This window comes from Lynx canadensis, chromosome C1 (genome assembly GCF_007474595.2).
Source record: "Lynx canadensis isolate LIC74 chromosome C1, mLynCan4.pri.v2, whole genome shotgun sequence".
In the NCBI taxonomy this organism is placed as follows: domain Eukaryota; kingdom Metazoa; phylum Chordata; class Mammalia; order Carnivora; family Felidae; genus Lynx; species Lynx canadensis.
In genome coordinates, this window is record NC_044310.1 from 94,802,994 (window position 1) to 94,871,775 (window position 68,782).

The 68,782-nt window shown below is 43.7% G+C and overlaps 2 long non-coding RNA genes and 1 other non-coding gene across 7 annotated transcripts; all 3 read left to right on the plus strand.

The window, feature by feature from the left end:
• Positions 1-282: 282 nt before the first annotated feature.
• LOC116738267 lies at positions 283-17,039 on the plus strand. 5 transcript variants are annotated; one of them, XR_004343994.1, is made up of 5 exons: positions 286-850; positions 1,384-1,462; positions 1,622-1,706; positions 1,790-1,972; positions 5,623-6,002. It is a non-coding gene; the product is annotated as an uncharacterized LOC116738267 (long non-coding RNA). The 5 variants fall into 5 exon arrangements; XR_004343992.1 differs by lacking the exon at positions 5,623-6,002 and adding an exon at positions 17,008-17,039 and having other exon boundaries at positions 283-850; positions 1,384-1,706; XR_004343993.1 differs by having other exon boundaries at positions 283-578; positions 1,384-1,706.
• Positions 12,334-12,406, plus strand: TRNAE-CUC. Its single transcript has one exon. It is a non-coding gene; the product is annotated as a tRNA-Glu (tRNA).
• Positions 17,040-17,099: 60 nt separating the features above from the next.
• LOC115521204 lies at positions 17,100-41,532 on the plus strand. The gene is made up of 4 exons (XR_003970989.1): positions 17,100-17,140; positions 35,005-35,137; positions 40,542-40,753; positions 41,381-41,532. It is a non-coding gene; the product is annotated as an uncharacterized LOC115521204 (long non-coding RNA).
• Positions 41,533-68,782: the final 27,250 nt, after the last annotated feature.

A 68,782-nucleotide genomic window follows, 5' to 3' on the forward strand; every position in this document is an offset into this window, starting at 1 on the left:
TCCCTTCACTCTGAGCAACAGGAAATCCTGCTCAACAAAGGGAAACTCCTTGGGGGTGCACGCCCCACCCTCCAGACACTCCACCGCACCTCGTGTGTCAGGAGGCCTCCAGGCCCTAATGGAGAGTCCAGGGAAGGGTTCAGCTAACCCTAAACTTGTTCCAGGTTCTAGGCACTCAGAAAGCAAGGAGATGCTCATACTACAAGAGTCTTAGCGAGGGCAGAGGCTTCCCCGCACCAGCTTCAAGTGTCCACAAGGCTTATTCCCGAGCGTCGGCAGGGGCTCTGTGCTCAGCAGTGACCACCAGGTGGCAGCACGTTCCCACTGCCTCCCAGACCGCAGGCTGAGCGAGAAACCGAGAAGCTGGGAGGAGTTGGTGGCACCCCCTTTCAGTGCTGCTTAGAGCGACCTCAGATGGTGCGGAACACGAAGGAATCGAGAATGAAGGGCAAAGGAGACAGGGATAGATTGCCAACTGCCTAAGTTCAACCTGATCCCATGGAATATTTCTGGGCCGCACTAAATTCAATGCTCTTGACTCAAGAAGGTTGAGAAGCTGCTTCTACTTATTCAAGCTTGTGAGTATTCCAAGAAAAACAGTATCTGTGTTTTTCTGTAGAGTGCACGACGCCGCTCACACACTCCGCTTCACTCAGTTAGCAAAACCACCACCCGAGAGGCCCGTCTTACTCATCTCTGCCCGCAGCAGAAGAAACTGAGGCCCGGAGGCTGGAGGGGTCTGCTCAGGACTGTCCCTGTACCAACATCAGAGGGGACTCGGGGACAGGAGCCTCTCACCGGCCTCCTCACCTCAGGAGAGGACAGTGAAGACGGGGAGAGGGCTTGTCAGGTGAGGTCCCGCTGGGATGTTTTGCTCCCCGCCATACCTATATCACCGGTCCCTTCCTTGGCACCTGCCAGGCTCTGACCAGTCGTCTCCCTTCTGTGGGCAGTTTTGCTGGCCTTTGCTGGTGAGCCTCCTGTCCCGTGATTTCTCAAAACATTCTGGGTGTCTTCGCAACTCAGCCCCCGGCTTCTTCTAATCACCCACGCGGGGTGTCACCCCCAAGTCCCAAAGCGGGCAGGACTCAGAAGCCAACTGTACATCCTGGTGTCAACCCCTAAGCCCTTTATCTACACACCAGAACGTGCAGGAACGAACTCTGATCCTAAATGTTTACAGCGGGGCCGTATCCTGCCCCCCACCCCTCTTTTTTTTTTTTTTTTTTTTTTCCCTTCCACCGAACAAATGTGGCGCCACTCCTTAACGAATCGGGTGCAAACCCTCCTGCCATGGCAGGAGATGAGCAACCTCCCTCTCCTGCTGACGTGTGTCTTCCCCCTCCTACTCCACAAGGCCTTTCGTATTTATTCTCATGACAGCTGCCATGGAGACAACGCCAACCACCATGGGCTGGGCACTTTGCCAGGTGTCGCTGACGATTCTATAGCCGTCCTGGAGGTAAGTACTGTTGGATCCATTGCACAGAGGAGGAAACTAAGGCGCGGTGACACCTGAGTGACTTGGCCAGTGAGCCACCTGAGCAACAAAGCCAGTGAATGACAGGGCCGTGGCCCGGACCCAAGTCTGTCTTGGCGTCAAAGCCTTGGCTCTTCCCAGTGAACCCCACGAGAAGAATACCATATCAGTTATGCCAAAACCCAGTTTGTCATCTGAGGCAGAAATTCTTCAGTGTCCCAATGGGGTAAGTCTCATGTCCTAGGTCAGGCCAGCTATCAGGGGCAGTGTGTTATCACACCAACTGTCTGGCTCCCACCCCCCCCCCAGCTCCGCTTAGAAGACGGTGGTTCGGGACCGCTGTGGGCAGCCGACCTCTGTTCCTCTGCGTTCTCCGTGTGCCTCTCTTGCACCCAGCCCGTGATCAGACAGCAGCGTCGTGAAACCATATTACGTTCGTTCCTTGCTAAACGCCTTCCCAGATAACCTGATTCTCTCCGCTGCTTATTAAAGGTAAATATAGAAAGCTGTCATAAGAAGTATGTCTCAGCATTTCATCATGACCGAGGGGGATGGTCTGCTGCCCTGTTCCTTGTAGAAAGTTTCTTAGGGTAAATTTCACTGAAGAGTTGAGTGCTAGCCAAGAGGGGGCTTTTCTTAATAAACTAGCTTGCTTTGTGTAACTGCCTACTGGGGGAGCTTTGTGTAACTCAGGTGTGCAGGGGCAGCGAAGAGGCTGGAGCCAGTATTGTCTCCGTGACCATGCTTGGCTGTGGTTTCCCGGGGCACCTTGAGGTCCCACGTCATCCCTGGGCTTCCCGTGTGGGAGTGATTCTGTCACACCCTGTTCGTTTACTGGGAGCGACCTCCCATCCTGTTTGGAAGTAGGCTAAGTATTAATAATAAACACGTAGAACATTAGAAAGAGCACTGGCGTTCATTTCGGAGGCAGGTCTGCAGGGTGATCATTCCAGGCTGTTGTACAAAGATGCTCGCCAGTCCCTCCATGACTTTGGAGTGAGGTTCTTTTCCTCAACAGGTGGTCCACAATCCTATTTTATTTTCATTTACTTTTTAAATGTCTATTTATTTTTTGTGTGTGTGGGAGAGAGAGAGAAGGATGGATGGATGGACAGAGAGAGAGGGAGACAGAGGATCCGAAACAGGCTCCACGCTCTGAGCTGTCAGCACAGAGCCCGACGCGGGGGTCGAACTCGTGAACCACGAGATCATGACCTGAGCAGAAGTCGGACACTTAACTGACTGAGCCACCCAGGCGCCCCCGCAATTATTTTAGATGATCAGTTTGGACAAAAGGGAAAAAAAAATGATGGGGCTGATCATGATGCTCCCTGGGGTTAGTTGAGCTCTTGGAGAAAAGCTTTCAGTACAACTCTTGAAGCATCGCTCTCCAGCAAATGCTATCTAGTAAACACTCCCTTAGGAATGGTGCTGTACAGGGTCTAATATTATGATTCTCCCAGGTAGACTTTTTTTTTTATTCATGTACACCCCACCCACTTCCACAAAGGATTGAAGTCACTACCAGACTGAGTTAATAGCTTCCTCCTCTGTACGCTCAAGCCAGCTGACACGTTTCTCTATTCGAGCCTGTATTAGACCATTTGTAGTTATTTCATTTACATGACTGCTTCTCCCACTAGCTAGTAAACTCCTTAAGCAAACTCTGTAAGAAATGATGCCTTCCTCATCTTTAGATCTCCTTCCCACTCCCCTTCTCCCCAAAGTACCAAGAGCCTAAAATAGAACCTGGCCCAAATGAGACCTGGGATAAATCCTCGCGGCACATAGAACGTGTTAGTCTCAAGCCTGTCTTCTCCTCACCCCGCAAGAGTGCTGACCGCACCTCTCAACGTCCAGTGAGGAATCAGGAGGCACACAGAGAGCCCTCCTCCTCAGCAGAAATAGTTTTCTTGGCATCTAACTTCAGTCTCAAACCAGTACAGATAGAAAATAGAGTGTGACCAGTTAGCTCTAGTGAAAGGGACCTTCGGAGAGAATGTCTGATATTTGCATTGCGTTTTGTGGTTTCTGCATTTGTATGTGCAACGGCCTGTGTCATTCTCTCATCTCTGTGGTAGATCTAAGGTGTGTCCTCTCACACACACACACACACGTACACACAAGCTCACACACATGTTTTTCATTGTCTCACTCTGCTCATTTCCCCTTCACATCAGAACTAGTTCATCCCCTCCTTACTCGTCACTGCTCTGTCTGCAGGACCCAGAGCCCCCTCTGGCCCTGGCTGGCCACTTCATTCTGACACATGATGTAACAGGACTCAGGAAGTCGAGGGACTGGCCCCGGATCGCTGTGCTCAGTGTAGGGGTCCCAGGACACGGGGATTTGGGGAGGGATGGAGCACTGTGGGAAACTGATGCCCGGAGTGGCTAGTTCAAGGTCAGACCTGGAGAAGCAGCCAGGAAATGGTTAGGGACCTTTACGGTTGGGAATCCATAAAAATGCCCTCCCCAGTTCCTGTGATTCTTCAGGGCTGATTCTCTCAGTGACTTGTTGGAGGGGCTGTATGCCTGTTCCGTTTTGCTGGCTCTTCGGTCATCCTGGTCCACAACTCTCTGAATCCCCAGCCACACAGCCTGGGAGCCTCCAACCAAGCCCACGGGTGGGTTGGTCTTTCACCGTGCTTGACTCCTGACGGTCTTCCTGTCAGTCCTCGCTAACAGGGGAATAGTGGGTGCTGCAAGTTACATTGTCCCACACCGACAGTGCCTTTCCACACCAGAGCACCCCAGATGCGCCCAATGGGTGTTCAGCCACAGCCAGACGCCTCTTCACACAGGGGCAGGCCCTTTCCGCTGTGCTCCTGCCTACATGCTATCAGTGCCAGCCATGTGCTTCAAACTACACCCGTCTTTCTTGTTGTCAGTTCTGTTTCTACATGGATGATGTTGCACAAATTGTTTATTCTCTGTGTCTCCAATTGCCCCTTTGATAGGTAACAAAGACACTTGAGTGAAGACCAAGTGAAGTGACATAGGCACAGCAGGTGTCACAGAAACTGGTCCATGGTGCTGGCTCTCCACTCTCTGCCCAGTGTGCGTGAGGGCTCCGGGACGTGGGGTGGGGGGAGCTGTTTTACTGTCAGGGCCTCTCCAGCACCCAGACGGGAGCTCCACTTAGGAGGTACCTGGTAAACACTGAATTAGAACATTCCATACCTACTGGGGTGCCTGGGTGGCTCAGTCAGTTAAGCATCTGACTTTGGCTCAGGTCATGATCTCACAGTTCATGGGTTCGAGCCCTATGTCGGGCTCTGTGCTGACGGCTCAGAGCCTGGATCCTGCTTCGGATTCTGTGTCTCCCTCTTTCTCTGCCCTCCCCCAGCTCGTGCTCTGTCTCTCTGTCTCTCTCTCAAAAAAAAAAAAAAACACATTAAAAAAACCCCACATTCCATACCTACCACCCTGCCACAAACTGTGAGATACAGGGTTATTGGGAATCCATTAAGGATGTGCCCCGTGGATCCTGTGTTTCTCCAGTGCGGATGCTCAGTATCTCACTGAAGGGGCTCTTCTCCGTTCCAATTCCGCCTGATGTGTCCCAGGCTTCAGAAATGAGAAGTGTGCAAAGGAGATTTCCAGAGGCTACAATACCTCTCTCTCCCTTCTTCACACTTGCCGGGAAGTCCCTTGCTTATGCCATTCTGAGTGGTTTGTCTACACTGGAGGTGGCACCTGCTTACCCAGGAAAGCATCAGCAGGCCTTCCCGGTGGGTTCACCAGCAGTCCCACCCATGACTCCTCTGGGCCTGGGGAAAGGCAGCCTGCCAGCTCACTACCCCCTGAAAGCCGCTTGGGCTCCCAATTTGCTGCAAGCGAAACTCTTCCAGCCTGGGTCTGGAGAGCCAGATGACGCTGAGCAATAATCATAGTGCCCATTTCTCGTATGCCATTCATTCTGGCACTACTTGCTGCTATGAAGGGGCCCCCGCCTGAGCAGGGTGTGAGGGTTGCTGAACACACAGCCGGCTCCGGCCAGAATAGCTGCATGGCAAACATCCGGGGCCCGTGAGGCCCACAATTTAGTTTGCATTACATTTATTTGTGTTTGCTCTCGACCTTCAACACCAAACATCATCTAATCTTTCATTACCCCTGCAATCTTTCCTGATTTCGCAGGAACAAAGAAATAGAATTTGTTCTTGGTCGAGGTTCAGCCTCAGGGCCGGGCTGCGGAGCCGAGCCCTGATTGCTCCCAGCATCCAAGATAGCATCTCGCTCTGTCCTTGTCCCTCCACGATGAGTCAACGGGCCGCTCGGGCCATTCCCGGAGGGGAGCCGGACCTTGCTTCAGTGACCGCGACAACAGAGCTCCAGGTCACGGCGAGACAATCCAGCTTGCGCTCCTTCCCTCCCCCCACCCCCAGCGCGCCCAGTGCCCATGACTAGGGCGTTTTGTGTCATCCTGCAGTTTGGCACGACCTCTGCATTTCCTGCCAATAATGCTGGCTGTTGTTTCTGAGCAAATGGTACAAATGACCAACGTGCCCTCCATGCAATCTGTAAACTGGAAACATCTGCAGGGAGGCCAGGGCAGCTGCTGGCTGGGGTGGGGGTGTGGGGACACGGGAGGAGAGGCCGTGGGAGGCAGATGCACGGACTTGAGGGCACGCGCATCAGAGAAGGGCAAACAGGCCACCAGGCCGTGGTGGAAGGAAGGCCCCGACTCTGCTGGGTGGTAGCTGAATGAAGAGACCATATGCCCACCCTTTGGTGGATCCACCCTTTCGTCGATGGATCTTGGAAACCAATGGGTCCAACTCCCTGTTCCACAGGTGACACCAAGGGCCCACAGAGGCAGCAGGTGTGATAAGTGACGAGCACCCGGCACCGGCCCCATACACCGCGAGTGTATGTGCAGTGTGGGTGGGCACGCGCGTGCACACACACACACACACACACACACTTTTCCATGTCACCTCCCCTCAGGTCAGGTTGAGGAGGAAGAAAGGAAGGGAAAACAGTAACAAGTATCCATCGCGGACCGTGTGCCAGGAACCATGCTGGGGGCTTTCCTGTGCAGCGGTACAACAGCCCTCCCGTGGGCTTCTTTGGGCATGACGCCTAGTGCCCTACCTCGCTTGACCCTTGCCATGGCCGTATCATAGCGCCTATCATTTTCATCACATCTGTTGTTCGCAGGGTGGGGAAGTTGATATTTAGGAAGGTGAAGCATCTTTCCCAGGATGGCCCTGTTTGTGAACGCGGAGCCAGCGTCCCCCTCGGCGGTCACTGGCCCAGCCACCATGCTGCCCGGCCCGCCTCAGCCCCGGGGGCTGGGTTTTGCCAGTCTCCACAGATGAGTGACAGAGGTTGAGCGTCTAGAATTCTGAATTCCACAGACAGATGCCCCCGGGGGCCTCTCTTCCCCGAAAGAGGGAATCTCCAGAGTCAAGGCCTAGTTCTTGACCCAGACTCTAACCCAGAGTGAAGGCCTAGTTCTCGACCCAGACTCTCACCTGGAAAGGCCTTTCTGAGCATCACATGGATGCTGGCCCATGGGACACAGCGTGGCTCTTCCCGCCTGGTTTCACAAGGGGCTGCAGAACCAGGAGTCCCCTCGAGGAAGGACTGAGCCTCGGCTCCCCTGTGTCTTGGAGAGGAACCATCAGTTTCCCAAACTGTTACATGCCTGTCCTCAGCCCTGCTTCTTGGATGAAGGAGTCACCAGCTGAGAGGTGTTTTCAGGTCCTGGCTGTGGGGCCAGGCCAAGAAGTGGGGAGAGGGCAGGTGCTGTGGGTTTCCTGGTGGCAGCTGAAAGTGCTGTCAGTCTCCTCCCAGCAGCCATGAGGAAGGAGCCCCCTGGGAGGAACTGTGGCTTGGGCCAGAGGCAACAGGCCCACTGTGGGGCAGCTGCTGGGCTCCGTAGCTGTACCTGGGCTGCCTGGCTGTGGGTGTGGGAGCTAGAGGGAGCCAGGGGCAGCAGCCACAGAGCCCCAGGGCCTCTGTGCAGGGATGTGGTTCCCAGGCAGCCCCCAGAGGTCCCCATGCTAGCAGCAAAGCTCCCCTCCTTTTCCACGGGGGGTGCTGGGGTGGGGCTGTCACTATGACTCAGCCACGACACAATTTGAGGATGCTGGTGGTACAGCTGGCCAGACGTGCTCTGCCAGAACTCTGCGAGCCAAGGGCCGCTGGAGGGGCATTCCCTGCAGACTGCAGGGGTGCGCTGGCCTGGTCAGCCCAGCCCAGCCCAGCCCAGGAAGGGTTAGTCCCCTGGTGGGATCAGCGGGGTGATGCCCTGGCTCAGGGCATTGGTACCCTTCTACGTGGCCCTGGAGAGTCCAGGAACTGTGGGTTCCACATGACCCCTGCTGGGTGTATCCTGTACCCCCAGTATTCCCGCCTGCCCTGGCACCCCCCTGGGCTGGGTCCCTGCCCTGCACAGCCAGCCCTTGCCTCCCAGGACCCTGCACACATCCCCATCACTGGAGTTCTAGTTGGCTTGGCCAGGAAGCTGCTCTTAGGGCCTCGGAGAGAGGAGAGCAAGGAGGAAGGCCAAGAGGAAGTCACAAAGACCAGTTTAAAAATAACCCTCCTCTCCATGTCAGCCATGAGGAGGAGCTTGGAGAGGAGCCATGTTCTGATGGTGGTGGCTCAGGGCAGCCTCAGAAAGACCCAAAAGCGAATTGGCAGAGGCCCATCTGGGAGCACACCCCGTGTCCTTATCGGCTCTAGCAAGCCACCGCCAAAACCCCGTCTTCAAGAGACTTCCGCCCAGCCAGCATCTGTTTCCTCTCCTATATTTAAACAACCAGGTTAGTGAACTTGGGAGAGCATTTCTGCCCAGGGGAAGAACACAGCCCTCCACAGAACACACAGGGCACAGGATGATATGAGGCCCTGTGGCCTGTGCTTTGCTCCTCCTCAGCTTCTGCTGGGTGAACGGGGCCCAGAGTTTGGCGAGCGGCTGGGGAGGTCTGCCCAGATGGCTCTCTGGACGCGAACGGGTGCGATGCCTTCCAGCACCAGACAGAGTGAAGGGGACCCTCAGGAAAAGCAGAGATCCACAAAACAGTACCTACTTCACAGCCTCGGTCCTGAGCGTCAGTGTGTGAGACCCCTTAGTACTGCCAGTCTTGGGATATACTCAGGCCTCTTGGCTATTTTTAGGCACTATTTCCGTCTTTCTCCAAACACAGCTGTTTGATTAGAGGAAGGGCCACAGCTTCTACCAGGAACCTTTTCCTCGTTCTGCTGGCTCCTCAGTCCCAGGCTATCCTGTCATCCCACTACACACACATAAAACGCACATGTGGGGGCGCCTGGGTGGCGCAGTCGGCTGAGCGTCCGACTTCAGCCAGGTCACGATCTCGCAGTCTGTGAGTTCGAGCCCCGCGTCGGGCTCTGGGCTGATGGCTCAGAGCCTGGAGCCTGTTTCCGATTCTGTGTCTCCCTCTCTCTCTGCCCCTCCCCCGTTCGTGCTCTGTCTCTCTCTGTCCCAAAAATAAATAAACGTTGAAAAAAAATTAAAAAAAAAAAACCGCACATGTGCACTCATGCACACACACACACACAGCACTAGCCTCATGAAACATTTAGTGAGGGGAGGAGCATCTCAGGAATCCTCTAGAAAATATCTCCTCGTGGCAGAAAGCACCAATGCTGAGTAACCCAACCTGCCAGACCTAAGCCGTTACCAGGAAATGTTCCCAGAAGCGGCTTCAGGCTGCAGTGGTGATGCAAGGTGGCTCTCTGGATGTAGCAGTTATCCCTGGAGAAAAGCAAGGACTGCACCTGTCACTGGTGTCCTGCTCCTCTTTCCTCGTCCCTCCATGCCCTGGGCCATCAGTCCCAGCCAGTACTAGAGATAGATGCCTGGCTTTACATTTTGCTTCCTTTCCTATATACAGAGAATCCCAGCTGGTTGAATGTTGTACATCCTGGAATTGCCCCGAGTTAAGCGTTTGTGAATTTTGGCTCACCAAAACACAGGCTGGAGTCATCCCTAGATTCCAAACCCCAGCTCTACCCCTATGGCTGGGAGAGTTTGGGCAAAGTATTTTAATTGCTTAGAGCCTATTTCCATGTCGGTAAAAAAAGATCAAAATAGGTTAATAGAAGCCGTTTCAAAGAGCTGTCGAGGGGATTCAGTGAGATGATATTTATAAACATCTGGCACCTTGCCCAGCCGCTCATAGTGGGTCCTTAGTGGGTTGATGAACTTTCTATTGCTGTGTCAATTACCCATTTTATGTTTCGTTTATGTTCCTCTCCATACTTCCTATCAAAAAATTCAGAGTTTCTTATTAAAACCAGGGCTCCTCTGGGCACTGGCTCTGTATTTATTCCCCTTGTAACAAGAGAAAATATTAGGTGAGCAGGTTGCTATCTATGCAGACCCATCCTTTGTGAGGCAGGTATATCGTTATTATCCCCGGTTAAGTGGGGATAAGACTGTGGTTAAGTGACTTGCCCAAGGTTATACGTGCAGTGCATGGCAGAGGCAGAGTTTGGACGCGGGCAGACTGGTTCCAGAGCCACCACCTTGAACCTGTTTGCCACAACGGCCGTAACTGGTTCAGTGGGCCTCTGGTACCACCACTGGGGACTTTTCCTGAACCTCAGATAGACTTGCATGATCCTTGCTTCCCTACAATTTGGTTTTCAATTAGCCACACTGAATGCATGATTTGGTAATGCCTGAGGCAGCGCCTACCTGTTTTATGCCAGACATTTTGCATATGTTATCTCTAAACTAAGATTTTCTCAACCTCAGCTCTATGGACATTTGGGGCCAGATAGTTCTTTGGTGTGGGGGTGCTATCTGTGCATTGTAGGATGTTGAACAGTATCCTCCGCCGTTCCCACTAAGCACTTCTCACCCCTTGTCCTAAATGTCACCAAATGTTCCCGGGGTGGGGGTGGGGGCAAAATCCCTCCTAGTGGAGAACTACTGCTCTAAACGAGAAATCTGAAGTTCAGAGAGGTTAAATGATTTTCCCAAGGTCACAAGGCTGGCAGGCAGCAGAGACATGATCTGAACCAAGGTTTGCCTGATACCACGACCACGTATTTGTCACTGTATCGTGCTCTCTCCGGGTTCTAAATAAGGAAGGTGTGAACCTGATACCGAAATCTATTTGCCCAGAAGCAATAGCGTCAATATACTCTGACTCCCCGCCCCCAAGACTGTTCAAATTCTGAACTTACAGCCTCTGGCTGCTACTTATCTGAACGGAATCTAGATCTTAGATTTTTGGAGCTATATCAACTGAGACCTAGGCCACTCTGCTGAGCCTAGGAATTGAAGCTCTCCTTTACAGTCCTGTGTCCCTTGAGTATGCCACGCAGCTTGGTTTGGGCGTATGCCACGCTGGTTCTTCTGGAGCCTTGGGAAGGCTGAGGTCTTGGGAAATAAGGGCGGCTCTCTGTTACTTGTCTCTGGCTACTGTCTAGAAAAATGCTGGGGACAGAATCACAACTCACAACTTCTGCCTGAGTTTCATCTCCTCCTGGTTCCGAATTCATTTATTAAAATCTTTATGGACATAAAAGGAACTGAATTTGCAAATGACACCACTTCCTGTGGCACAGAAAGATGTGTCATTGAAGACAGACTGACATATACATCAATACAAAGTCGCATACAGGAGCACTAATTCATAGCAGAACTGAAACCACCCCAAGCCTATGTTTCTTCCATCATTTTTATTCTCTAGCCTTTTCCTCTTCTCTGCTGGACCCTGCTGGGCACAGACATAGGTACTTACCACTGTTAACGCACTGTGTGTTAGGAAAGAGGAACCACTTTCCATATGGCCCTCTTTGTGCATAGACAAAACAACAACTAAAAGTAAATTCTTCAAGGAAGCTAAATAAGTCATCACAAAGAGCAGGTTCAGTGTCAGAGCCACCTTGCTTTCCTTTATGAGGGAAATGATAGCTAACAGTAGCTGTTACTTATGTTAGTGATGTCCAGAAGCCTTGGCAACCAGAGTAACCCTGTGGCCAGTCGCTGCCATCTCGCTGTCCCCCAAAAGGCCCCCATAGTGTTCCTAGAGTCATCACAGAAGAATCTTCATTATGAGATCACAAAATTAACAATCTCCAAACAAGTCAGTGGGGAGATGGTAGCAAAGGGTAAGGGTCGATCTCAGGCGCCAGTGCAAGAGTTTGAAAGATAAGGTCTTTTACTTTAAGGCTCTAAATTTTGTCACCACATTAACAGAAGGGGAGATGACCATTGGTGATAAAGACATAGAAACTAACACGAGGGGGAGGGGGCTTGTCAATGTAACTGAGGGACTGTTTTGGACTCAAGCCATGCAATGTTTTTCAAACTACAGGCATTAACCTATTAGTGAATTATGAAATCAGCTTAGTAGATCACGATCAGAGTGTATTTTCAATGGAGTGGAATGAAATGGAATGGGTGTATCAGATGACAGTGCACATTAGCAAGACTAATTCTTTTTCATCAGGTATATGTTTGAGTGTATGGTGGGTAGCACTCTAAAATTAATTCCTTTTGTTTTACACCCTTATTGAAGTATATAATTCACATGCAATAAACTTCACATATTTAAAAAAATTTTTTTTAATGTTTACTTATTTTTGAGAGAGAGAGAGAGCGTGAACGGAGGAGGAGCAGAGAGAGGAGACACAGAATCTGAAGCAGCCTCCAGGCTCTGAGTCAGCATAGAGCTTAACACGGGGCTCAAACTCACAGGTCGTGAGATCATGACCTGAGCTGAAGTTGGACACTTAACCGACTGAGCCACGCAGTCCCCCTTTTAAACTTCACATATTTAAAGCACACCATCTGATAAATTTTGACATATGTATACACAGGTGAAACCATCACCACAATCAAGATAACATATCCAGGGTGCCTGGCTGGCTCAGTTGGTAGAGCATGTGACTCTCGATCTCAGGGTTATGAGTTCAAGCCCCACATCGGGCATAGAGATTAATTAAAAAAAATTAATGAATCCCCCCAAATATATTCTATTTTTTAAAAAAGATATCATATCCACTGCCCCCCAAACTTTCCTCATGCCTCTTTGTGATCCCTTCTTCTCCTTCTTCCCCACTCCTCCCCACTCCTTCCCACTAACTACTGGTTTTGCTCTGTGCCATTATAGCCTGTACTTTCTAGAAAAGTGTAGAAATGGTATCTACAAAAAAATGTGCACACTTTTTTTACATGGCTTCTTTCAATCAGCCTGCTTATGTTAACATTCGGCCGTGTAGCTGTGTGCCTCAATAGTTCATTCATTGATATTGCTGGATAGGATTCCACTGCGTGAATCTATCACAAATTACTTATGCATTCACCTATTGATGGGCATCTAGGTTGTTTCCAGTTTGGGGCTACTACATTTAAAAGTGACATCCATAAACACTCACATTCAAGCTTTTATGTGGACAATATGTATTCTTGGGTAAACACCTGGTTATGGAAAGACTGAATCATACGGTAGGTGTATATTTTGCTTTTTCGGGAACGGCCAAAACACATTGGAAAACAATTGCACCTTTTTACATTCCCACTGGTAGTGAAGGCAAGTTCCAGTTTCTCTAAATGGACCCTTGCCAATGCTTGGAATAGTCAATTACATTAGTTTTAGTGATTCCAGTGGTTACGTGGTCGTATCTCATTGTTTTAATTTGCATATTCCCAGTGACCAATGAGATTGAGCATCTTTTCACATGTTTAATTTGACATTTATACATCTTCTTTGGTGAAATTACTGTTAAACTTTTTGTCCATTTTTGGGGCACGTGGGTGGCTCAGTCGGTTGAGCATCCGACACTCAATTTCCATTCAGGTCATGATGACACGGTCATGGGATCGACCCCCGCCCCGCGTTGGGTTCCTTGCTGAGCATGGAGACTGCTTAAGATTCTCTCTCTTTCCCTTTCCCTCTGCCCTTCCCCACTCGCATTCTCTCTCTTAAAAAAAAATCTTTTGTCCATTTTTAATTGGATTACTCATCTTCTGAAGGAGTTGTTAGAGTTCTTTACATATTTTGTTACAAGTCTTTTGTCAGATATATATGTTCTGCAAATATTGTCTCCCAGTTTGTGGCTTACCATTTCATTTTTTAAATAATGCCTTTTGAAGGGAAAATGATTTACTATATATATATATATATATATATATATATATATATATATTTTTTTTTTTTTTTGCTTGGATATTCAGTTTACTTATTTTTGCTTATATAGTTTGTGGGTTTTGTGTCATATTTAAGAAATCTTTACCAAGCTCAAGGCCACTAAGGCTTTTGCCTGTGTTTTCTCCTAGAAATTTTATAGTTTTAGCCTTATATTCAAGTCTATGAACCATTTCAAGTTAATTTTTGCATATGGCATGAAGTAAGAGTTGAAGTTCATTGTCTTTCATATGGGTATCTAATTGTTCCAGCACCACTGGTTAACAAGATTGTCCTTTCCCCATTCAGTTGCCTTGACATCTTTCTTGAAATCAGTTGACCATATACATGTGAGTCTATTTCTGGACTCTATATTCTGTTCCATCAATCTATTTGCCTGTTTTTATACCAATGCCACACTGTCTTGATTGCTGTGGTTTCATAGTCAGTCTTGAAATCCAAGTAGTGTTGGAGTCCCAACTTTGTTCTTTTTCAAAGTTTATTTGGCTATTCTAGGTCTGTTGGATTTTCATATACATTTTAAAATCAGCTTTTTAATTTCTTCAAAAAAACCTCTGGGAGCTTGATTGGTATTGTATAGATAAGCTTGGGAGAGAATTGCCATCTCAACAACACAGAACCTTACAATCCACGAACATGATCTATCTCTCCATTTTAGTAGGCCTTTTCATATTTCCTCCAGCAATGTTTTATAGTTTACAGTGTTCAGAGTTTACATATGATTTTACATATTGATGTAATTATATGGTTTTTATTTTTTTTTAGTCTGTTAATATACAAATTATGGGTTAGGTTTTGAATGGTAAACCAACCTCCTATTTCTAGAATAAATTCCATTTGGACATATGTGTTATCCTTTTTATGTGTTGTTAGATTTAATTTACTAAAAATTTTAAGGATTTTTTTTGGCATCTATTTCATGAAAGATACTGATATGAAATCAATACTGATTTTATAAACTGAGTTGGGAAGTATTCTCTTCAATTTTCTTGGAAGAGTTCTGGTGGAATTGATATTTTATCCTTAAATGTTTGATGCAATTTACTAGCAAAGCCATCTGGCCCCAGAGTTTTCTTTATGGGAGGATTTTTTTTTAACGAAATTCAATTTATTTAGCTTTGACAGTTTGTGTCTTTAAAAATTTTTTTTGTTTCTTCTAAATTGTTGAATTTATCAGCAAAGTTATAAATAACATCCACTTATTATTATCCTTTCAGTTTGTACAGGAGCTGCAGTAATGTCCTCCACTTTAGCAATTTCGTCTTCTCTTTTTACAGAGTTTGTCAATTTCATTGATATTTTCAAAGAACCAGCATTGATTTCATTGATTTATCTCTATCATTTTTCTGTTTTCTATTTCATTGATTTCTGCTGTAGCCTTCATTATTTTCTTTCTTCTGCTTACTCTGGGTTTAGTTTACTTATCTCTTTCTAGCTTTCTTAAGGTAGAGGCTGAAGTCATTGATTTGACTTTTCTAGTAATGTTTAGTGCTATAAATGTCCCTCTAAGCACTGCTTTGGCTGGGTCCACAAATTTTGATGTTATATTTTTATTTTTATTTATTTCAAAATACTTTTCTAATTTGCTTTTTTATATCTTCTGTGACATAACAGATTATTTATACGTGTGTTAATTTCCAAATATTTGGGAAATTTCTTAATATTTTTATATTATTTATTTCTAATTTAATTCCATGTGGCTAGAAAACCATTTGTATAATTTAAATCCTTTTGAGTTCATTGGGACTTATTTCATGTTTTATTGGTAAATGTTCTTTGTGCACTTGAAAAGAATATGTTTTCTGTTGCTGCACGGATAGTTCTATGAATACCAAGTTAGGCCCAGTTAAATGATGGTTGTTTTTCAATTTTTCAATATACTTGCTGACTTCTGTCTATGTGTTCTAATAATTATTGAGTGAGAGATGTTAAATTCCAATATAATTGTAGATTTGTCTGTTTCCTCTTACAGTTCTATCAATTTTTGTTTCATTTATTTTGAAACTCTATTAATATATACATAATTAGGGTTAATGTGTCCTCTTGATGAATTGATCCTTTTATCACTATGAAATAACTCTTTTTATCCTTAATAATATTCTTTGCTCTGAAATCAACTTTGATATTAATAGAGCCTCTTCAGCTTTCTTTTGATTAGTGTTACCATGGTATATTATTTTCCATCCTGTTACTTTTATCCTATTTATGCATTTATATTTAAAGTGGATTTCTTTGAAACAACATATAGTTGAATCTTGTGGTTTTTATGTGATTTGGACATCTCTGCCTTAACTATCAATATAGTTGGATTTAAATCTACTGTCTTGCTATTTGGTTTGTATTTGTTCCATTTGTTTTGGGTTTCCATTTTCCTCTTTGTATGCCTTCTTTTGGACTGAGTATTTGTTAGAATTTTTTTTTCGTATTTTTTAAGGTTTATTTATTTTTGAGAGAAAGAGACAGAGTGTGAGCAGGAGAGGAGCAGAGAGAGAGGGAGACACAGAACTGGAAACAGGCCCCAGGCTCTGAGCTGTCAGCACAGAGCCTGACACGAGGCTTGAACTCATGAGAGGTGAGATCATGACCTGAGCTGAAGTCAGATGATTGACTGAGCCACCCAGACGCCCTGTTAGAATTTTTTTTAAAAAAGAATTTTATTTCTTACAGCAATTTTAAATTCACAGCAAAACTGAGTGACAAGTACAGAAAGTTTCCACATACCCTCTGCCCCACATACACACAGCCTCACTACTATCAACAACCTGCACCAAGTGGTACACTTGTTATAATCAAGGAACCTATATGGACACATCATTATCACTCAAGTCCATACTTTACATTAGGGTTCACTCTTGGTGTTGTACATTCTATGGGTTTTGACAAATGTGTATAGACATGTATCTATCACTATAGTATCACACAGTTCCACTGTCCTAAAAATCCTCTGTACTCTACCTATTATTCCCACCCTCCCCCTCAACTTCTGGCAACCCAGTGGTTTTTGTTTGTTTGCTTTTTCCAGTTTTGCCTTCTCCACAATGTCATATAGTTGGAACAATATAGTACGAAGCCTTTTCAGATTGGCTTCTTTCACTTAGTAGGTTCTTTCATTTTAGGTTCCTCCATGTTTTTCCATGGCTTAATAGTTCATTTATCTTTCATGCTCAGTAGCATTCTATTGTCTGGATGTGCCACAGTTTATTATTCATTTAGCTACTAAAAGTCATCCTGGTTGCTTGCAAGTTTTGGCGATTATGAAAAAAGCTGCTATAAAACTCCATGTGCAGGTTTTTGTATAGATATAAGTTTTTTTTAACTCACTTAGACAACTACCAATGAGTGTGATTGCTGTATCATATGGTAAGATTACATTTTGTTTTGTCAGGAACTACCAAATGTCTTCCAAAGTGACTGTACCATTTTGCATTCCCACCAGCGATGAATGAGAGTTCGTGTTTCTCCACATCCTTGCCAGCATTTGGCGATGTCAGTGCTTTGGATTTGGGCCATTCTACCAGGTGTGTGTAGTGGTCTCTCATTGTTGTTTTAATTTGCATTTCCCTGATAACATGGGGGGGGGTATCTTTTCATATGCTTATTTGAAAATTTGCATATTTTCATTGGTGAGGTGTCTATTCAAGTCGTTGGCCCATTGTTCAATATGGTTTTTCATTTTCTTACTGCTGAGTTTTAAAAGTTCTTTGTATATTTTGAGTAATAGTCCTTTATCAGATTTGCCTTTTGCAAATATTTTCTCCCTGTGTGGCTCATCTTCACATTTTTTTTGGCAATGGACTTTGCAGAGAAAAATTTCAACTTAATGAGGTCCAGAAATAAATGAATTATTATTTCATGGATTGTGCCTTTGATGTTCCAGTTGTTCTAAAAAGTCATCAACATACCCAAAGTCATCTAGATTCCCTTCTATGTTATCTTCTGGTTGTTTTATAATTTTGCTTTTCACATTGAGGTCTATGGTCCGTTTTAAGTTAATTTCTGTAAAGGGCACACAATCTATGTCTAAATTTACTATTGCACGGGGATGTCCAATCATTCCAGCTCCATTTGTCAAAAAGACTATCTTTTTTCCATTGTATTGCCTTTGCTCCTTTGTTAAAGATCAGTTGACTGTATCTATATGGGTCTATTTTGGGGCTCTCTATGCTCTTCCACTGATCTATCTGTCTACTCTTTCACCAATACCACAGTGTTTTGATTACTGTAGCTTTACTGGAAGCCAGGTATCATCAGTACTCCAACTTTATTCTCCTTCAATGCTGTGTTGGCTATTCTGGGTCATTTGCCTCTCCACATAAACTTTAGAACTATTTTGTTGATACCCATAAAATAACACTGGGGTTTTGACTGGAATTGTGTTGAATCTATAGCTCTAAGTAGGAAGAACTGATGTCTTGACAATATTGAGTCTTCCTACGTGGACATGGAATATCTCTCCATTTATTTAGTTCTTTGATTTCTTTCATCAGAGTTTTGCCATTTTCCTCACATAAATTCATGTGTATTTAATTAGATTTATATCCAAGTATTTCATATTTACATAATAATGCTAATGTAAATGATATTGTGCTTTTAATTTCAAATTCCAATTGTTTATTGCTGTTTTATAAAAAAAAAAATTTTACTTTTGCATATTGACCTTGTATCCTGCAAACTTGCTATAGTAGCAAATTAATCCCAGGAGCTTTTCATTGATTCTTTGGAATTTTATACATAGAAAATCATGGCATCTTAAGAAAACCGTCAGTTCTATTTTCTCCTTCCCAATCTGTATACCTTTTATTTCCTTTTGTTTTATTGCATTAGCTAGGACTTCCAGTACAATGTTGAAATAGAAGAGTGGGAGGGGACATCCTTGCTCTGTTTCTATATTAATATTTGTAATGATTCCATTTTATCCCCTTTTGTTGACTCATTAGCTATAACTATTATTTTATAACCATGGGTTTGTAGAATACAGTCTCCTTTCCAGTATTTCACACAAAGCATAAGCCCATAAAGCAGTATACATCCATTTCCACCCCCTTCCTGGCCTTTGTGCTATTGCCATACATTCTACTTCTATAAATGTGATAAAGCTTTCACTGTATTGTTATTTTACACCTCATTCTTGGTCATATTCTGGCTCTTCACATGACAGGTAATTTTTTTGACTGGATGCCACCGGGCCTTGTGAATTTTACCTTGCTAGTGCTAGATATTTTTGTATTCCTGCAAATATTCTTGAGTTCTGTTCTGGAGCATGGTTAAGTTACTTGGGAACAGTTTTACCCTTTCCAGGCTTGCTTCAAACATTGTTTGGTGAGACCAGAGCCGCCTTTAGTCTAGGGCTAATTCTGTCCTATAACCGAGGTGGTATCTTTGTGAGATCTCTACCCCAAATCCCATTAATTGTGAAGTTTTCCACCCTGGCTGGGGGGGAACACGAACTATTATGGTCCTGTCCTCTGCTCCCTTTCAATGCTTCTGTCCAGCTGCAGATAGTTTCCTTGCATGCGTGTGCTGACCAGCACTCAGCTGACAACTAGGAGGAGACCCTGTGTGGTGTCCAGCCCTTTCTCTCTGCAGACTCTGACCACCTCAGCTCGCCAGACTCCCGTGTCCATTTCCTCAATCACCAGGCTCTGCCTCGCTCCTTCCGCTCTGCTTTGCAACCTAGACACTCTTCCAGAAGTAATCTGGGTGACCGTGGGGCTGATATCATCTTTTTCTCTCTTTTGGGGAGTACCGTCTTCAGGGCCTGACAGTGTCCAAACACTGTTTATTACTTGTTTTAGCCGGGAAAGCAAATCTGGATCTTCTTATGCCATCTTGCCTGGAATTAAAAGTCTAAAATGTATTTTTTTAATGTGGGCTGTGTGTGTGTGAGTATAAAAAACACTGCCTTTAAAGACACATTTTCACGAGTAATAAAATTCCATCCGTTGCAGGGTATGGTCATGCAAAGGTCAACCAGCTTTAGAAAATCACCTCTTTAACAGAACCATCCTGAGTTGTATTTTTACAAAGGAGTTGTAAACTTGTATAAAGATTGAGAGCTTGAATCCAAGTAGCACAGACTATCATTAAGATCATGTACAAGAGACACTGGAAATTGAGGCCAGCCCTAACAAACTGTACAGAATGGCCTCGCCGTGAGGAGATGCCATCAGCAGAGAAGCAATCCTCAGATACCAATCGGCCCTGATAATCGATGATTCTTCCTCAGAGACTTAGCCAAAAGCACTGAAACAGTAGTAACCTACCTCCCTTGTGGGCAGTGACGAGCTCGGAGAGACTGCCATTGGCCTTGCAGTGGGAGAGAAGTGGATTAGTTTGGCTCCTTCCGCAGGCCTCTGAACACAATTAGAGCAAACCCTTCTTAGCGCTAGAGTTACACCCTCAGCATAAATGAGGAACTTTGGGGATATAGTAACCCACTTCTAGGACCTCATGGTGCTTAGTAGCTGAGGAAATGTAGCTGCCAAAGTTTCCATATGCAAATGCCTTTTGTACCTAGTAAGGTAGAGGAGAATCTGAGACCTTAGATCCGACAAGGTAGAGCTCTGTGCTTATGCCACAGCTCTGGCCACCTATTTATTAGGGAGCGACGTGAATAGAAAATAGATCCTATTTGCGCTTGGAAGGGCAATCTAGCATAATGTAGAACGCACAAACATAATGTATACGTTTACCAGCTTTGGAGTTGACACAGACCTGGGTTCCAATCCCACCTCGGCCACAAGTGAGTGGCCCTGGATCAAGCTCTCTATTCTCTCTTCTCTGATGATCAGATTCATCCATTTATAAAATGGTGGTGATATTCCCTATTGCAGCATTTTTTCGTGAGAAGTATGCAAGTATGATTCCTGGCACATAATATTCACTCAGAAAATATAGCTATATTTACTATATGGAGATGAAACAGTGACCACAAGAAAGAGACAGGAAGGTGGTACCTCTTCATACTTGCCCAAATGAAAACCATGCTGTGTTCTAAAGTGGAGTCCATCCAAGCCTAGGAGAAACTAAGAAAATCTCATTTATACTCCAAAAAAATCAAAATTGTCAGAGAAGTCCCAAGTGAGGATGGCAAATTGTTGGCCCTGACTGACAGTCCTTCAAAGGCTGTGTTTTCCAGAGACTCGGTCTTTCCAGTGACAATGTTCCATGCAAGAGACCCTGGGAGCCACTCAGTGCTGAGTGCTGCATGACCTCAGTGTGTGCTGGGAAGGCCCCGAAATGAAAGGTAATAGCACACTCCTTCCTCCAGAGACCTTGGCTCTCGCTCAAGGGCAAAGGTGGGTGAGCTGATAGCAGACCTGGCAAAGGAGCTACTGGGATCTGCTGGAATGGGGCCACCTCACAGAGGCCAATCAGCAAGCCAGCAAGGTGTCCGAATGGCTAAACCCGGTTGCTGCCTTCCCACGCTGGTGTGCTTGTGGGTGACCCTGTTTATCCATAATGCTCCACAAAAGAGACCCTGTTTATCCATAATGCTCCACAGTTTCCATTTCTACTCCAAGAGAAGGCTCAATCTGTATCTGCATTTTTCAGAGACAGGGAGCCCACTTCTGCTTTAAAACAGCAACCTTTCCTCCAAACCAGAATACCCAGTCTCAGGATGGAGACAAGAAAGTGAGTTGTGATTGGAATTCTCCCGGGGACCCTCTAACCATTCCCTAAAAGGACACTTACTTATATCAACTTACACTTACACTAGTTTATAAGGTGTGCAAAATACTTCGTATATGTACATGGAGAACGTAAATTTTCCTCCCACTGAGACTTTGTATTTAAGTGTAGGTCCTTAAAGTTGGCAGTGTTAGGTATCCAAGGTCCTCAGCACACTTTATGCACCAATTTCAGCTCCTTTCCCTTCTTCGTTGCCTCCCCTGGCTCCTCTGTCTTCTTCTTCCCTATTCTCTCTCTCCTTTTTTTTTCTCTTCAATTTCTTTTTTACTATAGCAACATACACTTAACATAAAATTTACCATCTTTGGGGTGCCTGGATGGCTCAGTCAGTTAAGCTTCTGACTTTGGCTCAGGTCATGATCAACAGTTGATGAGTTGAGCCCCGCATCAGGCTCTGTGCTGACAGCTCAGAGCCTGGAGCCGGCTTCAGATTCTGTCTGTCTGTCTGTCTCTCTCTCTCTCTCTGCTCCTCCCCCTCTCATGCTCTGTATCTCTCTCTCTCTCTCTCTCTCTCATGAATAAATAAATAAATAAATGTGTATAAATAAATATATATAATTTCCCATCTTAACCAATTTTTAAGTGCACAGTTCAGTGCTTTCAGATGCATTCATGTTGTCCAACCACCACCATCCAGCCCTACACCTCTCTTTTTGTCCCATAAAACTGAAACTGTACCCATTAAACACTACTTCTCCGTTCTCCCCACCCCCAACCCGAGCAGGTACCATCACAGTTTCCATTTCTACTCCAAGTACCTCATATCTCCCTCTTCTTTCATTTTAAGTTTATTTATTTATTTTGAGAGAGAGAGTGTGTGTGACCATGCATGAGCAGGGGAGGGGCAGAAAGAGAGGTAGAGAGAGAATCCCAAGCAGACCCTATGCTCTTAGCACAGAGCCTGACATGGGGCTTGATCCCATGAACTGGGAGATCATGACCTGAGCCAAAATCAAGAGTTGGATGCTCAACCAACTGAGCCACCCAGGCACCCCACTCTCCCTACTCTCTTTTAGTCAAATCCTGCTCTTTTCTTTCTACTTGTAGCCAACCCAGGTCTCAATTTTCTCTTCCTAGAAAAGAATCTCTTTGATCTTTTCTCTTGACTGGTCTACCACAGACTTAATGGTTGTCTGCAGCCATTAAAGGATTCTTAAAACTAAACAAATAGTAAGATAGTTTAAGAATAATGCCCCCAAAATACAAAGGTGTGTATTATAAAAATAAGTGCTCTTGTCCTGTCTCTTATCCTACCCACCATTTCCACAACTCTTAATTAAACTTTGTTAGCATTTGCTGTGTGTTTGTCTAGAATTGTCCCATGCCTACATGCCTATAGTACAGCATACTGGTTAATAATAGATATTCTGGAGTTAGACTGCCTAGGTTTGAATTCTGGCTTTGCCATTTAGTTCGGTGATCTTGAGCAAGTTACCTAACTTCTCCTTCTTTGAGTTCTTCACATAAAATTGAGATATTAGTATCCATTTTATAGGATTGTTTTGAAGACTAGTAAGTTAATAAAGGTAAAGCACTTAGAATAATGACTGGTGCCTAATAAACACTATATGGATATTATTATTGTGCATTTTTATGATTGTTATTATGCCTGTATTTTAATCTTTGTTACACAAGTGGGATCATACCATGCATACAGCGCTGCAAGAGTATTTCACCTAATAAACATCCCATGGGTATCTTTCGATATTAATTTAACCTCGTTCATTGTAATGACACAGGATTTGATTGTATGGTTGTAAGAGCTGGGGTTGCTTTTAAATCCAGGGCACAAGAAACTATAGAGTACATGACAGCATATCACAGAATGTGTCCCAAGGTATTAATCGTGGGGTCCTGGGTTGCGGGCACACGTGGGGGATGTGTCAGAACCTGTGTTTGCTTCTGTCGATGCAGAGCTGCGAAGGACGGGCCTGATTTCCTTCCATGTTCTAAGAGCTGGCATTGCACTTCTCACCCACAGAGGTTTGGCCTTCACAGCTACTATTCTTATTGATCCATTCTTATAAGTGGCCCTGTCCAAACATGGTTTTCCGGCAGGCCCTTGGAAGGGAAGTGATCTCCTTCCTGCCCCTTCCCACGACCTGGACTGGAAAGGGCTGATCCCTCAGGGAAAGACTATGTATAACCTGGCAGGAAAGGAGCTTGTGAGAGCACATGAGGGATGTGAGTATAAAATAAATAAATAGGTCGGCTTGTGAGTGTGTGTGTGTGTCTGTGTGCGTGTGTGCGAGTGTGTGTGTATGCATCCGTGTGCATGAGTGTATGGACTCAATGTCACAACTTCTCCCCTGCTCTCCACCCCTATTTACTCTTCTATTACTTCCTGCTCATCTTATGACTGGGAAGCAGAGTATAAAGACATTGAATAGTCAATAACTGTACCCAGAACTAAAACACAACACATACAACACGTGTGTATCCAGAACATAACACAATGTAAAGCCAAGAGGCATGAAAGTTCAGGCAACACCTTCCTCACAGGAAACTAGTTTAGTGTGTGGCTCTACGTACCACATTTGGGAGCCTGGCTCAACTACCAATCAGCTTTGTGATTTAATCTTTCTGTGCCTCAGTTTCCTCATATTTAGGCTGCTAAAGATGATAATATCTATTTGATAGACTCACTCTGAGGATTAAATGAATTAAATTCATAAGATATCTCTATCAGAGCCTGGCACAGAGTCAACCAGTTGAATAAACATCAACTATTATTATCATTGTATCTAAAGGCATCCACCTACCCCTAGCTCTAATCTTCAGTTTCCTTTTGTGCCAATTCCTTACATTTCATCTGTTTAAAGAGAAATCACACACACACACACACACACACACACACAATCTATCACACAGAGTTTTAGCAGAAAAAAACAATTTGTCATTTTTGAAATTTTCCCAGAAAGAGGGCCAGAGCCCTCTGATTAGACCTGATTAGATCCCGTAAGCAGTAGGCACAGAAATCCTTCTGGACTTTGGAAATCAGATGGGCACTTATTCAACACATTCCTGTATGGGGTAGTTTACAAAATTCAATGAACACAGCAAAACAACCCAGAAGTCCAGGAACTTACCTACCTAAAATGGTCAGCATAGGCAGGGCAAATAATTAAGGTGAGGTCAAAGTGTTTGATGCTCCTTGTTCTACTGAAAGTCATTATTTGCATATTGCTGAATGATTCACTGAGGCCAAGTGCTAATGATGGCCTGATAACTCCCATTCAGGATGTGCTTCTTGTTTTCTTGCCTTCATAATAATGACTGACTAGTATTTTATTCTCAAGACCAATGTGTCCCAAAGGAAGAGAATCAAAAAGATGTGTCTCCAAATAAGAGAATCAGAAAGAAATCAAAAAGATGCTGGCCATTGGGCTCTAGAAATCCAGCTGCCTTCTCCCAGCTTCTGAACTCACAACAGCCCCATTGTGCATGGAGAAAAATTGAACTGAAGCTTTCCTGAAAGCATATTTGAACTTGGACCTCCAGTGCATAGATTAGCAGCCAGCTTCCAGCCGAGGCACCCCCTCCTCTCCTCTCCATCTTTGCAAGAGAATTTAGCTCCATTTAAGTCCAGGGGACATGGCAAAAACAACACTCCAAACACCACTTCCATTTTTGGCAATGGGATCCTTCAAACCGAGAAATAACCCTTCAGCTCAGAAGTCCTTTGGATTCTCTCTCTACCTCATACATTAGTTTCCTTCACTCACTTCAGAGGGAAGGGATAAGCCTGAGAAGCTGAGGCTCATTTTCTAAGTTATTCTGTAGCAGAAAGAACACCAATATCAGCCAAAAGAACAGAGTCACTGATTATTAGCACTGGAAGGATGTTAGCTAGCCACCAATCAACTCCTCCATTTTTCAGATAAGGAAACCAAGGACAGAGAGGCTAAGGGCCCAAGCAGCACTTTGAGAAGTATCCCCAGCACAAGCCATCTTAAGGACCCCAGAGAGGCTGAGAGCCATGCCCTTGTTTCCCCTACTTACCTCCATTATTAACTTCCTATTAACCCCTGCTGATAAATTGCTGTATACTAAGTGCTGTGCTCAGGAGAGGGAAGCAAAGCTCTACCCTTCAGGCATTTATAATGACTAGTTAATTTCTTTTTCTTTGAATGCACTTCATCTCTCAGACGCCTCATCCCTGTCAATGAAATGATAAACTGTTCTTTTTGTCACCTTGGTTCAAATCCTCAGAGTCCTAGCCATGTTTTATGTTCACTCCTATTCTATACATCCAGTGCCGTCAGTTACCCACTTAAATATTCCATCAGTCTCTCAACAGACATTCATTTGTCTCCCACCATGTCCCTTTCCACTGGGACACCTTCCTTTCATCTTCATTCTTTCTGCCACTACCTCAGCCGTAGGCTTTATCACCATCCAAGTGACTGGCATCTTTAAGAACTACCTGGGTGCCTCCAAACCAGCCTCTCTTGTCTCCAGCACGTCATGCCTGAGGAATGTTCCTTGAACAACTCACCGCTCATGCCGTCCTTCTGCTCCTCTGCCTATGGTTGATTCCTTCCTATTACCCACTAATTCAGGTCCAAATTCCTCCCCCTGGTTTTCAAGTTTTCCTACAACCACCCTATCCACCCAAACTCGTTTCCTCACTCTTCTCACCTAAGTCTTCTTTGGTAAAATTTCACTCATTCTTCAGGGCCTGGGGTCAAGTTATCATCATAGAGTTCTTCTTCCTCAACACTAGAGTAATCGTTTCCTCTTGGGTTACCCTGGGCACTTACCTCTGGCACAGGACTGCTTGGATTGCTGTATGCTTTCGTGTTCATCAGCTCTCTCCTCGCCTGAGCTCTGAGCAATTCGAACCCAGGAACGATCCCTTCTATTTTGTATTCCGATGTACAGCAGAGGGTAGGTGCTTAGTAAATGTCCTGTGCGGAATGAATGAATAGCTCCTAGCACAGCGCTGAGCTCCCTGCAGGTGCACAGCGAAGGCTTGCTGAGCACCTGAAGGTAATCTGACATCAGCACTCATCATCCAGTCATGGAGGCAGGGATGTAAACGGCTATCATGACAGAAAAAACAAATTCATAGCAGCATTGTTGTTTAAAGGAGGAAACTTCCCTATTTGGGTAACTGAGACCAAAGAGGCTTAAAGTCTAAATAGTACTTTGAAAATTGTCCCTGGCATAAGCTGTCCTCGGATGCCAGAGAGTTCTCCTTTAAGAGGAATCTTCCCTTTCTGACACGTGATTTTTTAAAAATGTTTTTATTTATTTTTGAGACAGAGAGAGACAGTGCATGAGCAGGGGAGGGGCAGAGAGAGAGGGGAGACACAGAATCTGAAGCAGGCTCCAGGCTCCGAGCTGTCAGCACAGAGCCCAACGCAGGGCTTGAACTCACGGACTGTGAGATCATGACTTGAGCTGAAGTCGGACGCTCAACCGACAGCCACCCAGGCACTCCTGACACATGATTTTTAAAGAATTAGAAAGAAGGTAGTTTGAACTCATTTGTAAATGGTGAGGAATAAAAATATTATGTTTCTAAGGGAAACGATCCTAGTTTACCGAGACTAAGGGAGACATACCTAATCTGGAATGAAGAAACTTTAAGGAAAATTAAAACAATATAATTAGCAACATTAGACACATAGGGTCCATGGGAACCAAGATTAAAACAGATGTGCCTTTTTTTAACTCTACACCCAAGGTGAGGCTCGAGCTCATGACCCCAAGATCAAGAGTCGCATACTCTACCACTGAGCCAGCCAGGTGCCCCAAAATAGATGTGATCTTTTTTTGCTGGACCATTTTAATTACTATTCACTATTCAAGGGGATTCCCCTAGCTCCACGCCCTTACTACAACAATGGGGCCTCTTATTCGTCCTCTCCTTAAATACCTAAGCGTTTAAAATTAAAGATCACTTCTTTGATGTTTGTAAGCTCATACGGCATTTACACAATTTTAAAAGAATGGTTGCATTACAAAACTGAGCATATCAGGATGATGTCACGGATGATACCAGTCATTAAAAATACCCTTCCTGTGATATGCAGAAAACTACAGAAAGCTCACTGAAAAACACAATTTGTTCTTCTGGAATTAGGTGTTGTATCAAATATTTATCAAGTACGTATTCTGGACAAGATACTGTGCAGAAAACTACATGGTGCCCCAGCGACTCCTTGCTCTCAACCAAATACAGTAGAAAGACTGGAATTGGGAAGTTCATCACCCACACCCTTCACATGTCTACACATATTGTGGTCTTTCCATTAACAAGTTCATTGCTTGGACACACCATGTCTGTGTATGACTAATGGTTCTAAGGCGTGAGCAGGAAGTTCCTGATGAGTGCGTGTCTCTTGTTGTGGCCTGCTGAATCGGCCCACTCTCAGCATCTGGCCCTGCGTAGTGGGCACCAACTACTACGTATTTTGCCGTAAATGCATTTGTTCTTTGAAGTCCCAGAAACCAAGCACACAGAATCTCCTTTGGGTTTAGAACCATATTGTTTACAAAATAATTGCAATTTCTGCAGTCATTGGAATGCATTTGGAGAAACATTGTCAAGAATTAAAGAAGTAAGGTTGAGGAAAACATGTTTCCATCTAAATGCACTGAAGAATAAAAAGGTTCCCAGGACCTCTGGCATTCCTCCAGGAAAGGACAACTACACCACAGAGGAATTGGATTTTTGCCTAGTATTTTTGCCTTTGGAATGACGTGAACTTTATATGCTTTTTCAAATAGATGCCCTTCACAGTGATTGGGCAACAGAAGTTTCCCAATCTATGATATGAAAGTAATCTGATACTTCTATTCCCCCACAAAATTTCATATATTCTACACCCCAGTGAGCCTGATCCTCAGGACGAATGTGGGAAAATCTGTCCCACTTGGGCCTCCCTTTGCCAATGGCAGTGATATCCTGCCCTTAGTGACAGATATTCGCCATAATTCCTTTTGGTTCTGTTAATTTTAACAAATGTAATCTAGGTGTTAAAAATTGTGTTTAGCCACTGATCCTAAAAAGCTTAGAAACAAGTGCTATATGATAAAATGTCTTAACCAAACAACACAGACTGGGGACCATCAGAACTTAGAAGAGAGGGTCATAGCCCAACATGGGGGTTTGGGAAAAGCTTCTTGAAGAAGATAGCATATAACCTAATTCCTCCAGGAAGAATAATGGGGACTCACTTCCAAAAAGTAGGAAGGATGTTCTTGGCAGATGGAACAGTATAAGCAAAGGTACATGGAGATGGGCTGTGATAAGAAGCACAAGCAATTAGACATTAGTTCAGAAATTATTAAAGAAGTACAAGGTGGAAGGTGGGGACAGGGTGAGACAAAGGAGGGTAAATCTATAGAAAATAGGATGTGGAGAACCTTGAATGGCCTGCTAAGGAGTTTGGACTTTATTCAGCACAAAGTGAGGAACCATTGATGAGTTTTGCTTTGTTTATGTAGGGAGTTGTTTGGGTAGATGATATTTTATTAAATTTGTCTTTTCATGTTTTATTATAATGAAATTAATATTCATTTTATTTAAAAAAACCCTTGGGGCGCCTGGGTGGCGCAGTCGGTTAAGCGTCCGACTTCAGCCAGGTCACAATCTCACGGTCCGTGAGTTCAAGCCCCGCATCAGGCTCTGGGCTGATGGCTCAGAGCCTGGAGCCTGTTTCCGATTCTGTGTCTCCCTCTCTCTCTGCCCCTCCCCCGTTCATGCTCTGTCTCTCTCTGTCCCAAAAAAAATAAATAAACGTTGAAAAAAAATTTTTTTAAAAACCCTAGGAACTACAATCCCAAATAGCCAAAACAATGTTGAAAATTAAAAAAAGAGAAAAAAAATGCTGGAGGCATCACATTTCCTGATTTCAAAAGCTATTACACAGTTACAGTAATAGAAACAATGTGGTACTGACATAAAGCAAATATATAGATAGATAGGATAAAATAGACTGTCCAGAAATAAACCACATATATGGTCAAATGACTTTTTAAATGTTTATTTATTGTGAGAGAGAGAGAGAGAGAGAGCAAGGGAGGGGCAGAGAGAGAGGGAGAGAGGGAATCAGAAGCAGACTCCACACAGGAGCCCCGTAACGGTCTTCATCTCGCAAAAGTGTGAGATCACGAACTGAGCCGAAATCAAGAGTCGGTCACTTAAGCGAATGAGCCACCCAGGTGCCCCTGGTCAAATGATTTTTAACAAGGGTTTGAAGACCGTTCAGTGAGGAAAGGACAGTCTTTTCAACAAACGGTGTTGGGAAAACTGGATATTCACATATAAAGGAATAAAGTTATCCCTACCTTATACTATACACAAAATGAACTCAAAATGGATCAAAGAGCTAAACATAAAAGCTAAAACTATAAAACTCTTAGAAGAAAACACAGGGAAGAGCTTCATGACATTGGATGTGGCAGTGGTTTCTTGGATACGATATCAAAAGTGAACGCAACAAGAGAAAAAAATAGGTAAATTGGAGTATATCAAAATTTAAAACTTTAAAAAAATTTTCAACTTTTGTGCATCAGAAGACACTACCAATAGAGTAAAAAGGCAACCATGGAACTGGAGAAAACAATTGCAAATCACATATCTGATAAGAGGTTAATAAATTATGTATATACATATATGTTCATATGTACATATATATATACACACACACATATACCTATATATAGTCTCCTACATCCCAACAACAACAAAAACAACCAGATTAAAAATGGGTAAACTGAGTTGAATAGTCATTTCTCCAAAGAAGATAAATAGATGGCCAACAAGCACATGAAAAGAAGCTCAATGTGACTAACCATGAGAGAAATGCAAATCAAAACCACAATTAGATACCAGTTCACATCCCTTAGGATGGCTATTATTAAAACCAACAGAAAAAGGCAGACAAATGAAGAAACCAGAAAAGAACAAGGGTAGTGAGGGTGTGGAGAAGTTAGGAAGTCCGCTGCTGGTGGGAATGTGGGAAACAGCATGGCAGTTCCTCGAAAACTTAAAAATAGAATTACTCTAAAATCCAGAAACACCGCTTTTGAGTATACCCCCCAAAGAACTGAAATCAGAAACTCAGAGACGTTCATGCACCCATGTTCACGGCGGCATTACCCACAGTAGCCAAATGATGGAAACAATACAGATGTCCACTGACAGAAAAATGAATAAGCAAAATGTGGTGTGTGCACACAACAGAATATTATTTGGTCCCTGAAAGGAAGGGAATGTTGACATGCACAACACGGTGGATGAAGCTTGAGGATATTATGCTGAGTGAAGTAAGCCAGTCATAAAAAAAACAAATAGTGTATGATTGCACTTATATGAAGTACGAGGAGAAGAGTCAATAGTCAAATTCATTGATAGAAAGTAGAATGAAGGCTGCCGGGAGCTGGGGGGAGGAAGGAGGAAGCATTAGTATTTTACAGGTACAGACTTTCAGTGTGGAAAGGTGAAAAAAATTCTGGAGACGGATGGTGGTAACAGTTTCACAACAACGTAAGTATGCTCCATGCTACCGACCTGTAGGCTTAAAAATGGTTCAAATGCTACGTTTTATGTTATTTAAATTTTACCACCAAAAAAACCCACCTACGAACACAGAAAAGCTAGAAAGTTACTCATAACGATACACAACATCCCCCTGTTCCTACCAATTATAACACTCTGGAGTAGTAAATGGGAGAATATAGGATGTGATTCAATTTGTGCTTGAGGCAGCAAAGAAGGATGGATTTCAGCAGGACTAAATGAAAGGCAGGCAGATTGGTTAGACAGTGACAGCAGAAAGCCAGAACATAAGGAAAGTCTGGACTAGGGAAATGCTAGTTCACCGCTAAAGAACATACATATTAGAAATACATTTAGGACCTAAAACGAGCAACATTTGGTGCGTGACGAATGGTGAGGATGAAGAGAAATGAATTGAGATACCTAGCTTTAGAAGTTTAGAAGTTCAGTGAGAGGCACCTAGGTAGCTCAGTCAGTTAAGTGCCGGACTTCAGCTCAGGTCGTGATCTCGCTGTTCGTGAGTTTGAGCCCCGCGTCGGGCTCTGTGCTAACAGTGGGAGCTTGCTTGGGATTCTCCCTCTCTCTCCCTCTCCCTCTCCCCCTCCCCCACTCATGCTTTCTCTCTCAAAATAAATAAATAAACTAAAAAAAAAAATAGAACTTTAAGTGCAAACTGGTGCAGCCACTCTGGGAAACAGTATGGAGTTTCCTTGAAAAGTTACAAATAGAACTACCGGGGGACCTGGGTGGCTCAGTCAGTTAAGTGTCTGACTTCGGCTCAGGTCATGATCTTGCAGTTTGTGAGGTCGAGCCCCACGTTGGCCTCTGTGCTGACAGCTCAGAGCCTGGAGCCTGCTTCGGATTCTGTGTCTCCCTCTCTCTGCACCTCCCCCGCTTGTGCTCTCTCAATAATAAATAAACATTAAAAAAATTTTTTTAATAAAAAAATAATAAAAATAGAACTACCCTATGACCCAGCAATTGTACTACTGGGTATTTATCCAAGGGATACAGTTGTGCTGTTTCTAAGGGGCACATGCACCCCCATGTTTATAGCAGCGCTATCAACAATAGCCAAGTATGGAAAGAGCCCAAATGTCCATCGATGGATGAATGGATAAAGAAGATGTGGTGTATATATATACAATGGAGTATTACTCGGCAATCAAAAAGAACGAAATCTTGCCATTTGCAACTACGTGGATGAAACTGGAAGATATTATGCTAAGTGAAATTAATCACAGAAAGACAAAAAATCATATGACTTCATTCATATGAGGACTTTAAGATACAAAACAGATGAAAATAAGAGAAGGGAAGCAAAAATAATATAAAAACAGGGAGGGGGACAAGACATAACAGACTGTTAAATATAGAGAACAAACCGAGGGTTGCTGGAGGGGTTTTGGGAGGGGGGGAGTGAGCTAAATGGGTAAGGGCATTAAGGAATCTGCTCCTGAAATCATTGTTGCACTATATGCTAACTAACTTGGATGTAAATTAAAAGATAAATAAATTATTTACAAAAATAGAAGTTCAGTGAATAGTGCACCGTTACTTGAGACTAGGTAACCACTAGAGGTACGTGGAGAGACAGAAAGTAGAATTTACTCAGAAATTTTAAGTAATTTAATTACAATTTAAAATAATTCAATTAAAGGGGCGCCTGGGTGGCTCAGTCGGTTAAGCGTCCGACTTCAGCTCAGGTCACGATCTCGCGGTCCGTGAGTTCGAGCCCCGCGTCGGGCTCTGGGCTGATGGCTCAGAGCCTGGAGCCTGTTTCCGATTCTGTGTCTCCCTCTCTCTCTGCCCCTCTCCCGTTCATGCTCTGTCTCTCTCTGTCTCAAAAATAAATAAACGTTAAAAAAAATTTTTTAAATAATTCAATTAAAAATGTAATAGTTGGGAAGGTGATTGTGGTGATTTGTAGTCTGTTGGCTTGGTTACGATGACTATTTCCCAGAACTCTCTTCTTTGTATGTTTCTGGCAAGGGTGGGCCAAAGAGACATTTCACGTGAGCTTTGGGAAGTAGAGGGGAAGCAGCAGCCATGGTTTCACACATGTAAGGTTGGTACAGAAGCAGGAGGCATTGATGGAACTCACGAGTGTTGTCATTATCTGTGGGCTCAGCTCCTGGGCGTGGGGCCAGAGCCGGTCCTGCAACTGCTCTGCCTCCTCCGGCATCTTCCTCCCGCTTTTCTGACTCCTGAGCCAGGGGAGTATTTAGCTCCACAGCAAAGTATGCCAGCTCTTCCCATAGAAGCTAGATGTGATGAGAAAGTGATACAGTTCCAGTCCGTCTTCATGGGCCTTCAGCTGGAGGCTCTGGGCTCCAGCCCGTCCCCGCTCTTCTTCCCCACTTTACATCCTCCTTCTTCTCCTGACTGCCCACCCTGCAAACTTGACACAGAGAACGATCTCCCAGAGACCATTTAACCGCATCTCACAATGGTGAGAGGTCCAATTTCGAGTGGTTTTGCTTCTCTGATCGAACTCCAACATTAGACAATTTGGTGCTGGACACGATTACAGGGGTCTAGGGGTCTCCGAATAGGTTTTGGGGTATCGGGAATTCATTCTCTGATTTTGTTGGATTTAAATATGGTCATAATTGCCCTGTTTCCAGTGGTAAAGAGGACACTGGTACCATGTAGCGTGCAGTGGCAAAACAGTTACACAAATTGTCATACCGTGCCACCTTTAATCAAATGACTATAGAAAAGGGGTTGGCCAAGTTTTTCTGAAAAGGGACAGATAGTAAATACTTTAGGCTTTGCGGGCCACAGCTACTCAACTCTGGCTGTAGCTCAAAAGCAGCCATCAGACAGTAAGTATATGAATGGGTGTGGCTGTGTTCTGATCAAACTTTATTTACAAAAACAGACAGCAAGCCAGATTTGGTCCAGGAGGCTTAGTTGGCCAACCTCTGCCATAAAAGGTAAAGGTTTGAGTGAACAAGCGTTTGCTGCCATAAGATATTTTAGTGACAACGCTGACTATGCTGGGAGTGATTGGTTGCTTCTAAGTACGTTGGAGAACTTAGAGAAGGAAATATGAGCTCAGAGCTTTCCATTCTTATTCTTAGCTCAAGGTCCATATAGGGGATCTGAAATCGTCTATGAGCACCCCCAACACAATCCTGACTGGTACAGTGACAGGAGAATTGAAATTAGCAGATAATTTGCAGGCAAAATGAAAGAGGAGGAGGCAATTTGGGTTTGAGGTGCCTATGGAATCTCCAAGTGGAGATGCTTAGCAGGCATCCACACGGACGAGGTGGTCAGAGTCACATGAATAAATGAGATAACCGGGAGGGGGACACAGAGAGAAAAGCAATGAGCTAAAGCAGAGCCCCCGAGGAACCCAGCCTCCAGTGGATGGGCAGGAGGAAAGGGATGCACAAAAAGTCCTGAGAACCTAAGACGCCAAGAAGAGAGGAGCTCAAAAGAGGCCAAGGTAAAGGAGAATCTCAAGAAGCTGTAAGGGACTGCACTAAAACTGGATCTGGTAGAGGTTGAGAAATTCAGCGAGTTAATGTTCAGAGAGACAGGAAAATGGCTACTGCCTGCAGAAGAAACGGTTGGAGTAGAAAAGCAAGATGTGAATTTTAGTGGAAGAGGTTTATGTTACCACTCACATTCCCTTCTTTACCTAGCCCTTGAACTTGGGGACGCTGCACGGAGGTTAGATAAAGGAGAAGAGGCTGTGTGTGCCTCCCTTCCTCGTGGGGGGAAGGACAGTGCTGAATAAGAGGCAGAACCTGCAGGAAACCACCTGGTGGTCTCCATTCCTTTGATGAAATACCAGGCACCATTGGGAGAGGAAGTCGAGGGTTGTGTAGCAAGTTTGAAGAGACAAGCCAAGTTTTGGAACCATCATCTGAGGGTGGGAAAATCTGATTTAAAGCAGTGCAGACATCACGCAACACAGCCATACAAACGCCTTCGTCTGTGACTTGTACAGGGAGCATGTCTCTCATGCACAAACTTACGACACCAGACACCTTTGTCCTCAACCGGACCGGTTCTTAGATTTGAAATTTATAATGTGTATTTCTTTCAGTAACCATGGAAAATGAAAGAATACATTAAAAATTTTCTGGTTTTTAAAGCAGCTCTGAGAGCATCCTTTAAAGCTCCTAGTTCTCTAGGGAAATTCTCTGAATACTCCTACAGGTGAGCTAACCAGACCTGCATAGATAGAACAGTATTGACTGCCGCAATATCTTACCAAAGTATTACCTGCAGATTTCTGTTTATTTCTGGGATTTGCCCTTGGAGAATTGCAACCAGCCCTCTGAAATGCCAGGTGAGTAACTACATAGCTGTGTGTCTACCCCTTCACAAACTCAGTTTTCTCCTTATCAAAGAAAACATAAAAACCGTCATTTGGAATCAATGGGAAAATGAAATCAAAAGTCTGTTGGTAGGTTCCCCCACTGGGTTATAATATCTAGAAAGTTTCCAAAGAAATTCTGCTAAACACACCCACAGCAGAGGTATGAGTTCCTTGGTAACCTAACTGTTAAATGTAGTTTTTAATGCGTGTGTGTGTGTGTGTGTTTACTGATGAATAAAAGAAATAAAGAAGGAAGGAAGGGAGGGAGGGGGGATGAGGGAGGAAAGAAAGGAAGAAAGGGAGGAAGGCAGAAAGAAAGAGAGAGAGAGAGAGAGAGAGAGAGAGAGAGAGAGAGAGAGAAAGGTGCCTGGGTGGCTCAGTTGGTTAAGCATCGGACTTCAGCTCAGGTCATGATCTCATGATCATGGGTTCAAGCCCCGAGTTGGGCTCTGTGCTGTCAGTGCAGAGCCTTGAATCCTCTGTTTCCCTCTCTGCCCCTCCCCAACGTGCACTCCCTCTTTATCTCAAAAATAAATAGAAAAAAAATTTATTTAATTTATCTAAAATTTAGAAAGAAAGAGAGAGAGAAAAAAAACTAAATAAAGTTCTATGTGAATTCAGGTATACATACATTTTTAACTTTAAAATCAGAGAAGAATTTGATTTTGAAGAAAAACTGAAGAATATCATTTCCAAGGAGATTCACTGCCAAAAGGGAAAAAAAACTACACTGCTCTCAAACTGAATTCCTTCTCCCATCTATTCTCTACACAATAACCAGTGGGATCTCTGAGAAACATAATTAGATAAAATCACTCTTCTACTTAAAACTCCCACTGGAGGGGCGCCTGAGTGGCTCAGTCGGTTAAGCGTCCGACTTCAGCTCGCGGTCCGTGAGTTGGAGCCCCGCGTCGGGCTCTGGGCTGATGACTCAGAGCCTGGAGCCTGCTTCCGATTCTGTGTCTCTGTCTCTGCCCCTCCCCCGTTCATGCTCTGTCTCTCTCTGTCTCAAAAATAAACATTAAAAAAAAAAAAAAACCTCCCACTGGAAAGGGCTCATCGAAATGTAAACATGGTCATTTCTTGGTGTCTCAGTGCTCTGAGGAAAAGAAAAGTGGATTTTCCTCGTTGAAAGACCAGGCTCAGCCTTGAGTAGAAGTGGGGAAGAGGTCTTAGTGCAGATTGGAAAGCTTCAAATAAAAATAGAATTACGCCTTTTCTCACATTACCATTCATCCTGCCAACCCAGAGTGGGCCATTTCAGAAGGTGATAGGATTTGTTTATTTTATTTATTTACTTATTTATTTATTTATGTTTATTTATTTTTGAGAGAGAGAGAGAGATAGAGCATGAACAGGGGAGGGGCAGAGAGAGAGGGAGACACAGAATCCGAAGCAGGCTCCAGGATCAGATCTGTCAGTGCAGACCCCGACGCGGGGCTGGAACTCACAAGCTGTGAGATCATGACCTGACAAAGTCAGACGCGCAACCCACTGAGTCACCTAGGTGCCCCCAGGGTTTGTTTATTTTAAAGCATTGGGCCTTCTTAGAGAGAATAGACTATGGTCTACAAAGAAGGGACCGTTTTCTTGGGGAGTACTTCCTTCTCCCAGTCTCTATCATATTCTATGCTGAAGGTTCCCAAATCTTATTTCCAGCCCTGAACCCTTAGACATCTGTCAAAGGTCATAATACCCAACCACACGTGGAGTCTTCAATTTGAAGTCAGCATGTTAAAGGCAACAACCTCTTTGACCTCAGCTGCAGCAACTTCTTACTTGACACATCTCCAAAGGCAAGGAGAATAAAAGGAAAAATGAACAATTGGGAGCTCATCAAGATAAAAAGCTTATGCACAGGAAAGGAAACAATCAACAAAACTAAAAGGCAACCAATGGAATGGGAGAAGATATTTGCAAATATATAAACACTTTTTATATATTTATATATCAGATAAAGAGTTAGTATCCAAAATCTATAAAGAACTTACCAAACTCAACAGCTGAAAAAAAAAAATCCAGTGAAGACATGGGCAGAAGACATGAATAGACACTTTTCCAAAGAAGACATCCAGATGGCTAATGCACACATGAAAAGTGCTCAACATCACTCATGATCAGGGAAATACAAATCAAAACCACATTGAGATATCGCCTCACACCGGTCAGAGTGGCTAAAATTAACAGCACAAGAAACAATAGATTATGGAAAGGATGTGGGGAAAGGGAAACTCTCTTACACTGCTGGTGGGAATGCAAATTGGTGCAGCCACTCTGGAAAACAGTGTGGAGGTTCCTGAAAAAATTAAAAATAGAACTACCCTATGACCCAGCAATAGTGCTACTAGGAATTTATCCAAAGGATATAGGAGGGCTGATTCGTAGGGGCACATGCACCCCAATGTTTATAGCAGCCCAAATATCCATCAACTGATGAATGGATAAAGATGTGGTTTGTATATACAATGGAATACTACTTGGCAATGAGAAAGAATGAAATCTTGCCATTTGCAACAACATGGATGAAACTGCAGGGTATTATGCTAAGTGAAACAAGTCAGAGAAAGACAGATATCATATGTTTTCACTCAAATGTGGAATTTGAGAAACTTAACAGGAGACCATAGGGGAAAGGAAGGAAAAATAAGTTACAGAGAGGGAGGCAAACCGTAAGAGACTCTTAAATACAGAGAATAAACTGAGGGTTGATGGTTGGGGTGGAGGTAGAGGGTGGGAAAAATGGGAGATAGGTATTAAGGAGGGCACTTGTTGGGATGATCACTGGGTGTTGTATGTAAGTAATGAATCATAGGAATCTAGTCCCAAAGCCAAGAGCACACTGTATATACTGTATGTTAGCTAACTTGACAATAAATTATTTTTTAATAAATTTGAAAATTATACATTTTGTATTTGCTTTCCTGCAGATAATTTGCCGCATTTTGATAACATTGACTATTTAGCCAAAAAAAATTAAAAAGGCAAATTTGCCATTTTTCCTCAAATATCAGGGTCCCGTTCCTAACTTATCTTTGTCAATGAAATTATTCTCTTAGTTACCCAGATGTGAAACCTGAAGGGAATTCATTCATTTTTGATCCATTCCTTTTTAAAAACGGAGCTCAAGGGCACCTGGGCGGCTCAATTGGTGAAGCATCCCACTTCGGCTCAGGTCATGATCTCACGGTTCGTGGGTTCGGGCCCCACATTGGTCTCTGTGCTGACAGCTCAGAGCCTGAAGCCTGCTTTGGATTCTGTGTCTCTGTCTCTCCCTGCCCCTCCCCCACTCACGTTCTGTCCCTCTCTCTCTCTCAAAAATAAACATAAAATTAAAAAAAAAAATAAAAATAAAAATGGAGCTCAAATCCACATAACATAAAATCTAGCATTTTACCAATTTTAAAGTAAATAATGTAGTAACTTTCTGTATATTCACCATGTTGTACACCATCACCACTATCTCATTCCTGAACATTTCCATCTCCCTAAAAAGAAATCATGTACTTCTCAATTCCCTCCTTCCCCCATTCCCTTGCAACTTTATTATTAACTATTATTAACTAGTTAACTATTATTAACTATTTAACTATTAATCTTTATTCTGTCTCTATAGAGTTGACTATTCTGGACATTTCTTTAAATGGAATAATAGAATACGTGATCTTTTATGTCTGAATTCTTTCACTTAGTATAATGTTTTCAAGGTTCATCCATGTTATAGCATGTATTCACACTTCCTTTTTAATGGCTGCATAATATTCCACTGATGGCGAGACCACACTTGGTTATTCACATTTTTGTACATCACTATCCATTTTCAGAATTCTTTTCATCTTCTAAAACTGAAATTCATAACCACTGAACAATAACTTTTCTCTCCTCTAGCAATCACCATTGTACTTTCTGCATCCATGAATTTGACTACTCTAGGTACCTCATATAAGTGGAATCATAGAGCCTTTTTCCTTCTGTTTTTTTTATTTTTTTTTAACGTTTGTTTATTTTTGAGACAGAGAGAGGGAGACAGAGCATGAACGGGGGAGGGGCAGAGAGAGGGAGACACAGAATCGGAGGCAGGCTCCAGGCTCTGAGCCATCAGCCCAGAGCCCGAGGCGGGGCTTGAACTCAGGACTGCGAGATCGTGACCTGAGCTGAAGTTGGACGCTTAACCGACTGAGCCACCCAGGCGCCCCAGCCTTTTTCCTTCTATGACTGGTTTATTTCACTCAGCGCAATGTCCTAAAATTTCATCCATGTTGTAACTTGTGTCAGAATTTCCTTCTTTTTTAAGACTGAAAAATATTCCGTTCCATGTATGTACCGCACCTTTTTTATCCATCTGTCAATGGACGCTTGAGTTGCTTCCACCTTTAGGTTATTGTGAATAATACTGCCATGACCATGGGTGTACAAATATTTGTTTGAGTTCCTACTTTCAGTTCTTGGGGGGTTTATATCCAGAAGTGAAATTACTGGATCATAGGGTAATTCCGTTTTGAAGTTTTGAAGAACCACTATAGCTGCTGCACCATTTTGCATTCCCACCAACAGCGCACAAGAGTTTCGATTTCTCCCTGTCCTCACCAACACTTGTTACCTTCTGTTGTTCTGCTTGGTTTTGGCTTTCTTTTTGGAACTAGCCATACTAGTAGGTTTGAAGTGAAATAATGCCATCTTAACAATAATCCATCCTGAAGTATTTTAATATTTTTGATGGTATTGTACATGGAATTGTTTTTTCAATTGTTTTTCATCTTTATTTATTTTTGAGAGACAGACAGAGTGTGAGTGGGGGAGGAACAGAGAAAAAGGGAGACACAGAATCCGAAGCGGGCTCCAGGCTCTGAGCTGTCAGCACAGAGCCCGACGCGGGGCCCAAACTCACCAACTGTGAGATCATGACCTGAGTCAAAGTCGGACACTTAACTAAGCCTCTCACACACCCCTGGAATTGTTTTTTTAATTTCATTTTTGGATTGCTCATTGTTAGCGTATAGAAATACAACTGATTTTTATATATTGATCTCATAGCCTTCAAGTTTGCTGAATTTGTTTACTAGTTCTACATGTGTGTATCTACGTGTATTATGTGTATATCCCATCTGTAAAATGGGATGATAAAAGTACCTGTTGTTATGAGGATTAAATGAGTTAACACTTGTCCAGTGATAAGTACTGGGCCTGGCATATAATAAACACTAAAAAACTATTAGACACTAAATATTTATTAGACAGTAAATATTGAAGTCCTATTATATATTTATCTGTAGGACTTGTACAGTGAACAAGACTGACAACAGTCAGTCAACGCAGACTGCTTTAACAAATTGCCATAGACTGAGGGGCCTGAATTGCAGACATTTATTTCTCACAGTTCTGGAGGCTGGCAAGCCCAAGATCAGGGTGCCAGCAGATTCAGCGTCTGTTGAAGACGGTCTTTTTGATTTGCACATGGCCTCCTTCTGTATCCTCACGTGGCGGAGAGAGATCGTCGTCTTCTGATCAGATCTTCTGATCACACATTGGAGATTAGAGCTTCAACATGTGACTCTGGTGGGCAGGAGGGATCAACATTAATAGCAACAGGTAAGAGTCCTGATCTCATAGAACTTACACGAAATATCCCAAACCCTTTGTACCCAGACTGCTATTTTTCAGATGATTTCTGCTAGGAACCAATTTTTCATGGGTTTCTCATGTTGCTTCCTTTCTTGCAAGCCTCAAGAGGTACAGATGGCTTGATTTTCCGACTGTCTCCCTCTAGAGCAGAGAATGGGTTTGTGTATCATCTAGCATAATAAAGATAATATCTGCCCCCCCCACCCCCAGACAAAAGTCAGGCAAGGGTTCTTGAAGACCACTGTAAAAGATTTGAGTTCCTCAGGCTTGGGGTTCCTCAGTCATGGCGTATATAGCATTCACTCTGCATCATCTCTATGGGACCTGAGGAGCAAAGAGAATGGATGTAAAACTGAAACTCATGTTGCTCTCTGTGCCATGGATAAGAAAGTCACTTGTCTCTGCTCAGGAGTCTGGTGTCTTCTGCCAGCATCTTTGCAAGGGGCTAACTTTTTTCATTGTGCGTGGGGTAAAATGTCACACCCTTCACAGCTTTTGAGAACTTCCATCCAGTATGCCATTACAAGGGTAACTTCCTTAAACTCAATTTCTACCTAGTACCTCTACAGTTCTTTTCCTTTTTCTGGCTTTTAGGCTCCTCCATACCTCTCCAACTGAATTGTCCATCTCTTCCTGAAGAAGACCTACTTCATAGGCCAGGAATTTCAAACACATATTGCCATGCTCATTTCTACTTCTTCTTCTTCTTTTTTTTTTTAATGTTTATTCATTTCTGAACGACAGAGAGAGACAGAGCACAAGCAGGGGTAGGGTGGAGAGACAGGGGGACACAGAATCCGAAGCAGGCTCCAGGCTCCAGACTCTGGTCAGCCCAGAGCCCAACACAGGACTTGAACTCACGAACTACAAGATCACGACCTGAGCCGAAGTCGCTTAACCGACTGAGCCACCCAGGCGCCCTGCTCATTTCTACTTCTGACTTGGGGTTCATATTTCCTCCACTTTGGAATTTCTTCCCCATTCCCTTTCCTCCTACTTAGTCTACTCAAATCCATTTCTCAAGACCTGTTTCAAGTCCAAAACCAGTGGGAAACATCCCCATTGGTCATCCTTTCTGTGAACATCTATAGTACTTTAAGAATCTGTACACATAACATAGAATTTGAGTATATATTATTTTCTAATACTGTTTTCTAGAGGTTCTATATGGGCATGCATTGCCTCCTCATTCTGACTGTGAGCAGGAAGCTGGGCACAAAGCAGAAATTGAGTGTGATTGACTGCAGTGGTAAGTGCATGTGCACTGAAGGCAGAATCCCAGATCAAAATATCTATGTATTGACTTTGTGACCTTGGGCATAATGCTTAACTTTTCTATGCCTCAGTTTCTTCATCTCTAAAATGGGAATAATGAGGGGTGCCTGGGTGGCTCAGTCGGTTAAACATTGACTCTTGATCTCAGCTCAGGTCTTGATCTCAGGGGGGTGAGTTCAGGCCCCATGTTGGGCTCTGTGCTGTGTGTAAAGCCTACTTTTAAATAAATAAATAAATATATATGTGTATATATATGTATACACATATATATATTATGTGTATACACACATATATATTGCCATTTTACATATATATATATGTGTGTATATATATGTATATATGTATACATATATATACACATATATATACACACATATATATATATGTAAAATGGTAATATAGATCATGGTAACACTATCTCATAGAATTGTTGTGAGAATTAACATAATACACTTAAAACATCCATCAAAGATCAAGTTAGAAACATCACAGAATTTAGCACTATGGAAGCCCATGGAAATACATAGTGTTACAGAGGGTTTCACATCTGAAAAACCTTTCTGCTGTAAACCACCAGGTAAAATTTAACAAGCCTTCTGTTTCACAAGAAAATAAAGATATTCAAAGGTCAAAGGTGAAACCACAGCACAACCCCAAAGAAGAGGGTTAATGTTAAAGCAAGGGGCTATTCTAGAGCATTTGCTGAGACACACCAATGTCTAGATTACTATCTAAAGCATTTGTTTTAGTGGCCACTTGGAGGCAGCACCATAAGTCTGGAGTCCAAGTGAGTTCAGGGGTAAGATTAGAGACCCAAACATTTATCCAGAAGTTACAAAGGATTACACACTCAGTGAATAGTTCAAAGAGATGAACAGATACCTCTCAAAAGAATATAGTGAAAAATAATAATATCAGTCATGGTATTTGGTACAGGATCCAAAGTCTCTTTTGTGAATTTTTAATCTGTGAGACCTCAGATAAGTTGGGGGCCTAAATTCAGATTTTCTTTATGTTCCAAAAAAAAAAAAGAAATCAAAAATTTAGTCAAAGAGGTCCAATATTGGTAGTACCCTGGCAAAAACAACCACAAATTCTCTCCACTCAGACCTCTAAGAACTCCCACAAAGTTCCAAAGAATGTTAGCTCACAATCAAAAATCACAAAATACATGAGGACATAAAATTCCCTGAGTGAGAGACACAGAAATAATGTATAAGGGAAAAATTACCTTCCAAGTTTTTAAGTATAGATATTAATGGTTACAGAATATTAAGTAAGTATGTATAGTATGTTTACAAAATAAGAGAATTAATTGAAAGTATAAGAAACTAAAAATGACCATACATATGTGAAAAAGAACTAAAGAGATATTCTAAAAATGAAACAAATGTAATAACTGAGTTTAAAACTCAGTGGACAGGGGTACCTGGGTGGCTCAATGGGTTAAGAGTCCAACTCTTGATTTCAGCTCAGGTCATTATCTCATGGTTTGTGAGTTTGAGCCCCTCATCGGGTTCTATGCTGACACCATGGAGTTTGCTTGGGATTCTTTCTCTCCCTCTCTCTCTGTCCCTCCCCTGCTTGCTCTCACACACACACTCTCTCTCTCTCAAAAATAAATAAATTAGTTAAAAAAAAAACCTCAGTGGACAGATTAAATAGTAATGTGACCCAGAAGAAGAATTCATAAATTGAAAAACAAAGCTGAAGAAAGTGTACAGACTTAATATCACAAAGATAATGGAGACAAAGATTAAGAAACATGAAGGCCAAACTCCTTGTCTATTGAACTTTCCAAAAGAGAGACCAAGAAGAAAGGAGGGACAATAATACAAGAGATAATGCTCTTTTCAACAAGTGGTGTTGGGCAAACTGGATATTTCACACACAAAAAAAATGGAGTTGGACTCTTATCTTATACCATATGCAAAAATTAACTCAAAATGTATCGAAAACCTAAACTGAAGAGCTAAAAGTATAAAACTCTTAGAGGAAAACACATGGGAAAATCTTCATGCCATAGGATTTGGCGATGATTTCATGGATATGACACCAAAAACAGGTAACAAAAGAAAAAACAAATTGGACTATCTAAAAATTCTAAACTTTTGTGCATCCAAGGATACTATCAACAGAGTAAAAAGGCAACCCATGGAATAAGATAAAATATTTGCAAATCATATATCCAGTAAAGAATATCTGGGAATGCAAGCTGGTGCGGCCACTCTGGAAAACAGTATGGAGGTTCCTTAAAAAACTAAAAGTAGAACTACCCTACGACCCAGCAATTACATTACTAGGCATTTATTCACAGGATACAGGTGTGCTGTTTCGAAGGGATACATGCACCCCCATGTTTATAGCAGCACTATCGACAATAGCCAAAGTACGGAAAGAGCCCAAATGTCCATCGAAGGATGAATGGATAAAGAAGATGTGGTAATGGAGTATTATTTGGCAATCAAAAAGAATGCAATCTTGCCATTTGCAACTATGTGGATGGAACTGGAGCGTATTATGCTAAGTGAAATTAGTCAGTCAGAAAAAGACAAAAATATGACTTCACTCATATGAGGACTTTAAGAGACAAAACAGATGAACATAAGGGAAGGGAAACAAAAATAATATGGGGACAGGGAGGGGGACAAAACAGAAGAGACTCATAAATATGGAGAACAAACAGAGGGTTACTGGAGGGGTTGTGTGGGGGGTTGTGTGCTAAATGGGTAAGGGGCATTAAGGAATCTACTCCTGAAATCACTGTTGCACTATATGCTAACTAATTTGGATGTAAATTTTAAAAAATAAAAAATAAAATTAAAAAAAAATTTGAAGTCAAACAGACCATAAACTAAAAAAAAAAAAAAAAAAAAAGAATTAATATCTAAAATAGATAAGGAACTCCTACAACTCAGCAACAAAAAAACAACCCGCTATTAGAAAATGGACAAAGAACTCAAATAGACATTTGTCCAAAGATGCACAAATGGCCAATAAGCATATGAAAAGATGGTCGATATCATTAATCATTTGGAAAATGCAAATCAAAAGCATAATGAGATAACACATCGGACCCATTAGAATGGCTATTTTCAAAAAAAGAAAACCAAACCAAACAGAAAATAGCAAGTGTTGAGGAGAATGTGGAAAAATTGGAATCTTTGCTCATTGCTGGTAGAAATGTAATATGGTGCAGCCACTATGGAAAATAGTATGGTGGTTCCTTGAAAAATCAAAAACAGAATTCTATGATCCAGCAATTCCACGTCTGGGTATATAGTGAAGGAATTGAAAGTAGGCACTCAAACAGATATCCGTCTGCCCATGTTCATAGAAGCGTTATTCACAGTAGCCCAAAGATGGAAATACAATCCAAGTGCCCATCAATGGATGAATGGATAAATAAGATGTGGCATATCCAGACAATGGAACATTATTTAGCCCTAAAAACGAAGGAAATTCTGACACATGCTACAATATGAATGAACTTGAGGACATTATGCAAAGTGACATAAGGCGGTCCTGGAAGGACAAATACTGCATGATCACACTTATATGAGGTACCTAGAGCAGTCACATTCTTAGGGACGGAAAGTAGAATCGTGATCGTCAGGGGCTGGGGGAAGGAAGAGTTAGGGTTTAATGGGTACAGAATTTCAGTTTTAACAAATAAAAGATGTTCTGGAGCTGGGTGGTGGTTATGGTCATGCAACAATGTGAATGTACTTAATGCTGATGAAATATACACTTAAAAATGGTTAAAATGGGGGTGCCTGGGTGGCTCAGTCGGTTAAGCAACTGACTTTTGATTTCGGTGCAGCTCAGAGTTGGGCTCTGCGCTGACGGTGTGGAGGCTGCTTGGGATTCTCTTTCTCTTACTCTCTCTCTGCCCCTCCCCCACTCACTCTTTCTCTTTCAAAAGAAATAAAGTTTAAAAAATGGTTAAAAATGTAAACTTTGTTTTGTATATTTTACCACAACTTTTTGATTTACTTTATTTTATTTTATTTTATTTTATTTTTTGAGAAAGAAAGAGAGAGAGAGCAGGGGAGGGGCTGAAGGGGAGAGGGAGAGAGAGAGAGAGAATCTGAAGCAGGCTCCATACTCATTGCAGAGCCCGATGTGAGGCTCAATCTCACGACCCTGGGATCATGACCTGAGCCAAAATCAGGAGTCTGAGGCTCAACTGACTGAGCCACCCAGGCACTTTGACAACTTTTTAAACTTGACAAAATGATAGCAGTTCATTTTCCAAAACTGAAAAAAGACACAAATGTTCAATTAAGGAATTACATGAATCTTTTGTAAAAGAAATACAAATCTAGACACAGGTGAAGTAAAACCGCAGATTAACAAAGAGACGATGTTAAGACTAGTCACAGCACAAAGATATCACCTACAGAGGAATGATATTTACCCTGACAACTGATTTCTCAACACCGTGATGAAAGCCAAGACAGAGAAGTGTGAGGTCTTGCAAAGACTGAGAGGAAAAATAATTCTAACAACGTATGCTTTATTTTTAAAATGTTACAAAAGTAGGGCAAATATACCCCATGTCATTCTGTACATAACCGTGAAAACAGCACAGTTAGCATTTCGGTACAGTTGGTTGTGTGTCTGACTTCTGCACCAGAACATAAGGTCGAGAACTGTGTCTTTTGTTAGATTTCGAGAACGCAGCACAGAGCTCGGTAGCTTAAAGACTGTTGACTGAGTGGGATAAATTAAATAGCCAAATAAAATGCTAATAATTTTTGGTGATGTACAATAAGACATCTACATTTGTGTCCATTAAGTTCTTTGAACAAAATCAAGACACGTGGTCTGAATATGGGGCAGAGGATTTAAAACGGGAAAATACCCTCAAAACTATGCTGCCTTGTGTTCATGTTCCACGACCATACCACTAGGGGAGCCTCTCAGGCCTAACATCACCAATCTCCCCTTCCTCTACCCAAACCTACTGCCATAGTTCAACTGAAATTTATCAGTTGTCTACCCAAGAAAATCAATTACACTTATGTTACCACTTAAGTCTCTGCCTGGGACAGGAAGCCATACTCTTTCCGTTCCTATTGATACAGGCTGGGAGCTTAAAGCCAAAAATGGCCTTGAGTTACTGTTTGCTTCATTTGCTTTACTTCTAGTTCTCAATCAAGCATTTTGGGAAAACTCATTCTAGTGCCTAGCGTACTGCTAGCTGCTGTTGTCCAGGGAGTACAATTAATTGGGCTCTTAGTGGGTACTAGGTACTGCGTTAAGAATGTTAGATGCATTATCTCTTAATTCTCACAACGATGCTTCACAAATGGCACCGTGATGTCAGTATTGTGGGAGATGAGGAGATTAAAGCTTAAAGAGATTGCATAATCTACCCAAAGCCTTACACAGCAAATAAGTAGCAAGGCTGAGATTTAAACCCAGGACTGAATGACTCTGAAGTCTGTGTTCTTAACAACAAGCAGCTTATGGTGCATCCGGGGAGATAAGAAACTAACATATGAAATCATTGGAAAACAGTATTTGTTGAAACGCCCAACGTGGCTCCTTAAATCACAGATTATGGTGGTTCTCCAAGGCCACATCGAATTTGTTTTTGTAAACCCCGAGGGACAGTCAAGAGGAAAGGGCCTGAGTTTTACAACAAAATAAAAGTTTACAAGAGCCCTGAGTCATATACAACCAATAAACTCAATGATTGAACATGTGGGGTGGGCAGACAAGAGAACTCAGGAGAAAATGCCCACAGTGCTAATAACCTGTATTTCTCAGAGAACTAACAGCTCACAGAGGAGCACTTTCACAGAGATCATGGCACGTCTTCACAACAACCCTGGGAGATACAACTTACCTCCATTTCACAAGTGATGACAAAGTGTTGACTGAGTGGCCTGCCCCACATCACCAAATCATGTTCCAGAGTGGCCCCTATGCGGACTGAGACCTAGATCTTTGTCCCAGACCTTACATCTTCTGATCGGTCTCATTGCCATTCAGGAGGGAAGCCTGACATCCATTCTGCCTGCTTTCCCCAGAAGCTTCCCTACCTGGTGCCTTTCTGTTCCATGCATCCTGCAGGATCTCTTCCATCAGTCCAGCTGGTGGTCTCCTTTACCAACTGCAGTGGAAGCTTCCAACAATCACATTCCACCCATCCAGCCCTTCTGCCTGTGGAGGATCAGGGGTCCCTTGGTTCTGGGGGCAGAGACTCAGACATACTTGTGAAGCCTCAGCCTCCTAGAACTTATGATTTCCCTTTTTTTCCCACAGCAACTGTTACAGCCATCAACTAAGGAAAAGCTGGTTGTTAGGTAACTTTCTAACAGACATTTTGAAACTTGGAAGTGGGAGAAATATTGAAATTTCTGGAACTCTGCTCCTGTGTGCCTAGTTATCTTTTCCCTTTGCCTAAGTTCCCCTACAATAGTCTAACCTTCTTGCAGTCCCTAAATATTTATTGAGCTCCTATGGGGTGCCAGAGACTCTTCTAGGTTCTGGAAATGCACCACTGAGCAACACAGGAAAGCACCTGTTCTCATGAAACTTGCACTCTGGTCGGGAGAGTCAGATTAATTAAGCTGATAACATGCGAGGTGGTGATGGGCACTGTCGTAAAAAATAAAGTTCAGGAGTTAGAAAATGACTCACAGAATGGAGCCCATTATTTTTTATTTGAGAGAGAGAGAGAGGGCGCAAGTGAGCGAGAGGCAGAGAGAGACGGGGAGAGAGAGAGAATCCCATGAGGAGCAGAGAGAGAGAGAGAGAAGTAGGGCTCATCTGAAACAGGGCTTGTGCTCACCCAATGCAGGACTCGAACTCACGAACCGTGAGATCATGACCTGAGCTGAAGTCAGATGCCTAACTGACTGAACCACCCAGGTGCCCCCCCCCCTTTTTTTTATTTTTTAAGTTTATTTATTTATTATGAGACAGAGAGAGAGAGAGCTGGGGAATTCCAAGCAGGCTCCACACTGCCAGCTCAGAGCCTGCTGTGGGGCGTGAACTCAATGCACCATGAGATCTAGAGACGCTTAACTGACTGAGCTACTCAGGCATCACCCACCTTTCTTTTTTTTTTAAGTCTATTTACTTAGAGAGAGAGAAGGAGAGAGAAAGCGAGCTGAGGAGAGGCAGAGAGAGGGGCAGAGGGAGAGAGAGAATCCCAAGCAGACTCCATCCACCCTGCCAGCATGAGCCTGATGTGGGGCTTGAACTCACGTACTGTGAGATCACTCCCTGAGCCGAAATCTTGAGTCTGACGCTTAACTGGCTGAGCCACCCAGGTTCCCTGGGGCCTATTTTTGAAAGGTTGGCCAGAAAAAGCAGCTTTACCAAGGCGCTTACATACAACAAGGTAGCAAATAAAGTTGATTGGCTCTGCCGGGGAAAGGCTGTCCAGCCTCAGGGCACACGGCACTGAGTGCCTGAGCTCAGCACAAACACGGGGCCTCCATGGAATGGCAAAGAGCCAGCGTGGCCGCAGCAGGGCGAACAAGGGGAGGGTGGTAGGAGGTGAGACGTGAGAGCAAGTCGGGGAGCAGATTTTGTGGTGCTTGGAAGGCCCAGAGAAGATTGTTGCTGTTCAGGCCTCCAACCTCGTTCAAACAAACAAACCCAGCCGCCATTTGAGGCCAAGATTGCTGGGTGCTGAAAATACAAAGATGAGTCAGACAGAGATCCAACTGGCAAGAGGCGGGGAGTCTGAAGAAAAGCAGAGACAAGTAAGCAGGCAACTATATCACAGGGCGATAAGTGCTCTGATGGGGTGAAGCGCAAAACCCTGTAGCCACACGGGGAGGGCACCCAGTGCACCTGGGGATGCCCGAGAGAGTGGCATCCAAGTTGTGCTGTCCAGTACAGCGGCCACTAGCCACACGGGATTCCCGAGCACTCGAAGTGTGACTAGCATGACCGAGGAAATGAATGTTCAAATGTGCTTAATTTTAATGAATTTGAACTTGAAAACCGAAGCGGTGGGAAATAGTGTCCCATCAAACACAGCTCGGGTGTTTTGGTGGGACTACAATTCCGCATTTGCTGTTCCGTCACGTAAGCTATGATCGTGCCGGAAGGTTCGTGTACTTTCAGCTTTTTACAACGTGGCTACCAGAAAATTTACAATTAACATGTGGCTCCTGTAGTGTTCATGTTGGATGGCGCAAATCTAAACTGAAAGTGGAAGGGATGAGTCAGCGCAAAGTAGAGGGAGAAGCCTCCAGGCAGAGAGCCTACGTGTGCCAAAGCCCAGATGGTAGCGAGAGCTTGGCACCTTCGAGGAATTACAAGTAACTCACTGAGATGAGCCGCGAGATGCCAGCAAAGAGTGGGGGAGACAGGAAGGGAAGGGAAGCAGCGGCCAGGTCCTGAGGGATTTGTGTACCACAGAATCTGAGCTCTATCTTGAGTGTAATAGGGAGCTATAGAGGGATCTAGGCACGGGAGCTACCTGACCGGCTTGGAATTGTTGAAAAGGTCACTCTGGCTCTCATGTGAGGGATGGATTGAAGGGGGCAAGAAGGGAAGGGAAAAGACCAGTTAGCGCCAGTTGCAAGAGACCAAGGCAGTGACAGGGAGGCAAAAAGAGAAGTGGGCTAACGTGGGACATTAACAAGAGGTCAGGTTGGCTAGACTTTCCATCGAGCGAGTCTGAGGGGTCAATGACTACCGCCCTCAAAGCGGAGGGTCCAGACAAATGACTGAGCTCCTGAAGTACAAGGTCTGACCCTTGTGGCTGCTTCCTCTCTCCACCAAGATTATGAGTAATAGTTGGTGGGAAGAAAACTGTCCGGGAATTGTACTCGGGGCATCTTATTTTATCTTTAATTAATGGATTTCTGGAAGTCCGTATATTCCATGCTGCCAGGCACACAGTTCGAGTATTTTCATTTCCTTTGATCAAAAGATGGCCGAGTGACAAGATTATATCTCTCAAAAATCGTCTTGGAAAGAGACGTGTATTTGAGGTGCTTCCCTCCTTTTCAGTGGCAAACAAGGAAGGGAAAAAATATTAAATACGGCAGAGTGCCACCCCTCACCTTAGCAACCCAGGAACATACCCAGGTTTTGTGGAGCCCAAAATTTATATAGATTTTTTTGAGGGTTGGGATCTTTTTAAAGAAAAGAGTACTAACTTGTGACTTCAAAATTGCCAGGTAGGTCCTCCAGCAAATGAGGGGCCCTGATGCTTAAGCTTCATGAGCACATAAATCTGCCTCAGTATCAACAACTTTAAGATGTCATTTTGTTTATCCACCAGACATTTATCAAATACCTAATGCGTTATGGGCATTGAGCAGGGTGCTGGGGCTATAAACAGACTGAGATGAGACGTAGGCCCTGCCCTCAAGAAATCTACCCGTTAGCGGAGGATAGAGTTAAACAGGTCACTGTGGCAGTGCATCAGGAAAAAGTAAAAATAAAAAAAGATAAAAGTAAAGATAAAAAAGATATCCACGGGGTATCGTGGGTACAGAGAAAAGAGGCACCTGACTCACCTGAGGGAAGAGTGGTCTAGTGTCTTCCTGAGAGGTATGGGTAATGTTTTGAGTCCCATGAAGCTGCAAAATTTGTCAACCAAAAGTAGAAGGGCCTTGAATGGCAAACTCAGTTCTTGCTAAGAGACTTGTCACTGCTGAGATGAACGGCTTATTAATAACTTGAGATCCTCAAGTTATTTACCCCAAGGTAAAATGACAACCCTGTTAATGAACTGAACTGTGTCCTCCCAAAATGTATGTGTTGAAGCCCTAACCCTCAATTGTGACTATATTTGGAAATAGGGCCTTTAAGGAGGTAATTAAGGTTTAATGAGGTCAAAAGCATCGGGCCCTGATCTGATAGGACTGATGTTCTTATAAGGAAGAGACACCAACAAAAGGAAAAAGGAAAAATAATTTTTTTAAGATTTTTAAATTTTTAACAAATATTTATTTGAGAGGAAAAAAGAGAGACAGAGAGAGCATGTGCGAACAAGTGGAGGACAAGCAGAGAGAGGGGAGGAGACACAGAATCCAAAGCAGGCTCCAGGCTCTGAGCTGTCAGCACAGAGCCCGACGTGGGGCTCAAACCCACGAACTGGGAGATCGTCACCTGAGCTGAAGTCAGATGCTCAACCCACTGAGCCACCCAGGTGCCTCCAAAATAAATTAATTCAAAAAGAAAAAAAAGAAAAATAATGGGGCGCCTGGGTGGCTCAGTCTGTTAAGCATTCAACTTTGGCTCAGGTCGTGATCTCACAGTTCATGGGTTCGAGCCCCGTCTCAGGCTCTGTGCTGACAACTCAGAGCCTGGAGCCTGCTTTGGATTCTGTGTCTCCCTCTCTCTGCCCCTCCCTTGCTCATGCTCTGTCTCTCTCTGTCTCTCAAAAATAAATAAACATTAAAAACATTTTTTAAAAATAACAACAAAGAGTAAGAATTTTTTTAAAAGAAGATTAAATAATTAAACAAAAATTAAAAAAAAAAAGAGACACCAGGTATATTTCTCTTTCTCTCTCTCCTCCTTACCTCCTTTTTTCTTCCCCTCCTTCCCAGGAAGAGAGGCCTCATCAGGAACTACATTTTCCTGTACCTTGTTCCTGGACATATAGCCTTCATAAATGGGAGAAAGTAAGTTTCTGGTGTTGAAGCCGCCCAGGCTTTGGGCAGAACTTTGTTACAGGAGCCTGAACAGGCAAGACAGATGCCTAGAGCAATGTGGTCAGTTTCTCACTAGGCCGGGTCCCGGGGTGGGAGAACCACTTGGTACCCCTCACCTCCATGGGCTCTCTCCTCTACTCCTTCTTCCAGACATCTTAGCCCCTCTATGGTTTTTGGAATCATCCCCCAGGGGTCGTGTTCATAGCTAGCAAATGATTCTCTGTTTCTGGATTGAGGAGGTAGCTAATATTGCTGAACAAGTCCTCGTGATACTTAGAAATAGGCCAGGTTGGCCACTGTCTAGGGTACAAGACCCCAGGCAGATCAAGTCCTGATTCTGAACTGTAAAATGAGGGCTGGGCTAAGTCACCCCTAAGCTCCCAGATTCTAAGCTATATATTTCCAGGGTCCACTTTCAAGGGAGTTTAAGGACTGAAATGTCCCCGGAGTCCCACAGAAAGGAATCATCCTCTAAGAGGGGGATGTGCTTCTGGCCAAGAGGCCCCCAGCAGTCTTCAAATCAGCCTTGGGTGCACAGGTGACTGTACCACCTATGCAAAAGTCTTGGAGTCCCCTGCTTTTTGTCACTTTTGGATCCATGAATGTATTTTGGGAGGTGGGAATTCAGAGGTCTCTCTGGAAGGTTCTGATCAACAAGAAATATTAGAGTCTTTTCCCAGTTAGACAAGGAGACTCTGTGATGCTTCTTCCACTTGGAAAAAATAAAAATAAAAACCAAGCATAAAATGTTAGGGAGGAAACTGCTTGAGGCCTATGTCCTGAGTGTTGATGTGGGGAAGCTTCTTAGCCTCCCAGAGGACATGCCAACATTTGCAACCCAGCCTTCATTTTGGCATGGAGACTCAAATGCTCTATGAGCAAACAATGGCTAGCCCCTGGCCCTCGCACCATGACAGCATTGTGCCTGGTCAGTGTGGCAGGCCTTGGGAGACAGGCTGTGATACCGAGGGTCTCTGAGGCCATGTGGAGGGAGGGGCCATCTCTTGTCCCTTGCTCTTCTCTCATAGCCCTATAGTTGAGCGTGTTAGAATACATAGAAACGGAAATCATCTGGAAGTCAGAAGGGACTCCAAGGTCAAGACCTATTGAGTTATAGCAGTTCACTTGTTGGGCACTTACCAAAATGGCTTTGAATTGTGCATTTTTTCATGTGCCTCTGAACTCCCAATTGGATGTCAACTCAAAAAGCCATCTATTGCTTTCGTGTCTCTTCCTTGGTGCTTAGTATGTTCATTGCTGAACGATGGTTCCTGATACCAAATGTGTGGGAGTTTTCCCATGGTGCTCCAATTCTTGGGGCGCCTGGGTGGCGCAGTCGGTTAAGCGTCCGACTTCAGCCAGGTCACGATCTCGCGGTCCGTGAGTTCGAGCCCCGCGTCGGGCTCTGGGCTGATGGCTCAGAGCCTGGAGCCTGTTTCCGATTCTGTGTCTCCCTCTCTCTCTGCCCCTCCCCCGTTCATGCTCTGTCTCTCTCTGTCCCAAAAATAAATAAACGTTGAAAAAAAAAATTAAAAAAAAAAATTAAAAACAAAAAAAGAATATAACCTAGCATTCCTTGTGGCTATTCTTTTGTTGTCGAAAAGCTAAAATTTATATTTAGGAGTTTTGCTAGGTTTAACTAAGAGGCTGCCTGACCATTCTTTACTCCCTGACCCCTTCACTGAAGCCCTGAGCCTGAACAGGATGACAAAAAGCAGAGGCTGGACCGCAGGGCGCTTAGCACCTCTGCGGCCCGCAGGCCTGCCACTGCCAGACTCCAGAAGCCGCATCTACACGGGTCTCAAAGGGTCAGTGAGCAGAAGATACACCAGCACCAGGGAAGAGGCACAGCAGGTCAGCAGGGCCGTGCTGAGGCCATCAGTTACGCAACAGGATTTGGCTGCCTTTCGGAAGCTGCCTTCCGCACATTCCAAGGGCTCTACCGTCAGACAGCACAGCAGGCCCCGTTGTCCCCAAGAAGGCCGACTCAGAGAGGACGTCCCCGGCCCCACAACGCACTGCTGTTGGGAGTTCCACACGTGCTGTGGACTGAAACGAAACTAAAATTATCCAGGGGGGGGGGGGGGGGGGGGCGTGGGCTATTTGGAACTCGGAAATTCCTGAGGCCTCCGCTGACGAACCTGAAGAGATTATTTTGTTGTAATTCCCAGAGTCCATGCTTCCGTCGGGAATAGAGACGCTGAGATGGTCCGTGTATCCCCTGGGTTCAGTTCCCATCTGAGGAGGGAGTGGGCTGCCCCAGATGGTTTCCACTTGGCCAGTAGGGGGCGGCCTGGGTGACACTGAGGCTTCATTGACCCATCGGTCCTTCTCCATTTGGAAACTGGGTTCTACCATGTGACGTCTTCTCCTTCCTCATCCTCTGTCCTAGCAGGGAAAATTCGGGGAATAGCAGGGTGACCGACTATGATGCTTTGCCTGACATGGAAGAGGTTCCTGGGACACAGGACTCTCACTGCTGAAACCAGGGAAGTCCTAGTCTCAGACAAACTGGGATGAGTTGGTCACCCTGAGAAATGGCCAGGACTGACCGGAAACAAGTACAGTCCCAGGTAGGTGGTTACGGGGTCGATTCAGAACCTGGTTTTGTTTGGAAGGTGTCTATATTATTCACTTAAATTTGGTGATAAATAATGATGTGAAACTACACAAAAAAACGGATCTCTGCAGTCATAGGAGAGTAAGCATATAGACTCTAGGATAGAAAATAATCCAGGAAAATGTAAAGTTTATGAGACCAACACCCGTGGTTTCTGTATCCCTATCACATACTACAATGCATAGCTCATGGTAAATATCCAGTAAATATTTGCTACATAAATGAGTAAACAAATTCATGAGTAAACAAAAAATTCCACTGCTGGCTCCATCATCACTAGCTGTGTGACATTAATCAGTTAAGGAACTGTTTAAGCCTCTGTTTCTTCATCTGTAAAATGGGGATGATAATAATTAGCCACTTTATAGCTGTTATGATCTGAACAGCATCCTTCCAAAATTTATACTTTGGGGTCCCAGCCCCTAATACCTCAAAATGTCACCACATTTTGAGATAAGGTCTTTAAAGAGGCAATCAAGTTAAAACGAAGCCATTAGGGTGGGCCCCAATCCAATCTGATTTATAAGAAGAGGAAATTTGAACACACAGAGAGACACCGGACACACACAGAGGCAAGACTGTATGAAGACACAGTGAGAAGATGGCCGTCTGCAAGCCAAGGAGAGAGATTGCAGAAGAAACCAAATCTGCTGACCCCTAGATCTTGGACTTCTGGCCTCCAGAGCTGTGGGAAAATAAATTTTTGTTGTGTGAGCTACCCAGCCTGTGGCACTTTGTTATGGCAGCCCGATAAAAACGAATGCAACAATAATTGAACAAAATAACACATGTAGGTCATCTAGCCCATGAATGCTCGGTAAATACCTCTTGTTCTTATTCCTACTTGCTACTAATAAGAATATCTGTGCAGGACACTGGAAAAGTATATAATATGCACAAAAATATACAAAAAGGATAAGCAGAGTTATTGTCCACACTAGGGGGAGGGGGTCCTGGGGGACAGTGGAAATGGACCCTGCCCTGTATACTGACCACCGTGCTGGGATCACAGGAGAATCTCTGTCAGTAAAGAACACTGAAGCCCAGAGCTTCTCAAACCTCAAGGTGCACATGAATTTCACCTGCGGATCTTGTCAAAATGCAGATTCTGATGGTATGTCTGCGTGGGACCAGCAAGCCTACATTTCTAACAAGCTCCAAGCTGATTCCCGTGCTCCTGGTTAGGGGCCCACACCGGGCAACACTGAGGAAATACCCTGCTTAGTCCCAAGGGGAGTTATAAACTATTCGGATGCAACTTCGGCTCAGGTCATGATCTCCCGGTCTGTGAATTCGAGCCCCGCATTGGGCTCTGTGCCCACAGCTCAAAACCTAGAGCCTGCTTCACATTCTGTGTCTCCCTCTCTCTCTCTGCCCCTCCCCCTCTCCCCCCATCAAAAATAAATAAACGTTAAAAAAATAAACTATTCAGATGCACAAGACACAAAACAAAATATATCAAGTGACTTGACAATCCTCGCTAAATTGTATCCTGTATCTATACAATGAACAGAGTTCAGAGTACCCTTTAAGTAGACATATAATCCGGGGCCATCGAGGTAAGGTGCTCAAGCCAGTGATGTTATTTGGAGAATTCCCGGAGGAAGACAAGAAGGCACTTGATTCAGCAGGGGAAATGAAAGCATTCTCTGTAGGAAAACCTCTCTGGGCTAACGCAACCTTTTCTAGTCCAAGCTAGGTTGTATTCAGCTCTTTATTTCCCCGTCCAAATAAGGACAGAAGTGGCATTTCGCTGCTCCTTTGAAGGGGTGAGGAGAGGAAGGCGTGGGTGTGTTTATGGCACTGTTTGCTACCAACCAACTAATGTTTGGTTTCCTTATCTGTGGAGAGTGTAATGGATGCTGGTGCCAGCTTGGAGGCCACCTGATCTCAATCAGACACTAAAGTCATTAACAAAGCTACCAGGAGGTAAGCGTCCCTGTGGACCCGCAGCCAGCGCTCTGGGAAGAGGGCGCATGTAGGAGGAAGAGCAGACTCGGCCTTGGGGGCCTAGGGAACCTGAGATGAACGTCTCTGATAGATGTTCATCAGGGCTTGCTTCTCCTGTTGTGCCCCGAGCAGTCCCTTCCAGGTCCCCACCACACCCAGGTCAGATCTTCCTTGTCTCTGGAGACCCACAAGCGTTCCTGGGTCGAGCAGGTGTGGATCCAGCAACTCAGGGAAGCTTTTCTAGAGTTGAATGTGCAGAGGGGAGTTTAAGGAGTAGCAGAAATCTCAGCCCCTGAAAATTCGGATTAATCAGGTAACATCAGGGTGTGCTTCTGCAGGAATCCGGGTTTCTGATAAGGTGAGTGGTCAAGACGACCCTGATGGTAATTTCTCCCTGCATAGACTTTTGAGGACTTCATTCAAACCATCAGATCAAGTACATTCTTGTGTTTAGACCAGGAGCTTGGTTTTTGGAAGCTTCCTAGCTGCATTTTCAGGTCACTTCACCTCATTAAAGTCTCAATTTCTCATATTTACAAAATAATGGTACATATTTCCAAGTAAATCATGCATTAAATGGGAGATAACGCATGTACAGTGTTTAACTGTTGTTATAACTTCTTTCTTTATTGCACTGAAGCACATGTTTCCATGTTTCCATGTTTCCAGTTGTTACCATGATGCAATGGCAAGCCCCATAAAGGCAGTGTGGGCTGTGGCTTTTGTCCCTTCCCTCCTCTCATCCTGAAGTCTACTGTGCTTCTCAGATAAAATTTAAAGGAGCCTCTCCTATATGCCAAAAAAAAAAAAAAAAAGACAGAGTCCTTGCCCTGAGGGAATACAGTGTCTTCGAAGGAGACAGATGACTCGACAAAGAAGTATAATCAGGTATCGAGCGTTTGCCCTGACAAATGTCTAAATGGGCAAAGAGAGACAAAGCAGAGCGTGTTTACTTTTAGTTTCGAAGAGACAAGAAAGAGTTGAGGAGCTTCTGGGTTGATGAACATGAAATCTGGGGAGGGTGATGCCCTCTCCCCATTCGTTGGCCTCCACATCTCTGCCATCTGGCTGCTCATAAACCAGTAATCTAGACTACTGGCTCTCTCTCCTTTACAAGTGCCTGCCCGGCCCCTGAAGTCTTGGCCTTGCAGGCTGCTAGGCTCCAGCGGAAGCCACGCCCACATCGAGTGATCTGGAACAAACTAATAATTTATGTTCACTGCACAAACCGCTACAACCACAACTATGTTATGGATCCATTGCACTTTTTATCATCAACCTGCACCAATCAAGAAAGAAAATCAAACTGGTCTGGCCTCTCAGGGACAAGCTTGTGCACCAGCATCCACTGCAGTGCTATGGGTAGGGGAGGGTCTGAAGGCCAGTCTTCTCTCTCTCTCTTTTTTTTAGGGGGGGAGGGGCAGAGAGAGGGGGACAGAGAATCCAAGGCGGGCCCTGTGCTGACTGAAGCGAGTCCAATGCAGGGCCCGAACCCATGAACTGTGAGATCATAACCTGAGCCAAATTTTGATGCTCAACCGACTGAGCCACCGAGGGGTCCCCAATCTTCTCTCTTTAACAACAATAAAGGAAGGTATGGAGGGTCCCACCAGCCACATCAGAACTCCTAGAGAGGTTGATTGAGTGGAACTCCACAAACATCAGAACTCCTAGAGAGGTTGATTGAGTGGAACTCCTATCACAGGCAAGAAGGCACAAAGCCACTACTAAAATTACAAAACCAGAGAAGAATCCCATCTAGCAGGCAAAATGACCCAGCACACAGATAAAATAAAGCTGAGAAAGGGACATGCTTTAAAAAAAAAAAAAACGTTTCTCTAGTATCCCAAAAGAAAAAAAATGGTACACAGTAGACATTTAAACTGAGTTTTGAGAAATAAGAATTGATTGGCCATGTGTCCCAGAGTATACGTCTCCGCGTGGCTTTGTGTATGGGCACAGGATGGAAAGGAAGGGGTACAGGGTCAGTCACCAGACAGAGGGAGTTATCCTATGCAGAAACACGCAACTGCCTGTCTTGTTCAGGGATCTGGAAGAGGTTTGGAGTGGTCAGAGTGTGTTTTGTAGGGGAGGTGGAAGAGGATAAACTTACATAACTGGATCAAGACCCAATCACAGGGGACCTTGGAAGCCGTGCTGAGAGGTTTGGACCTGACCATGAGGGCAACGAACAGCCAGTAGAGAGGAGTCGTATGATCAGATATGCCTGTAAGAGTGTTTCAGCAAAACTTTTTTCTTCAGTTGCAAAACTAATTTCTTTTCAATGGGAAAAAAATTAGAGAACACCAGAAAAAGATCACGTATAAATCCCACCATACATATACAACTCTTAGTTTTCTGGAATGTATCTTCCAGAAGAAAATAATCAGAGAAAGGGAACTAACACGTAGTGAGTACCTACCACACACAGAGTGCTTTGCAGAGGTTATCTCATTTAATGTAATACTAAGGTTCCCCATTCCACGTAGGCAATAGCCAGAGGGTTCTGGGCAGGGCAGAGGCGGGAGAGGAACTGACTCAGCCTTGCATGACTAGGTCACCTAAGATGAACATCTTTATGAAAGCCCCCAGTATCTGCATCACCAGGGTCTAGTGCTCACACGGTGCTCCACTGGGCAGATGAGACGGGTAATGGGAAGATGGGAAGAGAAGCAACTTTGGAAATGGGAGATAGGATAATAAGTTCTCTTTGAGATGTTTATGACACACACACACACACACACACACACACACACACACACACAGGAGAGAAAGCTGATTTGAAACTAAATGTTTTGGAGTCAATGTTATCTTAGAATGAAAGCCTTGAGAGAGAAGGGAGAAGACCAAGAACAGAGCCCTGGGGAATGACAGACCTTAAGGGGCAGAGCAAGGGAGACTCCAATAAGGTTTGTGACAGAGAGTCAAAAAAGAACCAGGAAAGAGGGGTGCCTGGGTGACTCAGTCGGTTAAGCATCAGACTTTAGCTCAGGTCATGATCTCACAGTTCATGCGTTCAAGCCCCACATCGAGCTCTGTGCTGACAGCTCAGAGCCTGGAGCCTGCTTCACATTCTGTGTCTCCCTGTCTCTCTCTGCCTCTCCCCCACTCACACTCTGTCTCTCTCAAAAATAAATAAATAAACATTTTAAAAAAAAAAGCAGGAAAGAAAGACATTCTGGAACTTATCAAGTGTCAGATGTCATAGAGGCCAAGCAAGATGAGCCAGGGAAAGAGAATACAGAGTTTAGCCTTTTATCAGCAGGAGCATTGCCAGAGCACTTCACAGAGCAAGGTGAGGGGAGCCTGGCTGCAGCAGGTGAAAGACTGGATGGAAAGGGACAGTGAATGCAGGCTCTGCTTTTGGAGAGTTTGACTGTGAAAGGAGAGCGTTTGGGGTTTGATTCATTTGTTTTGTTTTGAGAGACTGGAGAAAATATATATTTATGAGAGAAAGGGGCCAGTAGAGGCTAAATACAGAGCCAAGAATGGGGGGGATGATAACCAGGGGGGCAAAGTTCTAGAGCAACTTTTCTCAACCAAAGGCAGTCAACATCTGGAGACGTTTTGGGTTGTCACGTCTGGGTTGGGGAGTTGTTAGTAGCTTCCAGTGAGCAGGGGTCACAGATGCTACTCAACATCCTGTAATGCACAGACAGCACCCCCACACCGCCGCCCCAAAGAAGAAGGGTGTGGCCCAATGTCAACAGTGTCTAAGAAACCCTATTCTAAAGGAAAAACAAGGGGCGCCTGGGTGGCTCAGTCGGTTAAGCATCTGACTTCGGCTCAGGTCATGATCTCCCTGTTCATGGGTTCCAGCCCCGCATCGGGCTCTGTGTTGACAGCTCAGAGCCTGGAGCCTGCTTCGGATTCTGTGTCTCCCTCTCTCTGCCCCTCCCCTGTTTGCACTCTGTCTTTCTCTCTCTCAAAAATAAATAAAACATTTAAAAAATGTAAAAAAATAAAGGAAAAATAAAACATATCAAGACACAAGTGATAGGATTAGTGTCCATAAGATACTATTAAATAAATATTTGTTGAATAAATAAACGAATTAAAAATTCCATCTGGAAACCCTATAATTTAAGCATGGCATGAAGAATTTGAATACTATGTAGATATTACAGACTGAGAGATAAGACACAGACATCTCCAAAGTTTTGAATAAAATGATGCTGGAGTATTAAGGAATGCTTGGCAAGTGGGCATGGCAGAAGGAAATTGATATTTATTGAGTGTCTTCTGTATGCCAAGCATTGTATATAGTTCTGTGAATTAATTCACTGCAGTCCAGTGAGCAAGGTATTAACTCCATAAGCTGAGGAAGAAACACACTGCGAAGGTCAAGTCAACTTGTCCAAGGTCACCCATCTAGTGAAAAATGCTTCTAAGATTTAAATCCAGGTATGTCTTACTCTGAAGTCCAAGTACTCTCCACTATGCTGTGCTGTCTTCACACTATAACCAAATCAAGTGATGTCTCAGTCTTGAAGGATAAGTAAGAATTTGCCAAAGAGGGGAGAGGTGAGGAATAGGGCCATTCTAGGTGTTGTGGAGCACGTGTAAAGGCCCTGTGGTGTGAAACTAGCCTAGCTAGCTTGTGAGGCTATGTGACTGAAACAATTGGTACCCACCCAGGGCAGGGGAGGGGGTGGAATCCAGCACCAAGCAGTAGATGAGTAGTGTGGCCGCCATATAGCTAAATCTTTTCTAGAAGTCAGCAGTTCTCAGTTTTAGCCTTTCCTGAATGTACTCAGCCACCTAGAGCCTCCTTATCCTCTGTTTTACATGGTTTTCCTTTTACCCAGTATTAAAATTTCCATATTCCAAGCACAGAGGTGTCTAAATATTGGTTTAGGGTTTAGTAAATCTTTCCCTTTTCTATGACAGCAAACACGAGCTATGTAACTTACAACTCCCTTGACTGAGACTCATTTTACAAGGCAAAATGAGTTATAGACTAATTTGGGAATATTTAAGCACCTGTTAAACAGCAGTGGGCACACAATTGCCCAGAACATAAAACCAGGGCTGTCAGGGAGCAGCCCTAGCTTGTTAACTATAATGCCAGATAAATGTCATCCTCTGCTCAGGCTTTTTAATAGTTTCTTAAAAAATAAAAATAAGAAGTACTCAGTTGTACTTCCTAAGGCATTTCCTGTTTACAGGGTGTATATTCTAACAGCTGTGTTAGAAAGTGTGACCTAAGGGCCTTTGGATCAAATCGTCCTTTGAAGCTACTAGGTGCCAAGCTAGGGGATTACTCCCACCCAGGCCGGAGCTGGGTCTCCTGGTCCTGATCCTGGCTGTTCTGGGTTCCCAACTCCTACACCCATACAGTCCTGTGTTGACTGCAAGGGGATGAAGGGTTCATGGAGGTCTGGAGTCCACCCTGATTTCATGGAATGTGTCATTTAATTGGGAACACAGGACAGAATGATTTTCACAAAGGATTTTGCAGGGATTCCTGTACTCCCTGGTCACAGAGCAGAGGTTGCCAGGCATAGATGGCCGCTGGTTTTCTACACTCTGCACTCAACCTACCCCCAACTTATTTCACTGCTTTGGAAAAGTGCAAAAGGGCAGAATAAGTCCAAGGCTGCTGGACATATGCCCAATTACTCTTTGGGACAAGGGGTCATCCCCTGATGGTGATAAGTTTGTACATGCTTACAAAACAGACAAACAAAAACCTTGTTTTTAAGTACAGTCAACTTAAACACAATTATTCACTTCTTTGGCCACTGAATTTTAGTCCACTAAATTCACTAATTAACATTTCAATATATTAAAAAATACCCAGGCAGCCCAAAAGAGGTGACTCTCATTTCATACAGAAAAAGATGAATGCAAGAAGATGTTCATCACAGCATTATTTGCCATAGCAAAAACCTGAAAACACCCTAACTTACAGCCACAGGAGAATGGATCAAATTTTGAAAGTATGATATGTACACAGGAAGATATTCTGCAAATATTAATAACTATGCTTAAGAGAGCTGAATAAGAAAATGTTTACATAATAATGCTGAATGAGCAAAATAAACTACATGACTGTATATACGATGGATAGTTTAGCTGGGAAGAGGATGCACAAAGGATTGGATCCATTTCCATTGGTTCTTACAGACGCTTGCCAGGGAACAGTGCAGGAGATAAGTTCATGGTCGTGGGCTTCTCCACCATGTGATGTAAGCCCTGCAAAATGAACAAGCCATTCTTTCGTTCTCTCTGGAAAGTCATCCAGTGCCATGCACCTTAAAGTTGAAGTAGATGTTGATGACCATCAGGACGTTGCTTCAGGGTGTTGAGTCATTGTAAGCCAACCTTCCAGTGTTTTCAAAAGGGACAAAAGGTGGGTGAAATTTTCTGGAGCTAATACGGAAAAACTTGAAGCAGACATTAATGAGTTAATCTAATCATGTTTTCTGAAAAAAGCATAACTGACCATCAGCTGTTGAAAGTTTATAATTTTTATTGACAAAAAAAAGATCAGAAAGATGTGTAACAAGATACACTATGGATCAATTTTACTATCAGAAAAGGGCAAATCTCTCCTACATTGGAAACACTTAGAGATAAAAGGATCCTGAAAGAGGGGAGAAGAGAGGAATAAGGTCTCTCAGAGCTAGTTTACATTCCTCTAATGCCTTTAGAGCGATTCGTTTATAAATAGGAAATAATTTATAACTGACTAGCGTGGGTAATGACCAGAATGCCATTATTTAGTAAGAACAAAAAGAGTAGCAGCTATTATAACCAAAATAAAAAAACCAAAAAACAAATTTGAGTCTTCTTCAGTTAAGATACTGGACCTGAGAAGATGAACTCCAGCTGCTCACCATAAAATTCTCAGCACGAGAGTCTGCAGCTTTCCACTGCAAACTAGAAAATTGAGTATCTTTGATCTTTATTTTCCCACTCTGCTGTATTTGCTTACTAATACTAGGAGCTGAGGCCAGTAAACAAAGAGCTTGCTTCTACGATAGCATGGGCCAGAAGGAAAGGGGTAGGAAGAGCTACCCATCTCTAGTTACTGCAAGGTGGTTCCATCCACCATTGTTCTTGTCTTGATCCTCCCTTTCAAGTTCAGACACCCACTTTCCTTAACTATCCAGCCCCAGGGGAGCTGGGGTTTTCGGTATTGAAAAAATATTTATCACATCCAATAATAGATTGCTGTCTGTATCTATTTTTAAAACTGCCTTAGGTGTCTTGGAAACTTCTCAAAAGAAAGGAAAAGGACACCGAAAGTGTATGCTCTGTGAAATATTAAAGCTCTGAAGCCAGAAGGCCCTCGATTAAGGAGATAAAATAGATATAGATGATGGGTATACATCAGAAGCATGTTGTCAAAGATTAGTAGTTACTAAAAGTTACTAAACCTGTTTAAAACCCTTCCAGTAGGGAAAAAAAAAGCGAAATCCGAGGATTTTTAATAGAGATCTGGGCCATTAAGCCATTATGTAATTTTTATCTTTTCTTGCTCCTTTTACCAGAAAGCACAGCGATATCCTCTGCAGTAAGTACATTTCCTCTGCCTCTAACGTGCTATGGTGTACAATCCTAAGCCAACCGCCTATCTCTTCAGACTCAGTTTCCTCATTGGGAAAGGAGGGAGTTAGTTGGGTCTGCCATTCTACGTTTTCCCAAAAGAAAATGTTTAGAGAGTTCTAGGACATGAATTATCCTATATCACCCATTCTAAGACACATTTAATTGCAAGAGACACCATTAGTTTATTTATCACTAAGAGAAAACAAAATCCTGCCAACTACATTATGACACGATGCCTTACCCATAACCCCCTGACCCAGGGATTAGTCACACCAGCCTCTCACAGTTTTAAAACATGAGACAATTCTCCTTGCCTTCAATTACATTGCTTGGCTTTTCTTAGGCACTTACTTTGGGCATATATCAGTAACAAACATAACTCATTTTTTTCAATCTGTTTGTGGGTATTTCTTCTTTTGTGGGTCCCATAAAATATCTGTCTATTGTCTCTTTTGCAATTATATGTGGAATTGTGGTAATTTCTCCAATAATAAATATCTGCTTCACCAATATCAGATTCATGCCCCACTATTTCCACGCCTTCTTCAAGTACGATAACTTTTCATTTCAATGCCAAATGATAGTGTAAGTTTTGTAATTTAAGCAGCAACTAAGCTCAACGTGTTATTACCAACAGTGTACTTAACGCAATTGAAGTAATGACCGCATGAACAGCTATAACTCAGTGTGAGCCTGGACAGACCATGCCCGCTGCATCACGACTGCCGCCTGGATGACCTCATCGTAGACAAGTATTCCAACTGATTTCAGAGATCTTTAAAAATAGTGGGGTGGAGTGGGATGTGTGTTTCAGAACCAATGAATTGAGATATGCCTTGTTCACAGTCAGGGATGGGGATTTGGGCCATAGTGGATGTTCAGTGAATATTTTCAGGTTGTTGAAGGACAGGAACAAAAGGGTAGGATGAATGAAAGAATGAGTGAACAGATAGACAAGCAGCTCACTAGGTGTGCTGGAAAGACAGCTCACGGCCTTCTTTCAGACTTTCTTATTTTGTGGCAAACTACCCTGCAGGCTTGGATCACCAGAGTCAGCTGGAATCAGGAGTGTCCCTTCACCTAGGACTTGGCATCTGGTTCTCATTCCTCTTATCCTTCCCCACCACCTCTTACGCCCCCGTCAAACCGTGAGACTCCAACGTCCATGTGGAAGACTCATGTCACAAGGTCTTACGTTGCCCTGATTCTTCGACGCCAGTGGCCTTGACCTCTGATCCTCTCCAGCGGCCCACTGCCAGCCCTCTTACCCTTGCCCTTGTACTTCAACCATTCTAGAACATTCTGGCCTTGATTGTTGCCATCCTGCCTTTTGCACTGGGACACCCAGGAGGCTACAAGCCACCACGCAGGTTCATTTGCTCCAGCTTCAGGTGGCACTCAAGTTTCTGCCACTTCCCCCTTTGCCCTCAAACCCCCGACACCTCCACTTTCAGCACATCATCTTACTTCCTACTCCACGAGAAAATGAAAGCCAGAAGGTTGGAACCCCCTGAGCTCCCTTCCCAGTGCCTACACACGGAAAACTCTGACTTGATCTTTTCCTCCTCTCCTGTTCCAGGGTGACTTTTTTCTCCAGTTCAAGGCTAATCCCTTCATCTGGCCTCTGCCTCCTCCTCAGGAAGCTCTTGCTCTATTAATCCTCCCATCTATCTCCTTTACTCCAAGCCTCCCTTCACTTGATCTTTCCTGACAGCCTGTAAATATTTTCACCTCTACTCTGCCCTTCCATACCACGCTCTCTCGCTCTCTCTCCTAGCAACATCCCTTTCCTTCTCCTTCAGAGTCAAGATTGTAGGGGCCAGCCCATGATCATGGTCTCCGCATTCGGCTCCCATTCCCTTGAAGGTCTACTTCAACCTGGCGCACATCCTCAGCATGCCAGTAAAATTGTTCTCCAAGGTTATTAGTGGCTTCTGTGTGGCCCGTCAGCATCTCACTTTGTCTCCCTACAACACTTAATGCTGTAGAATCTCCTTCCTGGATGTGACTTCCCCCTTTGGTTTCTGTGATACCATTTTGTCCCTTTTCACGTCTTCCTTCTGTGTATTCTTTGACCAGAGAAGAAGGTTCTGTCTTAAGGCTTTTGCTCTCCCATTCTACATATGAACTCTCCCTGGTGATCTTCAATCAAATATCCAGCTTCAGCTTCCACATACGACCTCAGCCCCAAATCTTTTCCAAATATGTCGAACTCAAACTTCTGTCCACATAGATGACAACGGGCCCCAATCAAACCCATCGTCTTCCCCCATAAACCTGCTTCTCTTCCTGCCTCAGTGATCAGCATCACCATCCACGCAGTTGTCAAGCTGGAAATGTGGCCATCCCCTTGTTCTCGTCCCTCTATTCCTCACCTGCACATCTGATCAGTTACTTAGGCTTCTAGAGCCTTCTTCTACCATCTCGTGAATCCACTCCCACTGCTTTTACTTTAGGGAGGGCTTCATCATCTGTCACTTGGATCATTATAGTGGTCTGCTAATTTCTTCTTCTCCAATCTACCTGCCACATTACTGCCAGAATAATCTTTCTAAAATGCAAATCAGATCATATTATTTCCCCACTTAGAATGCTTTGATGGCTCCCCAGTAGCTTTCAAGATAAAATTAAAACCTCTTAAACACCTAATCCTTCATAATTTGCCTCTGCCCACATCTTTGGCCCTTATTCCACTAAGTGCCCTAAGTGCCCTTCTTTCTTCTAATCAAACTTGACTATCTGCACAGGATGTTTCATGCCCCTGGGCCTCCTCCTCGGATGCTCTCCTACGCTTTCCTCCTTGGTCCAGCTAACAAAACTGTTAAATATCCTTCTTGACTATCTCCTGCTCTAAGAAGCCCTCTGTAACTCCCCGATTAGCTGCCGCTCCCCCTCCCCTGTTCCACAAGAACATCACCTCTATCATCATTGCTGGTGGATTCATATGTCAGGTCCTAGAAAACATTCTCCAGGAAGGCAAAGACCATGTATTATTTGGCTTAAGCTGTTATAAATATTAGTAGAAGGAAATGAATGAACAAAGAAATCACTGAGCCTTCAAGTCTAAAAACAAGTTCAAGTGAATAAAAAGTTGTTTTCTACTCAAGACAGGGGACAAAGCGTAGATAAATTAAATAGCGATAACATTGGAAGAATTATGGGAAAAAACACTACAAGGGAGCCTGGGTGGCTCAGTTGGTTAAGCATCTGACTCTTGATTTCGCCTCAGGTCATGATGTCACGGTTCATGAGTTTGAGCCCCACTTCAGGCTCTGCACTGACAGGCAGAGCCTGCTTGGGATTTTCTGTTTCTCTCTCTCTCTGCCTCTCTCTCTCTTTCTGTCTCTCTCCCTCTCTCAAAAATTAATAAACATTTTTAAAAAAGAAAAAAAGCACTACATTAAATTAGAGATCTTCATATGCTTATATATATCTTTCTCTAAAATGTACCATTCCCTTAAATAAGTGTGTTAAAGCAGTTATGATTAATGTTTTGGTGTCTTACTGACAACCTAATTTTTTAAGTGAAAAAAATCCTAATTCATTAGGAAAATACCTTACACTGAACTCTCAAGGGAATAAATCCAAGTGGAGCCTAAGTACCCGAAACACAAATCCAGGCACTACCAGATACCTCGGGCAACTTCCGTTTTGCCATCCAACACTTCAACTTGGATTTAAATAGCTCCAGGGTCTCTTCCCAACCTATTCCCCACCACTCCTCTGTACTCAACCCATATTCTGCTCAAATTGCACTTCTAAATTTCAGTGCTTCATATTTTCTCATTGCTGTATCTCTTCTACCTGGGCCTTAACTCCCTCCACCAAGAATCTCTTTGCTCCAGAGCACCTGGGTGGCTCAGTTGGTTAAGCTTAGGACGTTGGCTCAGGTCACGATCTCATGTTTCATGGGTTCCAGCCCCGCATCGGGTTCTCTGCTGACAAAATAGA